The sequence below is a fragment of the Nuphar pumila genome, chromosome 17 (genome assembly GCF_984573655.1).
Source record: "Nuphar pumila chromosome 17, dmNupPumi1.hap1.1, whole genome shotgun sequence".
Lineage (NCBI taxonomy): Eukaryota > Viridiplantae > Streptophyta > Magnoliopsida > Nymphaeales > Nymphaeaceae > Nuphar > Nuphar pumila.
Genome location: NC_143265.1, coordinates 19,802,912 through 19,875,000, shown reverse-complemented (window position 1 = coordinate 19,875,000; position 72,089 = coordinate 19,802,912). Strand labels below are relative to the sequence as shown.

At 36.8% G+C, this 72,089-nt stretch overlaps 2 protein-coding genes across 2 annotated transcripts; both read left to right on the top strand.

The window, feature by feature from the left end:
- The first annotated feature begins 38,693 nt into the window (after positions 1 to 38,693).
- Positions 38,694 to 52,650, top strand: POLA2 (DNA polymerase alpha 2). Its single transcript, XM_089992839.1, has 15 exons — positions 38,694 to 38,831; positions 39,091 to 39,222; positions 40,168 to 40,549; positions 40,670 to 40,765; positions 40,915 to 40,994; positions 41,111 to 41,186; positions 41,270 to 41,446; positions 41,723 to 41,824; positions 41,908 to 42,003; positions 42,080 to 42,172; positions 42,266 to 42,307; positions 42,411 to 42,452; positions 51,369 to 51,499; positions 51,585 to 51,711; positions 51,930 to 52,650. Exons 1-15 carry the CDS (start codon positions 38,758 to 38,760, stop codon positions 52,077 to 52,079), a joined length of 1,800 nt encoding a protein of 599 aa, XP_089848965.1. The 5' UTR covers positions 38,694 to 38,757; the 3' UTR covers positions 52,080 to 52,650.
- Positions 52,651 to 60,875: 8,225 nt separating this feature from the next.
- Positions 60,876 to 63,135, top strand: LOC149811765 (Radical SAM superfamily protein). The gene has a single exon (XM_089993579.1). The coding sequence runs from the start codon at positions 60,885 to 60,887 to the stop codon at positions 62,385 to 62,387; it is 1,503 nt and encodes a 500-aa protein (XP_089849705.1). The 5' UTR covers positions 60,876 to 60,884; the 3' UTR covers positions 62,388 to 63,135.
- Positions 63,136 to 72,089: the final 8,954 nt, after the last annotated feature.

The window sequence follows — 72,089 nt, the reverse complement described above, 5'->3', positions numbered from 1 at the left end:
GGATCATCAGTTGATTACTTATATGTTGTCCTTAGTTAAGTTTCCTTTATTGTTAACTATATTAGACATCAATAGTATTATTAGCTAGTTCTTTTGGGTAATGTTTTATTAGCTAATTGTTTTAGTTAGCCGTGATTCAGTAGTAATTAGTGGTTTTCGTTTATTGTATTAAATCTTTAGTTGTTTAGTAATTCATTTGAATCCCTTGTTAATTTTTTGTTTAATAGTTAATTAGATTATTTGCTAATATTAGTTATTTAGACTCTCTATTTTCATGTGTTAGTTTAATACCCATTTCAATAAAATAACTTAAATTCATTTAGTTTCTAGTTATGATGGATAATCGTTGAGCTCATATTTTACTTCTTTTAAAATTTTAATTAGTTTTTACGTAGTTGTTACGAATAGTTTATAGTTAGTTCCTGTCCCTACTTTATGTTTTTGTGTTTTTTTGTCATATTTCCAATTGATTTTCTTATAGATTTCTTGGTTTTGCGTCGTGTTTTTGTTTTTGTGTTTTGCAGAAAAGTGTTTGGACGTGTGGTAGAACTAATTTTGTGCCCCTGAAGAGCCCTCTGAGGTCTCTAAAAGGTTCCCTCAAGGGACCCCCAAACCCTCAGAAGTGCCCTTTAGAAAGGCCCCTCAAGGAGCCCCTCAGGAGACTACAAAGCGATATGCAAATAAGAAAAGCAAAGTCTCAAAAGGGGACAAGAAGACCTCGGTACTAAAGACTATTTTCCTCTTTTTCTTTTAGAATAGGCTTTCATTTTAGTTAATTCAATTCATTGAGTTTGTAATAAGGCCTTTTTATTCTTTTATTCGTTTAAGCCCTCTGCGTAGGGCAATACTCTTTAGTGATTTATTTACTTAATTAATTTTTTTTCGTTATTTTGGCAATAAAGAGTAGGGTAGTTGTGTGTTTGAATATGAGTATTTCCCATTTCCTGAGATCGACCCAGACTCCACCACTCGTGCGAGCCAATTTTTATTGTTTGGTGTTTGGCTTTCACACTTGTTTTTACATAAAATATTATTTTAAAAATAAATTTTCTAAAACTCACACCAAATTTTGACGTCGTTGTCGGGGAACGACGAGTAATACAAGTATTCACTTTATTGTCATTGCTTGCTTACGTTTATTTAGGTTGTTAGTTTACTTTTTGTTCTTTAATTAGGACTGTTTAGTTTACTTTCTCTGTTCATATCTAGGATTGCTTAATTTGCTTTCTGTAATTAGGTTTAGAACCACGTGTTTACATACCGTAGAGATCAACTTACTTTTTCTGCATAGCTCACCATTAAGATACCCTTAGAGGTGACTGCGCACGATTGGTATCGTGCTTATAGAGTTCATTTTCTGCAAAATCCCTGTTGAGTGCAATTGCATGGTGCTTGTTTATTTCTTGCTTTTATGTTCCTTTCCTTTTTACTCGCTTTGTGGTTTGTTGTGGTTTACCCGCTTAGCGCGTTAGGTAGATAGAAAGCCAGTATATAGTATGGTTGCTGCACCATTCTACCCTTTGGTGCATGCACGAGCGACACTCGCTTGACCCCGAGCTTGCTGAGTTTGTCTAGGACCTCGAGTCCCTCTTTAGGAGAGCCCATCGATCCGGCTCCATGGTTGAAGATCAGCAGTTGATCCGTCCCCTTAGAGAGTACTCCATGCCCAACATATACACTCCCTTCTCCTAGATCATGAGACCTGATGTGGGAGTGAACCATTTTGAGATTAAGGCTAGTGTTATCCAGATGTTACCCTCATTCTACGGCCTTAGCAATGAAGACCCATATCGTCATCTCGACGAATTCCTCGAGATTTACTCTATGTTGCAAATCAATAATTTTGGAGATAACGCGTTAAGGTTGACGTTGTTCCCCTTCCCCCTCAAGGATAAAGCCAAACACTGGCTGAAGGCTCTCGATACAGTTTAAATTACCACTTGGAAACATATGCAAAGAGAGTTTTTAAAGAAATACTTTTCAATTGGTAAGATGAATCAATATCGAAAAGCCATCACCAGCTTTTCACAAATCGAGGGAGAGATGTTCCATGAGATGTGAGAGAGGATGAAAGATCTTCTTCGAAAGTGTCCCCACCACCAGGTGCCCTGCTGGCAACTGGTGCGATATTTTTATGACGGTCTCACTGAGAAGAACCGACAAATGGTTGACGCTGCTTGTGGGGGCACTTTTATGCTCAAGAGTGAAGATGAAGCATGGTCTGTTTTTGAGACCCTGAGTGAGAACTCGATGCATCATGCTTCTGCTTCACGATCCGAGAGCGCCATATCTGCACAGGATGATGCGAAGAAAACAAGTATATTTGAGATAGGGATGCACCTTGAGTTACAAAACAAGGTCGACCAACTGTCCCAGAAATTGGATCAGCTGTTGTCGGGTCCCTCTCCAACCATGTAGGTGTATGCGTTGTGTGCTAGCCCTGCACACCATTTTGTTGACTGCCCCTTGGCACCACAATATCCTGAGTTTGTCTAGGAACAAGCTTAGATAACGCAGAGTTTCGCTAGGCCCGCACCCAATCCATATTCTAGTACCTATAACCTGGGTTGGCGAAACCATACCAATTTCTCGTAGAGAAATCCACAAGCCCAACCCTTCAACCCTTCTCAAAATTAACCCAGGCAAGGCGGTTATGCGCCTAGTTTCCAGAGAGGTGAAAAAGAGACTAAATCCACATATGAGGGGGGTAGCAACGTGTTTGAGTTTTTTATTTTGATTCCTTTTCAACAGCTGGTTCAGTCCGTGTACATAGCGTTAGGTTCAACAATATTTTTTTAGGTCAGTCGTTTATTTTGCTGCATCGTTTTTGTTATTCATTTTGGTTCAACATTTTTGTTTCTGTAGGTTCAAGGTTTTTGTTTTGTTCAACGCTTTTTATTCTTCAGGTTCAGTCGTTTAATTTTAATAGTCACAACAATTAGGACCAGACGATTGAGTCCTTTATCATAGCTGCAACATTTTTTGAATTGCAACTATCGTCAATCACGATCCAAAGTGATTGACGATAGTTGCATATTAAATTTTGTGTGTGATTCAACTAAATGTAAGTAGCAATTATTTTTTTTAAAGTAAATTAGGTGTATAGTGTATGCTGCCATTGACTTAATAATTAGGTTAGCCGAATTTATTATTTGGATCATCAGTTGATTACTTATATGTTGTCCTTAGTTAAGTTTCCTTTATTGTTAACTATATTAGACGTCAATAGTATTATTAGCTAGTTGTTTTGGGTAATGTTTTATAAGCTAATTGTTTTAGTTAGCCGCGATTCAGTAGTAATTAGTTGTCTTCGTTTATTGCATTAAATCTTTAGCTGTTTAGTAATTTATTTGATCCCCTTGTTAATTTTTTGTTTAATAGTTAATTAGATTATTTGCTAATATTAGTTATTTAGACTATCTATGTTCATGTTTTAGTTTAATAGCCATTTCAATAAAATAACTTAAATTCATTTAGTTTATAGTTATGATGGATAATCGTTGAGCTCATATTTTACTTCTTTTAAAATTTTAATTAATTTTTACGTAGTTGTTACAAATAGTTTATAGTTAGTTCCTGTCCCTACTTTATGTTTTTGTGTTTTTTTGTCATATTTCCAATTGATTTTCTAATAGATTTCTTGGTTTTGCGTCGTGTTTTTGTTTTTGTGTTTTGCAGGAAAGTGTTTGGATGTGTGGTAGAACTAATTTTGTGCTCCTGAAGAGCCCTCTGAGGTCTCTAAAAGGTCCCCTCAAGGGACCCCCAAACCCTCAGAAGTACCCTTTAGAAAGGCCCCTCAAGGAGCCCCTCAGGAGACTACAAAGTGATATGCAAATAAGAAAAGCAAAGTCTCAAAAGGGGACAAGAAGACCTCGGTACTAAAGACTATTTTCCTCTTTTTCTTTTAGAATAAGCTTTCATTTTAGTTAATTCAATTCGTTGGGTTTGTAATAGGCTTTTTTATTCTTTTATTCGTTTAAGCCCTCTGCGTAGGGCAATACTCTTTAGTGATTTATTTACTTAATTAATTCTTTTTCTTTATTTTGGCAATAAAGAGTAGCATAGTTGTGTGTTTGAATACGAGTATTTCCCGTTCCCTGGGATTGACCCAGATTCCACCACTCGTGCGTGCCATTTTTTATTGTTTCGTGTTTGGCTTTCACACTTATTTTTACATATCTAGGATTGCTTAGTTTGCTTTCTGTAATTAGGTTTAGAACCACGTGTTTGCACACCGTAGAGACCAACTTACTTTTCCTGCATAGCCCACCCATTAGGATACCCTTAGAGGTGACTGCACATGATTGATATCGTGCTCATAGAGTTCATTTTTTGCAAAATCCTTGCTGAGTGCAATTATGTGGTGCTTGTTTATTTTCTGCTTTTCTATTCATTTCATTTTTACTCGCTCTGTGGTTTGTTGTGGTTTGGCCGCTTAACGCGTTAGGTAGATAAAAAACCAGTGTATAGTATGATTGCTGCACCTACCCTTTGGTGCATGCACGGGTGACACTCGCTTGACCCTGAGCTTGCTGAGTTTGTCGAGGACCCTGAGTCTCTCTTTAGGAGTGCCCATCAATCCGACCCCATGGGTGAATGCAAATATGAAAAAATCGTTGCACCTAAACACTACACTGGCTGAACATAGAAAACCAATTCTTATTAATCTAATGACTACCTAATCAATTAAAATAATGTATGATTGAAAACAATTACTAACCTAACCAACGCATAATGTCAATTGCTAAATGAATATAAACTAACATGAATACCTATTAACGTCTAATGCTACTAATATCACACAAGAAAAATCAGGATTAATGTAATATGTTACCTAACCTATATAATATAAATTAGTCTCAACACGAGGCACTATCAATGTTGACAAAAACACAAAATAATAAAATGATCAATATTGGAAATCACACGGCTAATGTTTAATCTAATGAACATAAAATTTTTGGAATTAAAAGACTAACTGATAAAAGAAAACAAACAAAATTTAATTTAAGCTATTATAAAAAATGATAATGGAATCAAGAAATTTAAACTATCAAAAATAAAATATATTTTTGTTCTTTTTATTTATTTAGATGCAATAATACTAATCTATGCTAAGTTAGTATTCAGATGATGCGATGATCTACTACAAATATATACTATGCAATGCTTTATGCGATGCAAAACCTAAAACCACGGTGAAAAAGAGAGAGAAAGAAACAACCTGTCACATATCATCTCCGATGAAAGGGTTGAGAAGAAAAGATGGTTGATTCAACTGCATTCACCCTGCCCCGACGAAGAGAAAAAAGTTGTTGATGATGAAAGGGTTTGAAGCTTAAAGAAAAAGGGAAAGAAGAAGAAGGGGAGAACAATGAGAGAAAAAATTGATAAAAGAGCGAGAGAGAGAGAAGAGAGGCGCAAGAAGGAGGGGACGTGTTTTCCAATCTGGAAAAACATCGCCTCTTGCTGGAAAAGATGTATTTATAATGCTCTAATTAGGTTAAAACAAATCCAAAAGTTTTCAATAATTTCCAAAAAGATCTTGTTTTAGAAAAACATGTTTCTCAAAATCCAGACTTCCTAAACTAATTAAAAGTAACTAATTAAAACTTAATCTAATTAAAATATAACTAAGAAAATTCCTAAAGTAATAACAAACACTAAAAATACAGGAAAAGCTTTGAAATACGTGATTTTTTGATAAATTCAATTTCAATACAGTTTCTCGAAACTAACAATAAAAATGGGATTTTAAAGCAATTTTAACTTGGATCTTGCATAAAATAAGATGAATAATAATGCAAAATGTATACATGATCAATATGCTTGTTCTCAACTGAAACCTTGCATACACACTTTCTGAGTAATCTTTACTCATTTACCACTTAAACATATCTCAGTCCCATCTGACTTACATGTCTAGTAAAAACATCCTCAGTGATTACCTTGTTTAGCAAGTCTGCTACCATGTCACTTGAAGAAATATAGTTCACTGCTATTTCATTTTTCATAAGCATATCATGAATATATTGATATTTAACTTCAATATGCTTACTTTTAGAGCTATCTGCTCTTGTTTGTATTAGTCTTATAGTAGCTTTATTGTCACAATATAGTTGAACTGGATCTTTTAGAATGTCCAATTTCAACTCATTTAAGAACGATTTATCCACACACCAAAGGTAACCGCCATATTACATGCTATTACTCAGCTTCCTGGGTATGTTGTGCCACACACCCTTGTTTCTTGCAAGACCATGCAATTGCCCCACCTCCCAAGAAAAATACATAACCAGAGGTGGACTTTGCTTCATCCCTATCACCAGCAAAGTCAACATCTGAGTATCCTACAAGCTTTAAGCTATCTGACTGATAGCATAACTTAAGTTCCTTAGTTCTCTTTAGATATCGAAAAATTTTCTTCACTGTTTCCCAATGAGAGAGCACAGGGTTACTTTGATATCTACTTACTAGACTTACATCAAAGCTTAAGTCAGGTCTAGTACAAAGCAATGTATACGTCAGACTTCCAATTGCCTGAGCATGGGGAACATTCAACCTTTTTTGTCCATCCTTTGGACATTCATTCTTACTTAGCTTTTGGCCTTTTACAACATGGATACCTTTTGCCTTGGTACTTTTCATTCTAAATTTCTTTAGAATGTGGTCGGAATATTTTTCTTGACTTAGACATAACAATCTCGATTTTCTATCTCTGTAGGTTTTAATTCCAATGATATATGAAGCCTCACCCATATCCTTCATTTTAAATCGAGAACTTAACCATGATTTAGTCATATTTATCATGTCTATGTCATTTTCTATAATTAATATATCATCAACATAGAGGGATAACACAGTAAACTTACTCTAACTTTTCTTGGCATATACACAGTGATCCAGACTATTTGCCTCATAACCCAATTTGGTTATAACATTATAAAAAGTCAAATACCATTGTCTTGGTGACTGCTTAAGTCCATACAAGGATTTATTTAACTTGTATATTTTATCTTCTTGACATTTAATTTTAAAACCTTCTGGTTGCATAAAAATAATTTAATTTAATTCACCATTTAAGAAGGTTGTTTTCACATCCATCTGATATAGGTCAAGATCAAAATAAGGTATCAATGCCAAAATAATATGAATAGATGCCAATTTGGCTACAGGAGAGTAAGTTTCTTCATAATCAATCCCTTCTCGTTGAGTATAACATTTTGCTACTAATCTAGCCTTGAATCTATCAATAGATCCATCTGCCTTGAATTTTTTCTTGAGAACCCATTTGCTATCAATTGCCCTATATCCATTAGGCAAGGTAGCTACTTCTCAAACTCTATTCTTTTCTATGGAGTCCAACTCATCTTTCATTGCTTCCTTCTAGAGTTCAGACTCATTAGAAGCAATTACATCTTCAAAACTCAAGTTATCAAGAGTTTCATCCAAATTCATAGAATAACATAATTCTTTACCCAAGAATGTATAATAATCATTCAAATATGATGGAGGAGTTCTTATTCTTTTTTGTCTAGTTACTGGTTGTGAAGTTTGTTCATTATTCACAACTGGATCATTATGCTCTAAATCTTGAATGGGTATCCCAAGATCATTTATGATATCCAAAAAGATATCATCATCTTCAGGATCGAAAATACTTTCTTGAGTTTCCAAGAATTCTACCTCTCTACTCTCTATAAGTCCTTTTTCAGGATTATATAGTCGATATCCCTTTGATCCCTTTGGGTATCCCATGAAGATGCATTTGATAGTTTTACTATCTAACTAGTCTTTCATTTGACTAGGAATTAATACATGAGCAGGTGACCCCTACTTTCGTAAATGACTCAAGTCTGGCTTCCTAGCAGTCCATAATTCATGAGGAGTAAGCTCTACAACTTTAGAAGGAACCTTATTCAGGATATACATGGCAGTGCAAATTACTTCTCCCAAAAATTTCTTGGGAAGATTTGCATGGTGTGCCAACATAGATCTTGTCATATCCATTAAAGTTCTATTCATTCATTCTGTTGCACCATTCTGTTGTGACGTATAAGGCATCGTTGTACGAGGAGTTATATTATTATCAGTGCAGAAGGTCTTAAACTCATCAAAGTTATATTCACCTCTATCAGATCTGATAACTTGGATTTTTCTTCCTAGTAATCATTCAACTTCATATTTGTATGCCTTAAACTTTTCTAGAGCTTCTGATTTCTTAGAAATTAGGTATATGTATCCATACCTAGAGTAATCATCTATGAATGTGATGAAATATGATTTTCTTTCATGTGTTTCTACGGTTAAAGGTCCATAAATATCTGTGTGTATCAGAACTAACAAATCACATGACCTACTTCACTTAGGAAAAAGTTTTTTTGTCATTTTTTCTGATATGCATGGTTCACATTTTTCAAATTCTATATTTTTAAGGGAAGGTAATAAACCTATGAAAATTATTCTTTTTATTTTATTGACATTTACATGCCCTAACTTTAAATGCCATAAATATGCATCTACATTAAATGCACAATCAGTATAACCAGAAATATTCATTGCATTACTTATAGAAGGAGTTATATTAAGACAAAAATGACCATGGTCAGCATCATAGCGACTCTTGAGCTTCACTTTTTTTATCTTTCCCAATAGTGACCTTGTCACCCCGAAAGCGGATTTTGAAACCCTTTTTAACAAAATCTCTCACTGCTAAAAGATTCCTTCTCATGAAAGATACACAAAGTATATTTGTTAGTAGGAGATTGGTCCCTTATACCTGAAGCCTATAGGTCCCTATCCTGTCCACATCACTATAGGTGTTATTTCTCATATACACCTTATGATCTCCAGGCTTCAACTCCTTCATTTTCACAAATCCTTCCTTTATCTTAGACACATGTCGCATCACCCCTGAATCTATCCACCACCCTGGGAGATCACTATCTGCAATCAATGATTCAAATACAGTGCATACTAATTATCGTTCTACATTTACTTGCTTTTCTGGAGTATCTTTTTTGGTTCTATTTAGGTAATTATTCTTGAAATGCCAAACTTTTTCACAAGAGAAACATGCTCTCCTGATTGCAGTCTTGGAGTTCTTGGTTTGCATTGGACGCTTCTTATTGAATTTATTCTTCTTAAATTTCTTGAAGAATGTGCCTTTAGGCTTGAACTTGTGAGAATTTGTTGGGAAAGATTCTTGAGTATTCATAACTTCTCTCTTTTTGTCTTTTGACATGTGCTCTTGCTCAAGAGCTAATTGCAGAGGGAGCTTTGTTAGAGTAAGACTTTTCTGGTTTAACCTCATAGCAATCGACACCATCTTCTATATTGGAGGAAGACTATTTAATATGATGAGATTTGCACATGCTCGAGAATATCATTTCCTGCTATGACTAAGTCCTTAGCCATTACCAGCATTCGATTCACATGATCGACTACGTTATCTGTTTCTTTCATCCTGCAAGAGTTGTACTACTCTAGAAGAAGTTGAATATGGGTTTATGAAGTCATATCATACTTTTTCTAGACTTTTTTCATCATTCTTTTCGTGGTGTCAAAATCTTCAAATACTCGAATGAGATCATCTTGCATAAATGTTAGAAGAGCTCGAGCAAGTTGATCATCTTCAATAAAGTTGTTATAAGTTTTCTTCTCTTCTTCAGTTGATTTATCAGTTAATAAAGATTTTACATTGTTCAATACATATAGGGTTTTGTCATGTGTCAATAGATATTCCATTTTTCTTCTTCACATTCCAAAATTCGTCTCATTGAGTTTTTCTATTTTGGACAACTCAACCATGGCTATTTGATTTGCCATTTTTCTAATTATTAACAAATATAAGAATTAATAAAGTATATTTTAACTAATATTTATAAATATAACTAGTTGTAATCCTTCTAAACTAGTTTATCATGCAATACGATTTTTAAGTATGCAAGAAACTCACAAAAATTGCTAAATTTAAGCACATTTTGACAAAAATAAGTATTAGGTATTTTTTTTAAACTTAGAACCACTTTCCTGCAATTTTCAGAAAGTATTTAAGAGAGGTTCTATGTAAACAAAAGCACATAAACCTATTTTCGCAAGTTTTTCAGTTAATCAGAAAGTTCAGACACTTTTTTGCAATTTCCATAAAGGCAAAAGCCTTTTTAAGCAAAACTAGAAACAAAAACCTCAAAATAGAAATTTTTGAGTTAAACAGAAATGATTGATCCTCTTTCTGTAATTTCAGAAAAAATCAATGCCTTTCCAAAATTAAGAGATTTCCTGATTTTAATAGAAAAGAAATGAACCACTCTTTTGAAATTTCTGAAAAGTAAGAAACATTTTTTCTATTTTTCAAGAAAAAGTAACCCCTTTTTCAGAATTTGCAATTAAATTTCAGATTTAATCTGAAATTTCCTTTTTTTTAAATGTAAAAGGGGTATATGTTATAACGAAAAGGGAAAACCAGGTTTTCCCTTTTCATTTTCTCTTGAAATGTTTTGAGAAAATCGCCGCTGGGCAGCGCCAAGCGATGTCGATTTTCCAGTGACCTCCTCTGGCCTCTCTAGAGAAAACTCGGTAAGCAAACCCTTTCTTCTTCCTCTTTTTCATTTTTTTTTCTTTCGGCAACCCGATGCTTTTTCCAGCAACGGGTTGCAGTCAGGTCTATTTCCACTGAGCCGATGGTTCCTTTTCTGTTTGGGCGATAGTTGCTGTCGCCACCTGCAATTTTTTGGCAATGGCTTGCCGGATCAACCCGTACCAACATTGGCTCGACGTTCTTTAGCCACTTGCTACGTTTTGGGTTTTTCGGCAACAACCCAACAGATTCAGGCACACTTAATTTTAGCGTCAGCCAATCAGTCCGACGTTTGATTTTTCTGGCAAAAAGAAACACTATCCGGCCAGTCCCCTTCTTGAGTTAATCTGTTGTTGTTTTTTCTTCGGCACTAAGACCTTGCCGTGAAAATGGGTGGTCCGGTCGACAACGCACTGCTACCCTTCTTTGTCAAGGGGCTAGGAAACCCCTGTCGTCCGACACATAGAGAGTGAGAATGACTCAAATCGAAAAAAAAATAGAAGAGTGTCGAACACTTTCGCCTATTTTTTTTTTCGAGTTTATGCAAATCAGGAACCTTTGGTTCACCGATTTGTCTAAATCAGAAAATAGAACTGACCTCCTATTTGTTTTTTTTTCTTGATTTTCTTTATGTGCATCGTTTCCGGTGATGAATCCCTATCGTGAAAAAGGTATTCTGGTCTAGCATCATCGGCGATCGATTCCTACATCAACACACCTGCACACAGGTTGTTTCTGGCAGTCCCATCAGCGGTCTTTATCAAACCTGCACAACTTGGCTCTGATACCAATGTTGGGAAATGACCTCGCACGGGGCTGAATTTGCAGCCGGAATGAAGGCTTCACAGTTACGCTCGAAACCGCTAGGGAGTCCAAACTCTCAACTCTCTTCTTCTCTTAATGCTATGAATTCTTTTGTATCTTGTGTTGTGTATTCCATACACTGTTTCACTTGCATTTTATAGACTACAAAGAGGGTTCAAGCTTTGGGACACAACCCTTGGAAGAAATCCCTTTATCCCTCAAGAGACTCTTCTCTTGAAATGTGTCTGTTGAAATGACCTCCAACCTCAAGAGACACTTCTCATGGAACGTGATTGTTGGAATAGCCACTCCAATAGTCACTTATGGCCATATGACCTTACAGTAGCAGCTGGACAACGTCGGATTCCGGCCATGCCTCATGTTTAGCCTCGAGTATAGGAAGGCTTCTAGTGTAATTGTAGTAGAGAACTTATATTGTAGATACAGTTGTTGTAGCAAGAATTCTTGGAACAACTGTTGTTGTGCCGATCTTGCAGGTGAATGCAATATGGAAAGATGATAGGTGAGCAAAGAAGAAAATAAAATTTGGTCTTCTTGGTGGTTTTGAGGGGATGGTAGTTATCGTTCTTGAAATTAATTTAATTTTCAGTTAGTTAATTTGTTGATTTTGTGATGTGGGGGAAACAAATTTCTATGAAAATGAGCTCCTAATCAGTTGATTCGATTGTTTTGCCATGTTGGTTATTCAGATTTTTACAAAATGGATTTGCATCTTTCTGTTGATGAAATTATTTTATTGGGATCAATAAGTTGTTCCGCATTGATTTAGTCTTTGTTGATTATCGTGTAGTGCTTAGGGAATGTAAATTATCATAAGTTTTCATGAACATATATCCACTTTTATTAATTTGTCATGTGCTTTGTTTTCCTGAATAGTCTACAAGAATCTGATACAATTGTATAATTAGTAGGTTGCTCAATTTGGTAATCAAGATTGATTTTAATTACTTGTTTGTGTGATGTATTGCATTAGTATTTTCACTGAATGTGGCATTGCATTTCTTCTTTCATTAATATAATTGGTCATTAAATTTGATGTAGTTATTTCCTAATTTTTTATTATGTTAGTGTGTCCATTGGATGTTTAATAAGATTGGCATTAAGTTAAAGTGCTGATTTTGTTTTTTCTGATTAATGTGTAGTGAATTTGCTGATATATTTGATGTGGTGAACTTTAAGGAAACATTGAAATATGATGTGAGGATCATCTTCTCTATTAAGATACCCACTGAACCAGGACTCTTTAATAAGAGGAATCAATCAGGAGAAGGAGAGAAGGATAAACCCACTCCTTCGTGACTCTCTCAGAAGAGGAATCAAATAAGGAGGAGATAAGGAAAAACCAGCTAAACCAAGTCTCAAGACTTATGGGAAATTTTGGAATAAATTTTTTTTAAATCACAACAAAAAAATTGGTTAACCCTTCGGTCAAATAGTTGGGCAAGTTACAGATGATAATAGAGAATGTTCATGCCAATTCAATATCATTTCAATAAATTAAACGTCTAACATTATTACAAGAATAATTAAACTATCATATGTCATAATGTTCATCAGAGATCCACAGGACTACAAAAATTTGATCTTATGGCGTTGCTCACAATGATGCCCATAATACGCTTCGTGCACATCATTCACTTCTTAAAAAAACAAGAAATGGTAGAAAGGTCAGACTACAACCAGTCTTAGTAAGCAACATTCTATCAATATATATGTGTATAGTATCATGTGTACTGGTAAACATGCAACTATGAGAATATGAATGTACAAATTGCATATTTCATACGAATCATATTAAATATTCTCAACATTCAATCGATAATAAAGTATCACAATTTCAATTCTAATAGACATGTAATACTATAAATTAAAAGTAAAGATTTAAGTGTGTCATATTAACTCACATTGTGGGTACGCACAGGCTAAACATCGTAGCAGACCGAGACCACTTGAGGGTTTGTTATGATTCTATTAAGTAACCCGAGTAACTAGCTGTGCAAATACCCAAAGGTGATGGCCTATGACCGAGAGAGTACTCTCTAATGAAAAAAACTAAAAATAGGATGCATCCTAGAACTTCTACAGAAGACATGAATCTACCACCTAGGATATATTAGTAGTCCAGACCTCCTAACTCCAAGGATGGGAGACCGGGTGAGACGCCTCACTCTCACAAATACAAAAATTGTCTCATGGAGTTTGTATCATCTACCTCTTTGAGTAAACCATAAGTCCGGTACCATACACCATCTTTCAGGTGTTCTCAAAACCTAAGGAATCTAGTAACATATATTGTCTTCCAGGTATACCCAGAATCCCAAATTTTATTTAAAAGTGTTTATATTAGTTTGTATGTTATTTGGTATGTACCACAACATTTTAAAAGAATTATCGTAATTTCATCCCACACTCGGGTGGAACCAAGTGTAAACAAGCTCGACTTAGGGCAAATAAAATATTCCCAAACCATAGGCTCATGTTCGCTTAACACTCTTTCATTACATGTCAAGTCATTTTGCTAATTCAAATATACATGATCGTGTCATGTTTCTTATAAATTTTGCCAAAGCTCTTATGGCTCCATATGGTTTTGGCAAATCCACGAATGCATTTTTGAGCTTTAGAAGCACAATTAATCCCCTTTCAGGGTACAATTGATGGTATTCAGAGTGTGAACACCTCATATGCATTCTCATAATTTGAAATGCGAATTGGGAGTCCATTCACTTTATCTCCTTCAATTTGCATATCTTGGCATATATAACTATATAAGCTGAATCCACACACATACACACACACATATTATATATATATATATATATATATATATATATATATATATATATATATATATATATATATATATATATATAATTGTATGACTTACGCAAATCGGCTAAACATACCTCTTTTTTATTCCCATACCTAACCCGAATGGGTGTCAGGTTGTCCATCATAGTAAAATTTGCTAATTCACTTAGTTATATATTTTTTTCATTTACAAAATGATTGCAGCAAGTCCATGACGGTCTGCAGCCCACTCGAGCATACCAGTAGATTACTCCCTTACAACGGTGAGTATTGGCAGTGACAATGGAAACCATCTGTTAGCCATCTTATATAAATATATATTTGAAATTCAAACTGGGGCTGCTACAGACCCCATTGCAACATCATGTATTGTTGTTTGGTCTGCAACACCCAGTCAATATACTACCCATAATTTTATGTTTTATTTGAAAGGCAAGTTGGGGCTGCGGCAGAACCCAGTTGTTCGGGTCTACACTGCCCAACACATCATATATATATATATATATATATATATATATTAAAAGCAAGTTGGGCTTGTGGCAGAACCCTACTATTCGGGTCTCCAGCGCCCAGCACATCATATATTTTTCAGAAAGGCAAGCTGGGCTTAACCCCACTGTTTGGGTTTGCAGCGCCCAACACATATGTATATTTTTTTTGTTTTGCGGTAAGTTGGGCTGCGGCAGAACCCCGTTGGTCGGGTCTGCAATGCCTAACACAAAATATAATTTTTTCTTTTCTAAAGGTAAGCTGGGTTGCGGTGAAACCCTGTGGTTCAGGTCTGTAGTGCCCAGCTGCAATATATATATTTTTTGTAAGGCAAGCTGGGTTGCGGCAGCACCCATTGAGACAACATAACATGTTGTTCGGGTTTGCAGTGCCCAACACATCATATATATATATATATATATATATATATATATATATATATATATATATATATATATATATAGATAGACAAGTTAGGTTGCGGCTAAACCCTATTGTTCAGGTTTGCAGTGCCCAACACAACATCGTATTAATTTTTTTTTTGTTGAAACGGCATGGCTGGTGGTTCCAGCACGTTATGCCAATACTGTCAGGCCTTCAGCCCACAACACATGTTTTTGCATTTAACATGCAGTTTTTTTTATAAATGCAGTCACAAATCATCACACATAGATATATGTCGAAACAACAAATTCATGGTTCATAACATTGAGAAAACACTTATACTAAAATTTCTCATAATGTCTTAAGATAATAAGCAAATCTATCTACACAGTTTTAGATCATGTTATAACAAAAATCAATATATCTAATCATGAACTATATGTCTTGCACAGTCATCATGCATACATGGTTATGATTATAATAGAGAAAACCAATTGTCATGGCATGAATGTTTGATTAATCATACGATCAAAATTCCAAGAATTAAGTCATGAATGATACTTAGATTTACTGCATTCTAATCTCATCGAAATAGAGTGTTTTTTGTTGAAAGATATGAAACCATGAGTCATGATAAATGCATATTCATAGCTACATTTTTTTTGTTGAATCACAATCGATATACTCTACTTCTACGCACACATAATGGTATATCAAGATCTATGCCTCTCTCTCTCTCTCTCTCTCTCTCTCTCTCTATATATATATATATATATATATATATATATATATATAATGAATAAATCGCATGTTCGATCCCCTTTAGAATAGAATCAAATATATATAGAACCCACGGCTGAGTATACGTATGATTCTACATATATTCGAACAGTGGATGTTTACGTGTATCACACATCCCTAAGCACGCATATAGGGATAGTATGCCCAATCCTCTTTCCGACGAGTTGAATCACCGACAACTCTCGAGGTATGGCTAAAATAAGGGTTCGTTGTCTTTTCTCCAATCGTTTCATCATCCAGCACCTCTACTATGACGGGTTGCATGACAAAGAAGGAGAAACAAGAGAAGAGAGGCAGAGAAGAAGAAAGGAAAATTGAGAGAGAGGGATTGAGACAAAAAATTGTGTAGTATATATTTTGGCAACCATAAGAATTTCCTCTTTTTATTTCTTTTGGTTTATTGCCCTAATCATTTTTTTTTTTAAACCACCACTCCTCTTTCTCTATTCACGCCTATGAGAGGATGTCTTCTCATGCCATTTGGTTTTCCTTAATTAGTTTTTGTTTTTCTCATTTTTTTCAATACCTACCTTTTTCTTCCATTTATGCACAGAAGGCAACCATTTTGAATCCACCATGATAAGTCATGAAAATGGAAGAGGGAATAGATAACTTTCCAAAATAAAATTTTCAACCTTCTCATTCCTCTTAAATTCTATCTTAAAACACCATAGGAAAAAATGTGTGTTATATGAGGAAATTTTTTCATGTTTTAAAACAAAATTTTGAATTCCAAAACCCTAGTCGTGTTTCTCATTTTGGAATTCTTGATTGGCTTTATTTTCATTAAGAAAAATATGTATTCTTAAAATTTAGTTAAGGTTTTGTCAAAAAAAAATGTAGCACCCAAAGAGGCAACAAACATCTCCAGAATACTATTGCTCTTTTCAGAGTAATTAGTGTCTCTATTAATTTATTTGTATGTATATAGGAGTTAAATTTTGTCAAAAAGGAAATGTAGCACATTCCTACCAAAATCGTGTGTGGTGAGATTTGAACTTAAGTTATCTCTCAAAACAACAACAAACCTCTCCACAACACTACTTCTCTTTTCATTGTAGTTTATGTATACATTAATTTATTTATATGCATATGGGTTTTCTAATGGATCTTCGATTTGGGTTGGATCTCATAATACTTTGGATCTTCTAAAAATCTCCAACTGAATTTCGTAACGTGGTTGGGTCATACAATATTTTGGATCTATTAAAAATTCAATTGAATCTAAATTGGGTTTCAAATCCATCCAGGATTCAAATCCAAATATTGGATCCATATGATCTTGTTCAGATCCAAGATCCATTTGAACCAAATTCATTTGAATACTATCATATTATTATATTTATTTTGAAGAAAATTCACTTTTATTTATTTTAATATTTGTCAAAATTTTATAGGTTTTACAGAAAGAGTCCAGATCAACACTTAGGAGACCCAAGATAATGATAAGATTGAATCTTATTGTAGAGAGAAGTCCAATGTAATTAAAGAGCTTAAAGATGAGTGAGAGAGAGAGAGTACTCTTTAGAAAAAATATTGTAATCCTAAAGACTCTGCAAGTTTTATGTTGCAATCACTATAAAAAAGAAATAAAAGAAGATCTATGGCACTCATGTTGAGTGTGAAAATGAGAGCCTTTTACTCGTGGATGTAGGCACTTCAAAGTGAGCAAACCACATTATACTTTGTATCTTATGTAATCTTTTATGGTATCAGAGGCATCCATATTAGACACCCTCTGATCTACGCATACCCATGGTGATGGACCATAACTCAAGCTTGACATTAGGATCTTCCTCCGCTATAACTGGTATGGTTTTCAATGTGATCTCTATGTCAACGCCTAGTAATGTTCACCATTATTTGGCTATCAAACTGACCTCAAAGAATTATCTTCTCTGGAAATTTCAATTAATCCCTATTTTTCATACCTATAACCTGATGGGTTATGTTGATAGTAGTGAACCTTCTCCTCCTAAGCTCATGCAAAACTCGATGGATCTAAATCCTGATTAGATGAAATGGTTAAAAATATGATCAACTTATTTTAAGTTGGATCATATCTTATTTATCTGAACCCATTCATACTCAAATTGTGGGTCTGTAGTCAACCTATGTTGTGTGGTTTGCTTTAAAGAGATCTTATGTTGCTCAAACCATATCTCGTATCATGCAACTCAAGTTGCAGTTGGAAGATCTAAATAAAGGAAGTAAATTTGTTGATGAATACTTTTAGCAAACTAGAGCTATTGCTCATCAACTGGCTGTGGCTTCTAAGCCAGTCAATGAAGAAGACATAATCCTCCAAATTTTAAGAGGTCTGCCAAATGAATACCTGGCATTTAAGACATCTATAGAAACTTGGAAAGAGTCCATCACTCTAAATGAATTACATAGTTTACTCATGGTCCATGAAGCATAGTTAAAAGAATATGAGGAGTCTACATGTGACGTGACATGTCTGAACCCTCTACAAATTTCTCTGTCAAACAACCTAGTCGTCGCAGAGAAGGTCGTGGGAACAATAGAGGTTGTGGTAGGTTAGGTGGTAGGTTTAATAACAATAATCATTGAGACAGACTGCATGTTGTCTGTCAATACTATAATAAGTCTGGTCATTTAGCCTGTCAGTGTTATCAGATTGCAAACCTATCACAAAATCAATTTACCTCTCCTCCTCCTCCTGCACTTCATGTTGCACCCCATTTAAATTCAGTCACTTATAGTGATGAAGGGTGGTACCCAGGTACAAGAGCTACTCATCATGTCATAAATGACATCAACAATTTATCCATTCACAATGAATATCAAGGTCCTTATTCCGTGAAAATTGGTGATGGTTTAGGTTTGCAAATCAATCATATTGGTTCTTCTAAATTTCAAGATGATTTACTTATGAAAAATATTTTACATGTGCCAAGCATTACAAAAAATCTTTTATCTCTCCAAAGATTCTGCAAGGATAATAATGTTTTCTTTGAATTTCATGCTAATCGGTGTTATGTGAAGGATCTCCACACCGTGAACTGCCTTTTTTAAGGAACAAGTAAAGAGGATCTTTACATGATCTATATTAGGAAGACACTGAAAGAAGCTCATGTTGGTGAGAGGGTGTCCATTGGTCAGTGGCATAGAAGATTCAAACACCTAGCTTTGCATATGGTTCAAAAGATATTGCCAAGTTTGATTTGCTATACGAAGAACTTTCTAGTAATAATGTTTGTGAGGCATGCTTAAAAGATAAAATTCACAATTTACTTTTTAAGCAATCCTTTAATACTCATTTTGGACCTTTAGATATTATTTATTCTAATATGTGTGGTCTTGCCCCACTGATTGGTAATATTGGTGCTAGATATTATGTTACTTTTATTAATGGGTACTTCAAATTCACTTGGCTTTATCTACTTAAGCATAAATCTGAAGTTGCTAATGTTTTAAAAAATTGCAAGATTCTTGTTGAAAATCTGGTGGGTAGAAAAATAAAGTATTTTCATACTGATTGGGGTGGAGAATATCAAGCACTTTCCAAAGTTTTAGTTGAGTATAAAATAGATCACAATATCTTGTCCATACACTCATGAGCATAATGAAGCTATTGAACGAAAGCATTGACACATTGTCGATATTGGATTGGCCATGATGGCATGGGCTAGAATACCAACCAAGTACTAGACGTTTGCTTTTAATATTGCAGTTTATCTCATAAATCATATCCCTTATAAGTCTGTTTCTAGTATTTCACATTTGAAAAAAAATCTTCAATCATGATCCTGATTATATTTTTTAAAGGTTTTTAGATGTGCTTGTTATCCCAGTCTTAGATCCTATAGGAAGCATAAACTTGATTTTAAGTCTGAAAAATGTGTGTTTATGAGTTATGCTTTTCAACATCATGGATATTATTGCCTTAGCTTATCCTCTAGCAAAATTATACATCACTCCATGTCATATTTGATGAATATTTGTATCCTTTTCAGAATCCAAAATCTAATATGTCTCAAGAAAAGAGTTCTACTTCTTGTACCCATTCTAAAAACCTTATTATTACTACCTCGCAAAAACCTCTGAGATAAAAAAAACATCCCACTAGAATCCCATATAGATGAACCTTTATCCAATCCAAATCAACATGGTCTCACACCCCTATCACCTATTTCAAGTGATCAACCTTAGTGTCATGGTCCTGAACCGGCACCACAAAACTTAATGACTAGAACACACCCAATGATGACACAATTTCATGATGGGACATTAAAACCCAAGGTTTTTTGGACCTCTAAATACCCTATACCTTTAGCTCTCCTTGCTCTCCTACAAGAACAAGAACCTATATCCTTCAAAGAGGCCTTCCAGGATGCCCAATGGCATAATGTTATGCAAAAAAAATATAATGCTCTCATCTATAACAATACATGGACTCTGGTGCCAGCAGATAGAGTTCCACACATTGTAGGATATAAATGGATTTATAAAATTAAACGCAGAGCATATGGTATTTTAGAATGATATAAAGCTCAGCTTATTGCAAAAGTATACCATCAACAAGAAGGTATAGACTACTTTGAAACCTGCAGACCTGTCGTTAAGCCGGTTACCATAAGATTGATACTCTCTCTTACTATTAATCATGGATGGCCTATCAGACAATTGGATGTGCAAAATGCCTTTTTGCGTGAATATCTTTATGAAGATGTCGATATGCAACAACCGCCTGGTTTTGAAAGTTCTCAATTCTCTAGATATTTTTGTAAGTTCCAAAAGGCCCTATATGACCTCAAGCAGGCTCTCAGAGCCTGGTTTGCCAGGTTAAGTTCTTGTCTTCAAACACTTGGATTCATTGGTGCCAAGACTGATATGTCCTTGTTTTTTTGTATGTCTGATCAAGGTATAATTTATGTTCTTATATATGTGAATGGCAATATTGTTATCGACAACTCCTCAGCTGTGATTAAAGGTCTTATTTCAAAACTTAGTGATGAATTTGCAATCAAAGATCTAAGACCTCTATATTTTTCTTGGAATTGAAGCTATATTTAGCAAGCATGACTTGTGTTATCAGAGAAAAAATACATTCTTAATCTACTTATCAAGACATCTATGCAGAGCACCAAACTTGTCTCCACGCCTATGGCATTATCTCTTGTTTTATCTGCTAACACTAGTACACAATTCAATGATCCTACCCTTTAAAGAAGCATTGTAGGAGCATTACAATATGCTACTCTGACTCGTTCGAATATATCTTTTATTGTCAACAAGGTCTTCCAATTTATGCATGCTCCAACTGATATTCATTGGGCATTTGTTAAACGGATCTTGAAGTATTTAAAAGGGACCATTCACTATAGTTTTCTCTTAGCACCGTCCTCTAATCCGGTGCTCTCGGCCTACTCTGATGCAGATTGGGCTGATTGTCCTAATGATCGTCAGTCTACTAATGGTTATGCAATTTTTTTATCCAATTTAATTTCATGGAGTTCTAAGAAATAGGCTACTGAATCTAGATCCATCACCGAGTCTGAATATAGAGCCATTGCTAATGCCATTACTGAGTTAACATGGGTCAAATATCTACTGCAAGAACTTCGAGTCCCATGCCCATATATGCTCATACTATGGTGTGATAATGTTGGGGCCACATATTTAGCGGCTCATCCTGTGTTTCATAGTTGCAGTAAACATATTAAAATTGACCCTTGTTTTGTTAGAGAAAATATTACTCAACGGATTCTTTGCATTAAAAATATCTCTACTCATGATCAAATTGCAGACATTTTGACTAAACCTCCCTCTTCCGTGCATCATCAACAGTTGACCTACAAACTCAATGTGCTTCCTACCCCATTGAACTTGAGGGGGGTTATTAAGATACCCAATGAACCAAGACTCTCTCAAAAGAGAAATCGACCAGGAGAAGGAGATAAGGATAAACCCACTCCTTCAGGATACTCTTAAACGAGGAATCAACCGGCTAAACCAAGTCTCAAGACTCATGATGGTTGTTGGATCAACCAGAAGAAGTCTATGCTGATGTAGAACTCTCTCAAAAGGACCAGCTCTCCATATCAACACTTTGGAGACCCAAGATAATGATAAGATCGAATCCCATTGTAGAGAGAAGTCCAATGTAATTAAAGAGCTCAAACATGAGAATCAGAGAGAGGACTCCTTTGGGAAAAATCTTGTGATCATTAAGGCTCCTCAAGTTTTTATCTTGTAATCACTATAAATAAGAAATAAAAGAAGACCCATGGCTCTCACGTTGAGTGTGAGCGTAAGAGCTTTTACCTGTGGACATAGGCACTTCAAAGTGACCGAACCACATTATATTCTGTGTCTTCTGTTCTCTATTATCCTCACTGCCATCATCCCATTTGAGGTCCAAAGCAGTTGCAGAGCATTCCTTTTCATGCTACTCCTCTATGCATTCGATCAAGATTCATAGCAAAGGTGAAGACTTCATCATTCTTCCAATTTCCACTGTCAGAAAATTATAGAATTTTCTTTCATCCAAATATTGCTTTCTCTATTTTTGCTGCATAATCTCAAGAAATTATTTTCTTCACTGTTTATTTGAAGAAATTATTGGCATATATGAAAATTCTCAAAAATTGTAAATTTTGCTTCAAAATCTCAAAAACTTGCTAGAGGAAAAAAAGGATTAAAGGATAAGTTGGTCATTTTCAAAATGTCCAGGTGCAGCCTGTCAATGTGTCCAACATACTGCGACCCGATTCGATTGGTTCCCGCTTTATGATATTTGAAATGGGCATGGATTTTTATCTACCATGGGTGAATCTGATCCATCCGATGTCCAAAAGCTCATGTTGACGGATCTGGATGGAACTTCACGATCCAGATCCACCTAGTGGACATAGCATCATTAGCATATAAGTCACAAATATCAGTGTCACAATTTTCTCAAAAAGGGAAAAGCTTGTTATAAATTTAAAGTGTTTATATTTTGGAAAATTACAGGAAAATATTGTCATGTTGGAAAAATCATGATATGTTGAAAAGGTTGATATTTTTGGATTATCATGGTCTTGTTGGAATTTTTCCATTTCGTGAAATTTATCTTTGATAAATTCAAAATAGTAAGTGCTACTTCTTACATAGATTATTAATATTTGTCATTTCTGTTGTTGTTGACATTGGAATTATTAATTTATTATCATCGTAATTAATCTTTCTCATTTTTCCTTTAGTTAAATAAGCATGGAGTCCTGCTCTTGGAGGGGCTACATTCTAAACTGTCCAAAGATCTCCCTCTTGACCTCCAAAGGCTTCGGTGCAAGGTAAAGTCCAACTGATATGCTTATTAATAAGAGGGAACAGTTTCATACAAGCAGTGCAACAAATATCCGCATTTCTTAAAGACCTGAAAAAAAAAACATGATATTTAATTTACATAAAAAGACAACTATGTCGATAGAAATTATTTTTCTGGTTTTTAAAATTTTCCCTTTGTAAAAAATTGTTTTTCTAACATTTAAATTGATTTTGTTTCTGATAAAAACACTAGAAAAATAAAAAATAACATTTTTTTACAAGAAAAGACTGGCGTTGTATCCCCGTTTTAAACTTTTTAACGCTATGCAAACAAGCATCTGTCTTTTTCTAAAAAGTTTCAGAAAAATGCAAGTTTTCTAGTATCACAGCACAGAAGGCTCACTGTCACGGCTGAGATGTGCACTTGATGACTGTTTTATAGGAATGTAATGGTACAAGTTTGGATCAGTTTTCTGGGAAACCGAAACCAAGTTGTCAGATTTGTCAGGCCATTTTCTCATCGAATTGGATAAGTGGTCGGATTTGGTATCCAGTTCTTGTATCCAACTCTGATGAAAATCTGAATTATTCCATAAAGATACTAAGTTGGCCATGTTACAAGTTTGATCGTGTAAGGGACAGGGTGACAATCGGATTTGGATATGGTAAAGGGTCTTTCAACCTGAGTCAAAGTCAATCTCGTTCTCGGGAAAATCTCGGCGAGGAATATCTCACGATATTTTAAAAATTTTGTTTTTTCTCAGAAAAGTCTAGGGAAAATTTCGGCATATATAAAATGCATATGAATAAAAATACAAATAATATAAAAGCAAAAACACAGTTTTTATCATGATAAATCATGATGTTTTAAAAAAATATGCCGATATTTATGACTATGGTTCTGCTGCCCTTCCTCAATGTATCATTTCTATATGTTTTTGAACTACGCCCTTCGATAAAAGTTTAAAAGCTACAAGTAGCAAAAATACTTCTGCTGATCAGTAATTGAAAATGCAAGGAAAATTAACCACAGTTTTGATATTGAAAATTTTTGAAGTTTATCGGTGCATCATTATGTCAACTTTTCTGTCTTTTTGGTAGCTTAGTTGAAAGATTCCATTTAGTTAATTGTCTAAATCATGGTCCACATTAAGGCTTGGCTCAGATCATGGACTCAAACAGAGCCTGAGAAACACCGATCAAAGTCTCCATCTAATCTCATAGAAACCTTACTAGTTTTATCAGAGCACTTGGAAACAGGTTATCAGAGAGGATGCTGATGAATGGCCCATGCATTGCACTTCATCTAAGGCTAGAGAAGGATGTGTGGGTCCGAACTGGATGTTTACCAGGTCTGTCTCCGGAATATGACTCCGTCATCGCCGACGAATGGAGACCCTCGCCAGAACTTGTTAGCAAGTTGAACATCAGTTACCAGCAACGCAGGGCAGCCGGTCTTTGCCCACTAAATGCTGATGAAGTTGCAAAGTATGTAACAAGCTAGATATGAAAGCCTGGTGACTCTTTTGCTTTCATTCAAAAATGAAAGTCGGTTGACTCAGCTAGACTCATCTCAGCTCTTACATGACCTGCTATACATTAACCTGGCCTCTGTTGACTCAGCTAGACTCATCTGAGCTCTTACATGACCTGCCATACATTGACCTGGCCCAAGCCTGTTGGACTCCATTCTGACATTATTCATTGTACAAAAACTGAGCTCAAGCTGGCCTGGTGCAAGCTGAGCCTAGCCGAGCTTGAACTTCCTAGGCTTGGCTTGGCTTGACCCATATACAACTTCAGATCTAGGGGAAAACAGATCTGATGCAGGCGACAACACATCTGATCCGAATTTCAAGTAATAGGACTCGATTGGAATCCAGATCCAATGAGGTAGATTGAATCTGGTTCGGTTCTTCATATGGTGATAAAGGATCTATCAAAAGTGGTTAGTACAATCATTTTAGATGCTAGCATTTGGATATTGTTGCCATAGGAAGGGCTAGATATGTCTATACTTAGACCTTAGCCAAACACGACTTGAAAAGAGTTCACAAGAATATGTATATGCAAGAGGCAACCAAAACTCTACGAAACTCACGTTAAGGGTTAGGCAACAATACAACAAAATTACATATGAGAAACATATACATGTATTTGTAAATGTGTCAAATGTGCATTGACTTAGACTAACAACTTATGCTTGAAGTACATTATATACTTGTCTATGCATAAGCCAAATGTCATATAGATGTATACAACACTCATGTGATAGTGTGTTTATTGCTTACAAAAATGAAAGGTTAGACAAAGAAAGTGCATGTGACAAATAAATGCATAAGTCACACATGTTGCATATAGGCCAGTGATATTGATGTTCATGCTTTCATACATAATGCCTTTATAAAAGAAAATATTACTGCACCCAACTTATCATGCTAATTATTGATGCATTAAGGCATGATGAACATCTCATATGTGTGTGGAATGAACTAATTGCAAAAAGACATTAAGTGCTCTATTGAGAGTTGGGTGGCCACACCCTGTGAGAAGGAAGTATCGCTACTTGTACTAATTCTCGCACATTTAATCTGATATTTACGTCATTACTGGCAAGGTGCTTCTTGAAGGGGCACGTGATTTGAGCTTAGCATAGATCTTGTCAGGACATACTGCCCTATAGAGAGTATGGGGCTATTGAGCCTTGATACCTCGTGGTGTAAGTTTTATGAAATAGATTTTTAAAATAATATTTTCAATAAAAACAGTGTGAAAGCCAGACACCAAATAATAAAAACCGGCTCGCACGAGTGGTGGAGTCCGAGTCGATCTCAGGGAATGAGAAAAACATTTTGTATTCCACAGAAAACTAATCTACTTTTTATTGCCTTGAAAAAATAAAAGAATTAATTAACTAAGAGTGTGACCCTCTACGGAGGGCTTAAACAAATAATAATTAGTTAAGTGGTCTTATTACAAACCCAGAATAAATGAATGAATAAATCATAAGCTAAAAATAAAAGAAAAAGGTCTTCAATGCTTGAGCGTTTAGTCCCTTCTGATGTCTTTAATTTATTTAATATTCCTTTACTTATTGTTGAGGGCCTTTTCAAGAGCCCTTTTAAGGACCTTAGAGGGCTCTTCGGGGGATCGTTCGAGGGTTCACCACACGTTTAACCACTTCCTTGCAAAACAAAAATAAAATAAAGAAAAATCAGACAAAATTTTTATTTTAGTTTGATAAAATATCACAAAATAAGAATTTAAATAACCTATAACAAACTAATTATCATGTAACAAACTAAACCACTAAATGACAAAATAACAAACTAACTAATCAACTAAACAAATAACCAACTATGTAACCAGCTATGAACCAAATTAACTACTTTGAAACAAATTAAAAACAACTAACTAATTTCTTATTCAAGAAAAATAAAAAACGTACACTTAACCACCACTAATTAAAACTATGAAGTAAATGAATCTAATGTAATTAATTAACTAAAAACACATGCTTCTACCAAAGCCGATTAACCTAATGCTAAATTAATCTAAATGATTAATTCTTAAATAAAGAAAGTGCAACTTAGAATATGCTAAACTAATTGTAACCCAAGGAAGATTAACTGAAACACCGAATAACAAACTAACTATAACTAAAACAAATAAAGAACGTGAATCTAACTTAATTCAACTAAGGCTTAATGAAATCTGATTGGCTATGCAATAAGCTACAATACTTTGACTACAAAAATTAAGAACTGTGACATCAACTAATTAAATCTAATGATTAACCAAAACCTAACTAACTATTAAAAACTCTAAAGTATTTTCTAAATAATTAATTCTGAAAACACTTTGCGTCAAAATGGACTGAACAAACAACATGGAATAGGTAGATTCAATCTAATGTATTTAACTAATGTAACAAATAATAAATGCAAGCAAGAAAAGGACTAAAAAATTAGACGTGAATGATGCTCTACCCGAATTGACTATAATAAAAGAAAATACAAGGCATTCTAAACATAATTCAAAACGTTATCTCTAAAGAAACAATCTTGAACTAAACTACAAGCTAATTGAGCATCTAACAAAACATTGGCTTAAATAACCTAACTACTTACGGGCTAAAATAAATGAACTAAGCACGCAACACCCGAGTTTGATTATGTTGACCGTGAAGAGTAGTTTGCCTAAACCGAACCTAGATTAATAGGTTGCTTGCGCAAGTCGGGTTCGTACATACAGATCGATTACCAGCAAGCAATATTATAATTTTCTTATGGGTCAAGTATTGCTTAAACACACAGGATCACGTCGCACCAACAAGAATAATGGTGTGTTGTATTTTCTATGCTAAAAGAAAAACAAACACTACTAAAACATTATTGCAACGATATGAAATAGTTACTCTATGCAATACGTAATTCTAACTACTGAAAATAACGAGAAAATATGGCATCAAACTATGCTAAATCTAATTATAATGCTGAAAGTAAACTAAGCTACTTGCAACCGATCTAAATAAAATAAAGAGAAGGGGGAGAAGAAAGAAACCTTACGATCCATTTTCGACGGAGGGGTTGAGAAGAAGAGGTGGTCTCTCTCTCTGGATTGTGTGCACCTCTGGCAATGGAAACAAGGAGAGGCTGACGATAGCAGAGATTAGAAGCAAGACGAAACAAGTGGGAAAGAAGAAATGGAGGAGTAACCAACCATGAGTGAAATGGGGGAAGAAGAGAAGAGAGGAAGGGAGGAAGATGACGTGTTTTCCAAAAGAGAAGACCCCTTCCATGGCTGGAAAAATAGTATTTATAATGAAAAATTACGTTACACGATTTTTCAAAAGAAGTTCGATTAATTTTTAAAATTTTCAAAAAACCTCTTCAAGAAAAACGTGTTTTCAAAGAGAGGACACTTCTAAACCAAATAAAATAATTATTAAAACTCCTAATCTAATTAAACTACAAATTAAAAAGTTCCAAACTAATCAAAACACTAAAAAATGCAGGAAAGAGTTTGAATATGCGATTTTTTCTTTATTTTCAATTTGAAAGCAATTTCTCAAAAATATTGATAAGAACAACTTTTTAACATGATTTTTCGATGAATAATTCATAACAATGAATGCATAAAATGCAAAACTTATGCATGATAAAATTCTCTCATGCTTATCGTTTGCTAGTTCTCGAGTAAACTGGCCCTCAATAACAAAAAAAACTAACAAAGTAAAAAATCTAAGTCACTTTCGTAGGAATCACGGTTGCATTTTTCATATGCAACAAGCCCTTTAAACCCCTGGGTTATCTCAGTAGACGAGTAAAGTCTCGTGAGGGTTTGCAGTGATGCTACCCACAAACATCTCTATCATGTATGCATAAAAATTCAACTTCAAAAAGCATTAGGCAATTAAGGAGTTGGTTTTCACAAATATTTTATGCCATTACATAATCAAAACATAACTAGGGTCTTTTATAGGCCACTACAGAATAAAACATTTTCTTTTACTTTTCTAAATATCATAATCATTTATGCTTTATTCTTAGAAAATCAAATATATACATGTCATTATTTACTTATTCTCACTCATATGTTTTCTGCATAGGTTTTCTCAATACTTATTCCTAAGCAATAATTTTTTTTTCTCTTTCTTTTCTTTTTTTTCCACTGATTTTTTATTTTTTCACACTTTTTCTTTCTTTTTGTTGAGTACTATATCAAATTTTCAATTTTTATGACCCATGTAACAAGCTTTGGGTCAGTGACTCCTAGGCTAGACGACCTTAGAGCACCAGATACAAAGTATCCCTCAAACTTAATTGCTAGAGTCACTAAGCCTTTCATTTTTATAGTTTTATATATAACTTGCTTTTGTCATATGCAATGTCAATATCTATTCGGCTCTTTATAAAGTCCATGTAACGGGCTTTCGAGCCGATGGCTCCCAAACCAGATGGCTTTAGGGCAACAAGTGTAAACACCCCTCAGGCTCTACTTGCTCAAACCAAATAGGACACATATATCAACTTAGACAGAGAAGTGATTTCCTTTGTTATCCTTTTCGATATAGGAATCAAACACTTCAACTTGTGTCTAAGTCTAACCACTAGGGAATATAAAGAGTTTAAACAACTAAACGTATGCTTTTTTTTTCCTTTTTGCGCTCTTCTTTTCAATGTTTTTCATTTGCTTAGTTTTCACAAATAAACCATGTATATGCATACTTGTGATTCAAAATAAAACTCTAGCATGCATTTATTGCCATTTCTTTGGAATCCATATAAATAATCAAGCTTTTCTAGATCAGTGTCATTTTTTTTGTGGGGCTTAAAAATTCTCTAAAAATATTATATTATGTATAGCATTCATATAAGATCAAACTCATTCCTTAAAAGCTCAAATTTTTATAACTTTTTATCAATGTGCAGATACATAGGCAGCAAAATATTTGGGTGTGCAAACTACATCTCCCATGCCTGAATGACGCTGTCATCAGTGACACTCCCCATGCTTGCATGAAACTATATGAATGCATATGATAAATAAAAGAAATAGGAGGAAAGTAGTATAAGTCACCTAATCCACACTGTGGAATCTTACCTGATGCTGTACTGTACTGGCCCTACAAAGATTCCACGTGTCTCAATATTTACAACTCATAAAAATATACAAAATGCAATGCATACATGATCTAACATTTATACTCATGAACAAAGAAAACGACCGAAAAAATAGCAAAACTACTAATATCAAAACATTAATATGAGTTGCCTCCCATAAAGTGCTAAATTTTACGTCTTCAGCCAATTAGATCTCTGATGACCCTTCATTATCCATGAGATCAATAGACGTGAAGTAATGCTCAGTCGAGAGTTCTGAGGAAAATGGTTTTATCTATGACTCTACCCACAATATTTCCTCCAACTCTACCCCTCTAGGCCCTACAATGGCTCTCTAATCTGCTAAGAACAAGCTTAGTCTCCACGTGAAGACTATTCTCACATGATGGTGAGCCATAAATTGAATTTCTATCCATGGAAGCATCCAACAACGAATCAGATTACTTCTATTTAACGTCCACCACATGAAAGCATTTGTCATTTCCTTTCGCTCTTGTGGCAACATAAAAAATGTTTATCCGCAATCGCTTGTTGCCAAAAGAAACATCCATCTCTCCAGTAAGACAATCAATACGAGCATTGACAGTGACTAAGAATGGTATGCCAAGAATGATGGGGGTCTGGTAAGCGACATCAGTGCCTTTCATATCGAGAACAAGAAAATCAACAGAAAAGTAAAAGTCCTCGACCTTGATTAACATATCTTTCAAGATTCTTTGGGGGAGCTTGGTAGGCCTGTTGGCCAACTATAAGATGGTCATCATGGACTTTAAATCCCCAATCCCAAAAATGTCATAAAGAGAACTCGACAGTCTATTCACACTTGCCCCAAGATCGAGCAATGCATGCTCAATAAGTAGGAAAATAAACTAGCAGCCCTAAATAAGTAACAAAAAGAAAACTAGCAATCCTAAGTAAAATGAAAACACACAATAAGCAATACAGTGAATACTCGTATTTTTATCGCCGTTCCTCAGCAATGGTGCCAAAAATTTGGTGTGTGTTTTATAAAATGAATTTTTAAAATAATATTTTCAATAAAAATAATGTGAAAGCTGAACACCAAATAATAAAAACTGTCTCGCACGAGTTATGGAGTCTGGGTCGATCTTAGAGAATGGGAGAAACACTTTGTATTCCACAGAAAACTAATCTACTCTTTATTGCCTTGAAAAAATAAAAGAATTAATTAACTTAGAGTGTGGCCCTTTGCGGAGGGCTTAAACAAATAATAATTAGTTAAGTGGCCTTATTATAAACCCAAAATAAATGAATGAATAAATCTTAAGCTAAAAATAAAAGAAAAGGGTCTTCAATGCTTGAGCTTTTAGTCCCTTTTGATATCTTTATTTTATTTGATATTCCTTTACTTATTGTTGAGGGCTCTCTGAGGGGCTCAAATGGCCTTTTGAAGAACACTTTTAGGGACCTTAGAGGGTTCTTTGGAGGCTCGTTCGAAGGCTCACTGCACGTTTAACCACTTTCCTAAAAAAAAAATACAAAACAAAAACAAAACAAAGAAAAATTAAACAAAAAATTTATGTTAGTTTGATAAAAAATCACAAAATAAGAATCTAAATAACTTATAACAAACTAATTATCATGTAGCAAACTAAACCACTAAATAACAAAATAACAAACCAACTAATCAACTAAACAAATAACCAACTATGTAACCAGCTATGAACTACTATGAACCAAATTAACTACTTTGAAACAAATTAAAAACAACTAACTAATTTTGATTCAAGAAAAATTTAAAACGTGCATGTAACCACCACAAATTAAAACTATGAAGTAAATGAATCTAATGTAATTGATTAACTAAAAACACATGCTTCTACCAAAGCTGATAAACCTAATGCTAAATTAATCTAAATGATTAATTCTTAAATAAAGAAAGTGCAACTTAGAATATGCTAAACTAATTGTAACCCAAGGAAGATTAACTAAAACATGATTCACACAACTGGACTAAAATATACTAAAAAAAATAATTGATGACACAACTAATGACTATGCAAAACATGAGCTGCATTAAAACAAATTATTTATGAACCAAATCAACTTTGAACTATGATGACCACTAGGCTAAATATAAAATAAATAGAACCAGAATAACAAACTAACTATAACTAAAACAAATAAAGAATGTGAATCTAACTTAATTCAACTAAGGCTTAATGAAATCTGATTGGCTATGCAATAAGCTACAGTACTTATGGGGCACAGGTAATGAAAAATGATGGAGTGCAAGAGCTTGATGCATGGTGGGACCCTGATCCAAACATCTCTAACTATGTTCCAATCTTGGAACCAACTATTACTTATCTCATTCTAATAGAATATTTTATTAAACTTTTGATTATGTATAAACTTTGATAACTTGATTTATTTACAATACATAGAATGATTTTCATTGCTTATAGTTGGAACTATATATATGTCTCATCTCTGTAACTTGTCGAAATCGTTTGACTTTTCAAAACCCAAACTATTTTCGTTGTGCTATTTAAAAAAAAATACAGTTAAAATTCTAAGTTTTTAAGTTGGAAATTTTAGAGCGTTACAGTATCAGGGACACAGATCATACTCCGGTCACTGAAAGTTTATTAAACCGAATATGAGAGCTCTAGTTGCAACCTTATCAACCACGCCATTTTTCGATGAGGAATTCAGCCAAATCATGAACATACTCTCTTGATACGCTCATCCCTTACCCGTAGGACTAGTGAAAGGTTTTCGGCCATGCCAAAGCCACCTATGTTTGAAAACACTGCCTACTCCATGACTTTAATCAAAGTATAATTATGTGTTAGTATCCACAAGGCTAAGAAGTAAAAACATAAGTGATTGTGCATTAGATAAGCATGTCATGCATCATATAAGAAAAATAAGTTAATTAAAGATAAGAATTGGCTTATGCATAAAATTGGCTTCTACAATGGTAAGTGCATGTATTTTAAATTATTCGTGTCTAAGTGAATGTTTGATTGAATGCATTTTCACAAATGTATGATTGAATAAGATATTAGAAATTCATGTTTAATTTGTGTTATATTTAATCTTGTTAATTGCACAAAAAATTAGAGTGATTATTACTTGTTCTAATTTGCATGTTTTGTATAGTTTCACCCTACCGAGACAAGTTTTGTCTAACCCTATGAATTTTAATGTTTTCAGGGAGTGAGTGAACTCATATGTGATAACGAGAGCTTGCGACGGAGACTGAGCCAAGCATTTTCCAATCTTTGAGTATTTTATACTAAGAGCAATTTTAATTGCTCAAAACTCTTATATTTAATTTAATTTGTTAAATAGACTTTATTATTAATTTTGATATGTAGCTCGATCATTATCCATTTATGGTTATTCATTTATTTTAAATTTGATGCATGTATGAATGTGAATGTAACTGAGAATGTAATGCGCCAAGTTTTTGTCTCGACTAGTTTTTCACTGTTATTTATTAAAAGCATTTAAAAATATAAAAAAAAATCCATGATTTTTGAGATACAAAATTTGAGGTGTTATAATTGAACCACTCATACTTGTTACAACAATGAAGCCATACATGATACTTCGAGTACAAGGTTTTGATGATGAGCAAGTAGAATCAACTGCATTTCAGCTAAGGCTATGAAGAAATTGAAGAATTCGGTGAAGAATCCTTGAAGACTAGTGTGCAAATGTTTAATTCATTAAAAGTCTTAGATTCTTGTAAGAGCCTTACTTAGAGTGCATATTTAGGTTGCATTTTACCTTAAAAGTCTTTAGAAAATCTTTTCTAAAAGAAACTCTTTTGAAAATCTTTTTAGAAAACTCTTTTCTTAAATTTTCATGTTTATTAGTCGACCAATAGACTTATCAGTCGACTAATCCTTTCGCGCCATATTTTCTAAAAAGTCATTCTTGTCAAATTAGTCGACCGAAGATTTTATCAGTCGACTAGACAGAATGTCTGTTTTCTGAAAAATTAGCAGCAGTCGACTAATGGTTTTATCAGTCGACTGAACAGAACATGTGTTTTCTGAAAATTTAGCAGCAGTCGACTAATGCTTTTTATCAGTCGACCGAACAGAATGTTTGTTTTTCAGAAGATTTTAGCAGCAGTCGACTAAAAGATTTTTCAGTCTACTGATGATATTATCAGTCGACTAACTTTTCTCAAGTCGACTAAGTTTCAAAAGTTTAGATTTTCAAATGGCTTGATTAACAGATCAGTCGACCGACGATAACTGTCAGTCTACTAATAACTAACTATTAGTCGACTAAATGATGTTTTAGTTGACTAATTTTGCCGTTTTCCTGAAACTTCAAAAAAGGCATGTCCTTTCATTTTTCAAACATTTTGATCGTTTAAAATGGACAGTTTTGACACCCTTTTATACTCTCAACGTATGGAATCTTTTAACTATAAATATGAGTGCATTCTACACTCAAAAACATCAAATTTAATAGAATTATATTGAATTACTTCTTGCTTTTCACTCATATTCATTCAAGTATTTGTTTTCTCACTCACGTGATATTTTCACTTCAGTTTTTCACTCAAATCACTTTGAGAGATAGTGAATTCGTGAGTAGAGTGTTTCAACAACCTCAAAAGCCAATTGCATCTCATCTGCATTCAAAAGGAAGGCTCATAGGTTGTATTGTAAGTTGTTATTTCTTTTGTGTAAAAAGAAGGACTCCTTGGTGTAAAGGAGTTGTTTGCTTTCAGTAGGATTGTTACTGAAAGTGAGACCGGTTATGGTCTGTGTGATCTTGTAGTTTATAAGGTTGATAGTGGAAAATCTCAAGCGGGTTTTGCTTGGGGACTGGATGTAGGTCGGGTTAGACCGAACCAGGATAAAATCTTGTGTTCTTTGTGTGTTTGCTTTGAGATTTGCAAAATCATTCAATATTCCGCAGAAATTTTTAAAAGCACTATTCACCCCCCCTCTAGTGCTCGTTGCCTCGATCCTAGTGCACTTTCAATACTCATATCAGACCCTCATTGTATAAAAGTGGCTCCAAAAATAGTAAATACAGGTACCACAACTTATACACAACAAATTTCAAACTAATACATCAAACCTCCCAGCCTGACAACCCATACCCAAAGTCAAAATTTCAAGAAAAATACATTTGGGTGTCTTAGGATTGTCGACTCTTATATTCAGGGGTTGACTCTCTACATGCATGAGTTGACTTTTTAATCTCCAGGGTTGACTCTTTTATAACAAAGATTGACTCTTCTGTTACAAGGAGTCAACTTACAAAATAGAGGGGGTCGACCCTCTAACCCCCCCCCCCCCCCAAGAAACAACATAACAATATAAAAAAGGTTAAGTGTTGACCCTTGATTTGTAGGGCTCAACCTTTAGGGTTAAAATAACATGTAAATTGTAAAGGAGTAAACTCTGAACCAGTACGAGTCGACCCTTAATAGGTCAAACCAAAAATCCCTATTTCAAAACAAAACTTTTAAACAATTTTTCATGAATTTTTATTCTAAAATATGAGATGAACATTTCTAACATGCATTCGAACAAGAAAACATGATCAAAACTACATTAAACCCCATACTCACTGAAACACACATAAGTAAGCTTTAAAAAATATTATTTTCTAAACATACAACATTTATGAGTATGTGAAGTTACGAAAAGCTTAAACTAAAATATAGTTAAGCAACTTTATAGCATATTAAAAAATGCATCATTTGCATGCTTACATGCCCCTAGAGATCGAGTAGGAAGATCACATCTCAAAATTTATGGAGAAACAAAAAATCTACTGAAGACAGATCCTCAAGTGAGTAAATGAGCACCTACGAGACAAAATCCCCAAAATAGAGAACCCAAATCCATTCCTATAGGTTTCAATCACTTCTCCTCAACCAAACGTAATGGTAGAGAGATAATGGAGTGAAATCAATGAGAAAATGATGTGCGGTTCAGTGAAGAAGATGGGCAGGAGAGTGAGGAAAATAGAGAGTGAAAAAAGAGAGAATTAGTGGAATACTTAAAGATATATATATATATATATATATATATATATATATATATATATATATATATATATATATTAGCTTAGTTTTAATTAAGACTCTTTTAAAGCATGTTTTAAATATCTCTTAACACCTACCAACTTAAGCAAAGTCGATCGGGGTTGAGCTACCCTTATTTATGAGAGTTGCTTTCGTCAAATTATCGAATTGCCCTTCATGCATTTTTTATATTTGTTTTGCCTCTTTTTGTCTATTTATTTACAATGGTGCCATTGTTCAATAAAATTGAGTTCTTTTAATCAATTACCTAATTTATCCTTTGCCAAATTAAGCCTTCATCATTTTTGAAAATTCTAGGCACGTCCCCTGTCAAAAAATTATAATTTTGTGCCTACATCAAATTGGATTCGATCCAAACCAGTTTTTTATGATTTCAAGGTCCATCTCTTCATAATTTAATATCCTATAATGTTAAATCATAAATAACACGTAAATACTTGCATCTTTATATAAAAATATAGAGTTTATGGATTTTCAAACATTCAAGATGTTACACATACAATTATGCATATATCCCATGACTTATCTTATGCATGGATATTTTTTTATCTTTCTAATTAATTGCTTTTGCATTACGTCACGTGCTTGCAAACATCTTACATTAAATTCATCTTGTTAGCCCAAAGCACCATGCCAGGCACACTATAGGTACTGAGGCCTCTTAAGAGGTGTTCATTTAGATAATTTATATTTTTCACATTTTAACCCCTAGAGAACAAGCGATTGACACCAAAGTCTGAAACATGTCGTTATGTCGTGCCTCAAACTGGAGTATTGTAGGTGCACAACTGTCGGTATATAAATGTAGCTCTACCTCTGCCATGTGTATCTAGGGGTGGCAAAACCTGACATGACCCGCCAACCCGCCTCTTAGGCGGGTTCGGGTTTGGAAAAAACAAACCCGTTTAATAAATGGGTCGACCCGCCTAACCCGTTTATTAAACGGGTCGGGTTCGTGTTAGGGGTATGCCAACCCGACCCGCCAACCTGACCCGCGAACGCGTTTACCCAACCCAACCCATTTATTAAATGGGTTGGCGGGTCGTGTCAGGTTACCCGTTTATTAAATGGGCCGGGTTCGTGTTTGCCACAGCCGACCTGTTTAATAAACGGGTCGGGTTCGGGTTGAGGTATGCTGACCCGCCAACCCGTCGGGTCGACCCACCAACCTGACACGATTGCCACCCCTATGTGTAGAGTACAAAGTCCCCTTAATGATCGTTTAAAGCTGATAACATTTATGATATCGGGTTAAAAAGCTTGATCGAATATTGTATTCTATAAAATCTCTTTTTCTAATGGAAACAATTATAGGAGTTGCCCAAATGAGTTTTTCTAGAGAAACGAAAATGACTTTGGAATAGTCAGCCCTGTTGATAATTCTTATAATATTCTATAGCAGCTCATGTTTGTCGAGTACATGGTGTGGGTATTCGTCAAATTAGCACTACCACTCTAAATGGGTTGGATCCTTATCAAACCCAAGTGTGCAACTTGAGAATTGAACGTGGGTGGATGCCCTAGACCTGGTTAATTGAAACACAGGGAAGACTATTTTCTTGGTTAGGATGGGATCCATCTTTTCGTTATAAAAAAGTAGGAAAAAGCCTAAGCAGGTCAATGGTGAATTCACGGCCTATCTGCCCGATCCAGATGCCAGCTTATTTGGAATTTTTATTCTCACATAATGTACTTTATTGCTAGTGTTAGGTGGAATGTTTTTCAATTATAGTGTGGTTTTTCAGCAACAAAAACATAGTATTGTGGATGCCGGCTCAAATCCTACGTCCAAATGTCGTCTAGTTTTTCAGCAAAACAGGCAAAACCGAGCTGTTGGGGGCCTAGTAGTAGGCGACATGAGTTATCGGGTCACATCACATGGACTATGTGGGCTCGGTGGCAAGCTGCGACCACTTCCATTTACAGTATCGGGTTCTGTTTTGGTCAACCTGAGAGAGAGAGAGAGAGAGAGAGAGAGAGAGAGAGAGAGAGAGAGACCACATTGGAACTCTAAGGGAGCGTTTGAGTCACCGTCCATGACTGTCTGCAGGATACAAATGCAGAACACACAGACTTGTGGGTGTTGTAGACGCTTATTTGGCGTCCACCACTGCTCTGTGCCCCCCACAGAACAGTGGTGGACGGACACAACAAAAAACAAAAATAAATAAATAAAAAGGTTTTTTGGGGGTGCGTGAACAGGGGAAGAGCTTTGTGCGACTTTCTTTTGAGCACGTAGAAATACTCTTATAGGAAAAAAAAGTTTTGCATACCAAGAGTTTTTTATATGAGAAGTTCTTAAAAAAAAAAGTTTTCCGGTTTTTTGTGTGGCATGAAAAAATAAGGTAAAAAAACGAGAGAGGAGGAGGAGGGTGGTGGTGGTGGTGAGTGGTGACATGGGTGGTGGATAGTGTAAAAATAAATAAATTTTTTTTTGAGGAAACATTCCTCTATTACCCTCGTAGACAAATGTTTCTTATCAAAAAGTATATTTTTTAGAAAAAACTCTTTAGATTTTTCATTTTCATCACTTTTTCTAAATCTTTCTTTCTTTCAACGTGTCCTGTGACTCGACTCTTTATTTTGTACAACTGGCAGCATCATATGAAGAGACTTGATGTTGGCATTCTCAAAGGGTCACTGCCTACGTAACTTACCGTGTTGTATGTGAGTGATCTCCCGCTGCCCCCTTTTCCCGGCTCATTTTCCCGCTCTCTCTCTCTCTCTCTCTCTGCGGTGGAGGCATGGAAGGAGAGATCAAATCAGAGTTTGCTCGCAATGGCTTCTCCATCGACGCCAAAGAAGAAGAGGAGATCCTCAAGAAATGTATGGTCTCTCTCTCTCTCTCTCTGTGGTGGGTTTTCATTAGAAAGGATTAACTGCCTTCCCATCTTCGTTTCTGTATCTCAGGTATGACATTCTGCATAAATTACAAGATGGGTGCTTCAGAGCTCGTCTCTAGCTGGGAGGTTTACTACCTAAACATGTAAGCATGTTAGATTTGATGCGCTTCCTCTTCTTATGCCCCAAATTCAGCATTCTTTCTCATCCCCTTTGATTTCCTCTTCTACCCATTTCTGCATCTTTTCTCAAATTGATTATGCACCCCTTGAAGACTGTTTTTTCTTTTTCTTTTTCTGGTCGATGCTAGCTTTCGATTTAGTCTGGTAATTCGTCGGCACCCTTCGAGTGATTTTGGGTGTTCCTTTTCTTTGTTGGATTTTTGTATTGTGGTTGGAATTTAGGCAATTCATGGGAAGCACGGTGCGAGATATTCATATGGATGGGTTTCTACTGTTTCTACAAAATGAGCAGAAAGATAGCATCCGTCAGGAGGAGCCTTATCTTCACACTTATTACAGCAACGATGTGGACATGTAAGAATCGTCATACCTTTCTTTTGGTTTTGATGATTCGAATTAGATAGTGGACAAGTTGTTGATTTCTAATACTTTCAATGATTTCCTTGTTGCTTTAAATTTTGTGGATATGCTAAGACTATTTGTGGTTTTGTTTATCCATAATTGTCGACAAAAACAAGGTTTCTATTGTAGAAGATGCATTCGTTTTGCATATTAGAAAGTTGTGAAAATGCAGTTGATGTTATAACATTGGCATCCACGCCCAGCTGTTTTTGTTGGTTAAGTCTCGTGTTGTAATGCCGAATGCTAGAAATGATTGTGGATCCTAGTTGGGATCTTAATCATAAGTTCAACTTGCATGTGTTAAGCATATAACTAGCATTCGTCCTGAGCCAGGATCAAACTCTGATTTTGAGGCTGATTGTGCCGTCTAAAGGTAGAACATGGTGAATCGGGCATACTCCTGAACTTGTCTCCCCTCTTTTGACCTCTCTGCTTTTTTAGTCTGAGGTAAGATGCTATAGCTATAACTAATGATTCCACCTTTCACTTTTCACAGATCCACAAGAGACCTTTAATTATTAAAAAGTAGCCTGTTACTCACCCATCATAAATAAAAAAGAAAGAAAATCCTTCTGGTGAGAAGTCTGATAACAAGCCTAATTCATGTTAGTAGGTGGTGTTATAGACGAATTAGATTTATCGCATGGTTGTGATTATGAGTTTCACATCAATAAAACAGAACGTAGATCATGTTTGGGTTTGGTTGCAGAATTCATGTTGTAAACACCTTTGTTCTCTTTCCCTTTCTTGGGTTAGATGGCATCTTTTGAGAATGCCTTGATAGAGCAGAACATATATCAGATCATGGTTGTGTATTGTCTGTGTGACTTGTTTTAAAGAACATGCTTACCGAATCATGATGTTCTGCTCGTGAATGGGATTTTTATGTTCATTTAGGTTGCTAAGTGATGAACAGAAAGATAGCGTTGAAGATGTTGACATTGCTCAGTTAAATGGCGAATATTTTGATGAGATGAACAATTTGTCATCTCCTTCTACAATGATTACTCCAGGAAGCACTGAAAAACCTTCTTCTGGAAAACCATCAGCAGCCAAAGCACATCATATGACCCCTTTTGGTCAAAGGACAAATAAATTTGTTCTACAGTTTGAATTCAATCCTCCAAAAGCCGAGAATGGTAAAAATGAAGAAGAAATTGGTGATTTAGAAGATGATGTCATCAGAAGAGTTAAGCCTATTAAAAGGTGTTCCTTGCGACTTCGAGAATCAGGACCAAAACTAGGTTGCAGATTCATGTATGACAGAATTGTGGACCGGGTAATGGTCATCTGCTTGCATGAGTATTACTTTTCTGTTGTTTGCTTTCTCTTATCCCTGTTTTCAGCATTGAAGTTATCTCAACTAAGAGAGGATATTTTCATTTTTGCTTGGTAACAGTTCAATTCTCTTGAATGTCGAATCATGAGACTTGCAACAGAACTTCTAGCATCCGGAACCTATGATGAAATAATTGATGCAACCTCTGCCTCACAGGTAATATCATCTTTGTAGATGCTGTCTCTTTCTTTGATTTTCTCAAATGGGCCTTATATACTATGTTGACATTGGGATGCATCAAGCTCTCTGCTCTAACTAATTAAATTAAGGTAATAAGTTCACTGATAAGTATCAATTAATTTCAGAATAGCTTGTTTGGTGTTGGGATGGTCTGCTGCGATGGTGATGGTCATCTAAATGAGAAGTCAGTCATACTACAGTGCAGGTATATGGATAACTATGGTACACACCCTGCCTTAGCTTATGCTCCTAGAAATTTCTCTTGTCAATGATCGAGATTTCGCTCCTGGCATTTTAAATTCCATTATGTTTCTTTAATAGTGTTGAGCATTCTGGAGGGCGCCGTGTTCGTCTCGACCTCCAGAAATTACTTCAGTATTCGGTATTTCCTGGTCAGGTGATTACCTTTCTCCCACTGCTTATATGCAGCAAACTTTTCCAGATTGATTTAACTGATATATCTCTTAATGTGGGTTTCAGGTGATTGGAGTTACAGGATACAACCCTAGCGGCCACTGTTTCATCGTATCAAAGCTTATTGATTCTTTTCCTTTACTTGGTCCTCCTGATGTACATTATCCTCCTGCAAAGAGGCATGCAATTGACCCAGAGTCTGATTCAATGATTGAGTTCACTGCACCAAGAGAATTGTCATTGGTATTTTCCTCTTTTTGTTTTTTATGTCTCTGAGTGCCAATAAATTCATTTCTGATGGCATTGTTTGTGATTACCTTTAGGTCATCTGCATTGCACTAATCATTCCAATTTTTCACTTGTCATGCAATGAGATGAATGAACTTAATGCTTTCTCTATGCTGGTTCTTTATACTTGTGTTTGTGGTGTCTAGCAGTTTTACCAAAATCTGGTGTCAGATTTTCATCTAGTTATATTTCTTTTTATGCATTTTTTTTTTATTCTCATGTTTCCTGCAGATTATTGCAGCAGGTCCTTTTTGTACTTCTGATAACTTATTGTTTGAGCCATTTATGGAACTTCTTAGTTATGCAAGAAGGAATGAGTCTCATTTGCTCTTGGTGAGTGAGATGATATAAATCTCTTTTCCTTTTTAAATCTCATTTCAAGATTCGATGATGTGATAATTTTCAACTTTTGGCAGTTGGGTCCATTTGTCGACTCGGAGCACCCACAAATAAAAAAAGGGACTGTCGACAAAACCTTTGATGAAATTTTTGACGTGGAGGTCATCGAAAGGGTATGTTTATTTCTGTGTGCATATTTTTGTAAGCACCAACATATTAATGTCTCTAACTCTGCTGACCTAATTCCAGCTGCAAGATTACTGTGAGGATATGGGTTCTGCTGCTCGTGTAATTCTAGTTCCATCTACACGTGATGCCAACCATGACTTTGTGTTCCCTCAGGTTGGGTTTACATACTTGTTCTTCCTATACATTCTTGTCTATTTCCTAGGAATCTTTGTGAAACAAGGATTAACCTGTTTACATGTATCTCAGCCCCCATTTGATATCAGTTTGTCCAAAAATCCCAATCATCAGGTAGTCATTTTCTTCCTCCATAACTGTACTTTTTCTTATCACAATGATGGTAACCTTGTTCTGCCTCTTTGTTGACATTTCCATTTCATATCTTTTGCTGTAGATCACTTGTCTCACAAACCCAGGAGTTTTCAGTGCAAATGAGGTAACAATTATACTTTTGCCATGTTTATATGTAATAACTTATCTTGTGAACTTGTTTCTTGCATGCATGTAGATTTTCACGAATCCATTTGTGTTATTATGGGAAATTTATTTTGATTGCAACCGTGGAAATTGTTTATCATGATACAAAAACTGTTTTCCACACCCTTCCTTGGTGGGTCGTGGATTGCTTTATATAATTAATAAGGAGATATTACAATAATGGCCCTGATTAATATACATATTAGTATACACAGAGAAAGGGCAATAACAGAAAGATATTAAAAACATGACTCTTACAAATAAACCCAAAGACTGATACTTGGGTCTGGATCCAGACCCGAAACCTCATGTCCCAATACTAACATGTACCTTTTCAGTTATGAGCCTGTTCCTTGCCCCATGGTTCACCTGGGACCTGCAAGTCTGGCAAGTCAGATCAGGCTGGGCCCTTTTACCTGGTTGGGGCTTTTGAGTTCCCAAACCTGGCCCTGTAGATCAGATTGAGTTTAGGTCAAGCACTTTCCAGTTTGGGTGCAAAAAAGTCAAAACCTTTGAACAAGGTCACATGTAGCTGGTTTAGGCTTTTGGGTTCTCAAACCTGGCTCATTTGGCTTAGATTTGTTTTAGGTCAAGTGCTTTCAGGTTTGGGTGTAAAAAGGTCCAAACCTGCACTGAGTTGGGACAGGCACCCGATACCAACAGGCTTCCAATTTGATGCCTACTAGGTAAAGCTATCCTATAAACATGTTACAATTTGAACAAGGTAACATGTATTGATCTATGTCACAGGGATTCGGCCAGACAGGTGCCGCACCCACGTCCTAGCGACGCGGGTGCGGCACCCATGCGGTCAACGCACCCAGGGTTATTTTGCTCCATTTTTGGTTTTTTTTTTTTTAATTTTGCCCTATGAAATGGGCTGCGGAATTTAAAAAAAAAATCTTGGGGGGGGGGGGCCTGCCCCCCTATAACCCCCTGCTAGGGGCGCCGCCCCCCCCCCCCCTCCTGCTGACCACGCAGCAGGACCCGCACCGAGGGGAACCCCCTTCTCTCTCTCTCTCTCTCTCTATATATATATATATATATATATATATATATATATTGCCGCACCCCCGCACCCAAGGTTTTTGAAAGTGCCGCACCCACACCCATGTGGCATAGGTATTGATCTACTTGGTTTAGGCGTTTGGGCTTCCAAACCTGGCCCTGTAGGCTTAGATTGGATTCGGGACAAGTGCTTCCATATTTTAGGCACAAAAAGGTCCAAACCTGCACTATGTTGGGCCAGGCGCCCAATACCAATGGGCTCCCAGCTTGATGCCTACACTTGGGTAAGCTATCCTATAAAGGTGCCTTCAAAATCTGTTGATAACCTCTCTTGTTAGCATCCTTGTTTTCATAATAATGTTGCTGAGAGAAATCGTCACCATATTATGAAAATTTCAAGAACTTTATTGCTTTGTAGATTGAACCAAGGTTATAAGTATCGTATCATAAAAAATTATAAATTTCACTAAAAAAATATTTAAAAATGTAAAAAAAAAAACAAAAAATCATGTAATACAAGAACATAATTTATTTATGGAATAAGATTAACTAAACATAGATAGCTTCTTAAACATTAAACAACCACACATTTGGTTGTACAACCATGCATCTCATTACCACAAATACAATCAGTTAAGACAAAATAATGATACATTCAAAAGACAAAAGGTTTTCATAACTCATTACAAAAGCTAAAATTACTTTTTCAGTTACAGAATGCCATGCTAAGGGGAAAGACATACAAGCTAGAGTTCAGAAACATATAATATGTAACGATTCCAACTCATACCCATTGAAAAGTAAATTTTTGTTTTTTTCAATTGTGGAAACCATACCTAGAGATCCGGAGCCTTAAGGACATAACACAATCCAAACCACAAGGGATCTTACATTAACCATCAACCAAACCACAAGGGATCTTATATCTTTATTCATCAATAATTCAAATTTAAGAACATTAATCCAATAAATATCAATAAAAATAGAGCCATACTGTCCCAAAACAAAATGTCAAAGCCGTCACGCAAGTCTTGTAGACTCTCTACGGCAGTCGGTCTCATCACTGGGCTTAAGAGACTGTGAAAAATATAAAGAACACATGGTCAGAATCATAGATCATGCGTACAAATTCCTTTAACAATTCAAATGGGCAAGAAAAGCATAAATCAAATTCATGTAACATTTTTAGAGGAACGCAACTACAACAATTCTATAACTCACTTATCATTTAAGCATTTTAAAATCAAATATCATGCATTAACAATAACTAATCAGGAAATGAAACAAGTAAAGTTGCATGAACTAATGCATAACAATAAATATGCATGATATCAATGCACATGCATAGATAACTTATTAAGTTATTATCAGAGTTTTCTTTTGTATGCATGTCTCTATTAAATGCACACAAATTTAGTTCCACTTTTTATTAAAACCCGCATATACTCAAAATGGGCACAATAAATTTTCAAAGTTCAAGATAGGTTCCCAGTTGTAGCTTAACACATAATTTGTATTTTATTACTAGGTTCCACACTTGGCCTTCGACCGATATAAAAAATTAACACCATCTATCAGAACATTAGAAATCAACATCTATTATCGGGACACTAGAAAAATCAACATCCACTAATGCCACTTTCTTGGTATACCAATAATAATAGTTGGGTCTACACACTACTCTTAGGCAAAATGGCAAAATCTCTAAAAAATCGTAGTCGGGAGGTGAACCAGCATATCGGGTTCGAGACACAATCGCACATGGAGTTTTAGTATTCTCACGGTTCCCCAAAACCGTCGTCCAAGATTCCCACACTGTGGAAGGGACATCCAGGAAGAAACATTAATTACACTGTTTTGTTTCTTTTATCTTTTTATCAAAAGAATGATTCTTTACACAATATTCATTTTGCAATTCAACATGTAAAACATAACACAGGACTTTGGCCCGTTATAATATTTAACAGTGCAATTAATTTAGAAAACCAATAAATTTTTATGGACATTGCAATGCATTAAACAAAGCTTAAAGCAACACCTGCTAGCGACCCACATGGCCTACAATAGTTCACATTAGACCACTGTTGCATCTTATGCAAAAACCACAATAAGCATGCAACTTATGCAATCATTCAACATGCGCACAAATGCACATTCATGCACCCATAATAAGAATGTACATGTATAACAATTTCATATGCATATGAACACACGCTTGTAACACACATCTTGTTCTCATATTTTGTCTCATGCATTTCATTCATGCATGCATTGATTATTGATGATGCAATAGTAAGCAACTTCAACAATTTAAGTGTTTATAATATGCACATTCCTGCCATTATTGTATTAACTCTCTTGTTAATTTGTACATACTTATGATAACCCTTTTACAACACTAAAGCACATACTCTTAGTGAAATTTCAATGTTCATGAACAATCACATAGTATGCATGGTAGTCACATAAAAGCATGCTTAACAATTACATGAAAACATGCATATTGGTCACATGAAAGCATGCATGACAGTCCGATCATACGTAAAAATACATAATCTGGACCTAGAAAGATACATGAATCTGAATATTTAACATACATAAATCTGAACATTTTACTTGCATAGAATATTTCACGTGTAAATCTGAGCATACAACATGCCTAAATCTGAACATTCAATCATAATATCTAACTGGTAAAAATCAGAACATGTAACATGTGAAATTCTGAATATTTATCATGTAGAAATCTGAATATGTAATATGTAAGAAAAAATTGAGTATTTCACATGTAAAAATCTGCACATTGAACATGTATAAACCTAAGTAATTTACATGTGAAAATCTATACATTGAGTGTGGGATATACATCTATATAGTTGTTTTTTTCATTTTTTTTTTGAAACTGTACCAGTTTGTGAATTTGCTCAGCCGGTCGGCTGGGCTCAGCATTTTATGAATCTACCCATTTTTTTTTTTATATGAATACACCCCTAGCCAGCACCAGCCAGCTGGGGTGTAATACCTTGGTTTTGCGTTTCTGCTTGCATATGTAGATCTGTTGGCCTTGTGACTTCTGATGCCCAAATGCCTTGCTTATTGGATTTTACTGTGCCTTTTTCTTTGATCATACTACTGATGATTTAAAAGGTTTGGCAGCACTTAGCAGAGTTAAAAAAAATTGATATGCTTAGTTGGAGTTCTGTTTCAATGTCTGTTACAGTCGGCACATAAATTTTTTTTTGATATCCATGCCGATATGGATGAATCGGCCTGACAGGCTTGGTCTGGCCCGTCGTGGGTTACGGTTAACCCTGGCTGAATCTCACTCACTATATATATATATATATAGTCTGTCATGAACAACATACAGGGGATCTAACATTGGATTCTCATACACCCATCAATATTGTAAAACACACAATTTTCAAAAAAAAAACAATGGACCCGGGTCGGATCCAGATCCATACCCGGGTACACCTCCCTACCCCCATGCTTATTTAAAGCATGCGGGGGGAAGGGTTTCTCATTCGAGAAACCCTCATCCCGTCCCCCCGCCCTTTCACTTTCCTCGTTCGTCTGATACCCGTCTCTTCTTCGTCCTCTTCAGCTCGCTAGAGCGCCACGCCGGCGACCCCACCCCACGTTCGGCCACCTACCGTCAGCAACCCAGCTGCCGTCTCTCTCCCCCTCTCCTTCGTTCTCCTCTGTTTTTCGGGACCGATGCAGGCGACCCCACGCCGGTCGCCTCACCTCTCCCCTCTCTCCTGCTTGCCGTGTTCTGGCCACCCCAACGCTGACAACCCCTTCCCCCTGCGTATCACCGCCCCCCTCAAGTAACCTCTCTCCCTCCCTGCGTTGTTGTCTTCTCTTCTTCTTCTTTTCTTTTTTCGGTAGGTCGGCAGGGGTGATGCCCCTACCGCCTGTATCTCTTCGACAGGCTTAGTCTGTCAAGCAGGGGCCTTGCCCTTGCTTCTCTGAGTTTTTCGGCAGGCAGGGGCCTCTCTTTTTCTTCGGTAGGCAGAGGCTCGACCCTACCTTTGCCGCCTCTTTTTTTTTTTCAGGCAGGGACCTTGCCCCTGCCTCTATGTTTTTTCGTCTGGCAGGGGCAGAGCCCCTGCCTCCCTCCTCGCCTTCCCTTGTTAGACCAGGGTCGGGCTTGGCTTTACTGTGAGCCCACCCACCGCCTCTCCTCTGTTGTAAGCGAGGGTCGAGCTTGGCATGAGAGCCGAGCCCACCCCTCTCTTCCCTCACCCCTTTCTGCTTTTGCGAGCTGGGGTCGGGATCAGCCTGACAGTCGAGCCCACGCCTCGGCCTTGGCTGCTCGAGCCAGGGTCGGGCTCGGATTGACAACCGAACCCACCCCTGCCTCCCTCTGTGTCGCCTCCCTTCGGCCCAGGGTCGGGCTCGGCATGACAGTCGAGCCCACCCTCTCACTTTTTGCTGGGCAGTGCCCCTTCCCCTTCTCACCCATGTCAGCCAGGCGGGTAGGGGCTGCGCCCCTGCTCCCTTCCCCTTTCGAAGAGGCCGGTAGGCAAGGGCCCCCTTTTTTTCTATTGGACGACGGAGGGCTGCACCCTTGACCCTTCTTTTCTTCTTCTTTTGTGGTTTGGTGGGCAAGGGCAAAACCTTGCCTTATTTGGGATCTCAATCCTCTTTCTCTTAAAAACTTGAAGTACATATGTATGATTCTCACCTTTCACTTTTTTGCAACTCGCTCAACGGATCCCGCTCGCGTCCCGAGGCCCGATCCTTTTGTCACATACACTCGGAGGTGAGTGCAACCCCGAAACCCCCAAGGTAGGGAAAAGTTGCACAAAGAACAATGGACGAACTAAAATAAAACAATTAAAATTAAAATGAAAAATTAAGGACAAAGGACAATGTATATATATACGTATATCTATATACATACGCCTTTAACTCAAGGATGCGGTTTCACGATCCTTGTCCTTTTTACTTACTGTCTTTACTGCTTTCTGTTGCCACTACGCTTTCTGTGTACGGGTTTTTACTTTCACATTTACTTTCCTGTCTTTACTATTTTCTGATGCCGCCGTGCTTTCTGTGCATAAGCTATTTACTTTATGCATTTATTTGTGTATGCATTTATTTAGTTTGATATGCAGTTTCGCGTATTAAGCATTGTTTTGTGTCATTTACTTTTGTCGCCGCACTTTAGTGCACAGGCTATTTGTTTTACGTATTTACTTTCTTACGCATCCAGGGTGCGGTTTCGTATCTCGTGTATTGCTTTACGCATTACGCATTTATTTAGCTGAGGTACCATTTCGTACCTCATGCATTGCTTACGCATTTATTTACTTGTGTATTTATTTAGCTGAGGTACGGTTTTGAATCTTGTGCATTGTTTACGCATTTATTTACTTGTGTATTTATTTGGTTGGGGTACGGTTTCATATCTCGTGCACGGCTTATGCATTTTTGCACTCAATGCGTGGTTTCACACGAGTATTGCTTACACCTTGTCGTCACGCTGTAATGTGCACAGGCTTGCATTTTATGAGGTATATAAGTCTGGGAGACTTGTTGCAATGTTTTGTGTGCTTCATAGACTATGTCACGTAGGTGCGGGTGCGGATACGGTTGCAGATGCGGCGATGCAGCACTTTAAAAAAACTTGGGTGTGGGGAGGGTATATATATATAAATATAGTTTTTAACAATTTTAAGTTAACACTACGAGTATGAACGTGCATTTATGTATTTATATATATAATATAGATAAAGCTGAACTTGGTTAGGGTTAATTGAAACTTCACCTAACACAAAGGAAGCCGTGTCCAAGTGCCACACCTGCATTGGTGTGGGTGTGACGCGGGTGCGGTGCCTTGTTAGAAGAGTCCGTGTTACATAGTTCATAGAGCATATCTCAAGCATACACCACATGCTCAGATTAAGGAATGCAATCCTCTCAATTGTGATGATGACTGGCTATTTTACTAATCGCTCTTTTCAAGTCCGTGTCAACTATAAATCAGATAAAAAAAGTGACGCTAAAATGGTTAAGCAGTGCCTAATTAATTGACTAAAATATGCTTAACAAGTTAAAGAATCCCTCATACACTAAAATTTGACCCCATATTTAGTTTGAGGCACTCTTGAATATATTTTTTTCCACTTGTAGACAAGAAATCAAATTTTGTCATGCTATTTTATTAATAATTTTAAATTATTTTAATGGAACTTAAAAATGAGAAATTCAGATTCTTGCCTGTTTGAAGTTATTGTGATATTGCCAAAATAAGTTCCTAGCAGCTATGTCACATGGACATTCCATTTTGCTCTCCGTACCCATGTCGACACGCGACGACATCTGGACACACCATATTACCCTCCGTACATACAATTTTGTATTCAATTTATAATTTATAATTATATTTTCAGTTTATAACTTTATATTTTCAGTATATAATATATATTTTAGATATAGCATATATATTTAGATTATATTCGGTTTAATTTTAATTTATTATATATATATATATATACATCTCTCTCTCTCTCTCTCTCTATATATATATATATATATATATATATAGAGAGAGAGAGAGAGAGAGAGAGAGAAATGGGTCCGTGCTAAATAAAACGTGCTAAATGGATTTTTCTGCTCTTCCGGTATTTTTTTTGCAGTTCCGACCTCATAAATGTGTTGGGAATGGTTGATTTACGAGGAATTCACACCTGGATCATGTGTTTTTGATGAAAGATATGATATTTGGAGCCTAAAAAATTTACAAATATTTTGGACCGTTGATTTTTCAAACATTATAAAAATCCACCCATGTGTCAGAATTAAACACTTCAAGAGCTGATCCCTATAAAATCAAGTACATAGATCACATCTGTACGGTCAGAGTTTAAAAATAAAACAAAAAAATCTGAAAACTCATTTAGCATATATACATATATACCATGTTCCCGTACCTACATTTTTTGAAATTGTCATGTTGTACCTGTACCCGCACCCTTACCCAGGTGACAGCCTAACAGGAATTTATTTTTATAATTTTTACGCTTTCCATTTTTTGCACCTTCTATTTGAAAATTTTACTGTCTTTGGCTGGAGAATTTCTCGAGAAAAACAAAACTTTTTTAAATTATAAATTGTCTTCTTGATATCATCTTAAAAGTGCATCTGTGTGGGTCTGCATTTGTGGGTAGAATGATTCCCTATTTGGCTGGTGTTTAACTTTGAAAAGATGATTGTGTATTGCTATGTGCAAAGTTATGGCATGTTTCTTCTGAAAATCTCCTTTATGTTTTTTTTAATATAAAACTGCCATTTATTTTGTACAACTCACAGCATGACATGGTCGACTTGACTGAGAGAGAGAGAGAGACCTTTGGCATACCCCTTTCTATTATTGGATTTCTTCACTTTCACCATTTTTTACTGGTAAGTTTAATGCATGTCCTTGGTTGGATGCTGCAAATCATTTAGCCACCACATTATCTCCTCCTAGGATTTAACTGGTGCTAAGTCATCAGACATGCGAAGGCTACAAGCAGTTTTCTTACAATGCATTTTACTTCTCTAGCTGTATCATATCTCTGATTTGAGCAATTTTGCCTGTTTTAGTTCCTATGCACACTTGGACCACTTCTCATTTATTCAGATGTTCCTTTCCTCTTGGTATGATCAATTGGCATGAATCTTGTACAAAGCTTCATGTTCTCGCAGACTAAGAAGGATGGTTTGATTCTAAATCATGCAGAAATGTATTTGTCTTGATGTATACACTATGGATCCCTGTTGAAAATTCTATACAACCATTTCCACATGCATATTAGTCATCCAAGTCTTTTTCTTATATATGCATCTTCATAGAACTCTATCAATCCTGCAGGTCACGATAGGATGCTGCACAACAGATGTCCTAAAGCAGCTTAGCAGTGAGGAAATATCTAGGGTGCCTACTGATGGGACATCAAGTGATCGTTTGAGTCGGCTGGCCACTCACATGTTAAACCAGCGGAGGTATGCCAGAATGTTATTTTTAATCTGCATAACTTAATTATTCCAAGGATCCACTAATGCAGCAGCTCCATGTTTTTGTTTGCAGTTTCTATCCACTCTATCCACCACCAGTCGGGCTGCCTTTGGATCTTTCTCTTGCGCCTGAGGCCTTACAAATCCAATCAATTCCAGACATCCTTATCCTCCCCTCAGATCTTGCACCCTTTGTCAAGGTGAGTAGTGTGATACTTGGGCCATTGTCATGTATGCATCATACTTTATCCACTGTGCCCACCTGGAATAACATCATAGCTCTCCGAGGTTGCTCTCATCCATGGGTCCCTGATATTGGCATCTTTGGTGAATGTGATACATGATTATGTCCTTTCACAAACTGATATAGCTATTACTCATGCAATGCAAATAGCCTGACTGTCTTCTACGCATGCAGGTTCTGTCATTTGGACAAGAAGAAAAAAATGTGCAGTGCACGTGTTTGAACCCAGGTAGATTGGCAAAGGGCATCAATGGTGGCACCTTTCTAACAGTTAATTATAATGGTGATCCTGACAAGAGTTGTGCTTCTATCATACGGATATAGGACTGATCTTAGCTTCTGTGGACATTGATTTTAATGGTGTCAGTGATGAAGGTTTTTGGCTATCTCAATAGGCACCACTCAACGGGGTTTCACAAAAGCTCCTATCCTCTTTGGTTGGGAGTGCTCAACTGAGAGCAGTTCCAGGATATGTAACCATGGAATCCTTAATCTGCTTCCACATTTCTGAATCTTCATGCTGTTTAGTGATGAAAAAAAACTGATTCAGGTTACTGAATAATCGCAACAGTCCTGGAGTTGGGGAGGTTGCATCTTCTCAGTGTATGAATCATAATTCTGTTAGCTTAGTGGTGGATTTCATCAGCAATTTAACTGGGTTTGTGTAACTGTGTGATATGGAATTCATGCAACGCTCACAAATTGGCTAGAAATACTGCTGGCTATCATATATCAATGATAACTCAAAACTAGCAGTGGTTTACTGAATGGTGGCAAGCCATGGTCATGGAGCTTAAGAGCGTGTTATGTATTGAGAAGCAGCTTAAGTTTGTTAGCATAAGTTGTAGTTTTGACTGATTCACATTTATTGGAAAGCTCTCTCTCTCTCTCTCTCTCTCTCTCTCTCTCTCTCTCTCTCTCTCTCTCTCTCTCTCAGAGATTAAATGCCAGCAGTAAAGATATGTAAGCGCCAAGCTCTTAGAACTTGATAATACGATTGGGCTGGGCCATAGACTGGTATTCAAACCTGAGCCCGTTAAGAATCGGGTTAAAACCCTGCCAGTTGGTAAACGGACTGGGCCATCTTCGGGTTGGGCCACACTTAAAGCCCGGCAGAGCGATCTCTAAACAGGCCCGGGCCAGCCCGATGCCCACCCCTAGCCTCAAGAATTATATGTTTAGGACATTTGGGTCTTCCATGTTGCACATTTTATACTGAGGCATTTCAATTTGATGGATTGCTCATCATCTTGTTCACCAAGCCATGTCCTCTTTCATATTCTCCTATTTCATGCTTAGTCCTCATTACACCATCGTCATCATCTAATCTTTTGATCACCCAGCCTTTTCTTTTACATGTTCTGATTCATGCCTTAATCCAAGAAATTAAATAACCTATGATGCACATGCATCATTTGCTCACCTTGGGTATTTACTCGATTTGTATTGCTTTTGTCACTTACTCATCATGGGTCGCGAGGCACAAGTAGGATCCGTTGTGGAATCTGCAGGAGATATTGTATTAAAATAAAGTTTATTACCCGATGACAAGGGGTGATGCTCCCTGTCCGAAACAAGTCCGAACAGGGAGACACATCTCTCTGCTGAAAGCGAGACAGGCAGGGGCGCTGCTCCTGCCGGCAGTAAGGTCAAGGCAAGGAGCGAAACCCCCTACCGAAACATTCACAAGCGGTAGGGGGTGGGACCCCCCAAAGAAAAGCATCGGGAGACAGGGGTTGAGCCCCCTGCCGAGAATCAATCATGAGGCAGGGGGTCTCACCCCTTGCCGTAGCAAAATTTTCTGGCAGAAGGTTCTGCTTCCTGTCGGGAAAACAGACAAGGGGCAGAGGGCTTCGCCCCCTGTCGAAATTATCGAGGAGAGGGGGGCGAAGCCACCCCCTGCCAGGGAAAACAAAAGGGCAAGGGGCTTCTCCCCCTGCTGATCATTCTCCGGCAGCAGGGCAGAGCCCACTGCAGGAGAAGTCAAGAGGACAGAAGCCCTCCTATCGGCATTCGAAAGGACAGGGGCAAAGCCCTCTGCCCTGTCGGAGATTAAGGCAAGGGGAGGGCCTGGCAGAGGCGATCGGGGCCTTTGCCAGCCTCCACCGACTACAGAGGGGTGGGGAGGGCTCGACATAGGTTGTCGGGCCTCTGCTGGCCCTCCGGCAACCATAGAGGGAAGGGGGAGGCTCCAACATAGGGCAAAGGGGGAGGGTTACCTGCGGGCGGGCTGGGGTCGTCGACTCTTCGACAACCAGAAGGGGAGCAACGAGAGAGAGAACGAAAGAGGAGGTCGCCGAAAAAAATAGAGGGGGTGCAATGAGAGGGAGAGGGAACGAGAGAGGAGGTCGTCGATCGTTGGGCAGGCGACGTGCGGGCAGGCGACGGGTGGGTGACAGATGAAACAGAAAGAGAAAATGGGTTACATTAGGGGTTTACAGGGAAAATTAGCGATGGATTAGCGACAGAACAATTTCGTCGCTACTTGGCGACAGAAATTTTTTGTCGATGATCCATCGCTAAAGTGCGACGGTACATGAGACAAAATTTTTCCATCGCTACTCCTCCGCCAGGTAGTGCCAGCATTTTTTTATCGCTAATTACGCAAATGTTAGCGACAAATAATTTTCTCTAGCTAATCCATCTTAAATTGACGATGGATTATTTTCGTCGCTAATTAAAGTTTGTTTTGTAGTGCAATGGCATTGGGTACTTGTTCTTAACTATTACTATGTTCAGCGCTCGATAGTCTATGCACAACTAATGGGACATAGCATGTTTCTTTTGAAAGAGCATGAGTGCGCCAAATAAGGCTTTTGGCAGAAGAATAATGTTGGAGGCTAACATCTCATCTAATTGCCTCTGTAACTCCTTTAGCTCTAGTGAAGCCATGCAGTAAGGGACTACCGCAGGGGCGTTAACACTCGACAATATCTCAATCTCATGATCAACCTCCCTATGGGAAGACAACTTCTTTGGGAGCTCGGGAGGCATCACCTCCTCAAACTCTTCCAACATGGGGGCTAATTCTGACGGGGCAACTGCGTCATGCCTAGGCTCTACTTCTGCCTCTGTGATAAGATAATAAGACAAACAAGAACCATACATGGGCATCGCTCATCCATGATGGACACCATATTCAAGTGAGGCATGATTGACACTTTGTTTGCCTACAGAAACTCCATGCCGGGGATCACCTTGAAATAATCTAGCGGGGCCACTGAAAAGCTGGTAGAGTTAGACTATACCCCAATATTAAAGGCTATGTTCTTTGCCTCACCAAGGTGTCTCAGAGTTTATCACTTTCATGCAACTCTCTTTTGTGAGCCTCAAGCTCAACCATTCTGCCTTTCCTTGCAAGATGAAGTTATGTGTGTCACCCGAATCAACCATGGCCTGAACGACCTTTCTATTCATGATGACATCCATTTACACAAGGGCCTTGCTAGATAAATGCACGCCAACACCCGATACTTGAGCATCGATACCCTTTGTAAAGCTTACATCCTTGGTTGATCTTCTAGTGGGTCATCTGCGTTCATAGCCCGATCATCATTCCTCTGATCTGCAGGATAATTCATGTTTCTACCATACCATCCCCGATAGTTATTATGATATTGGTTTCAATAGTCTTGTCGATCTCGCTATGAGGCATCTCTCTTTCATCATGATGATCATTTTTCTTCTTATCCCTAGAAGTTATCTTCTTCAATGGTCTACCCTTGAAATCAGGCTGATAGCTGTTTTGTTGCTGCCAATGCATTTGCAAGGTCATGAGATTCTGCTTTTAAAGTTTATATTATACCCAAGGTTGCTGCCCACACAAGAAGGCAATCTACCTCATCCATGTTCGTAACCTCTAACATAAGGGCTGAGTAGGCCTTGACATAGTCATAGAATCCAAGTTTGTTTCATGCTAGTCATCTTCTTGTACACTATGTAATTGGTATCTTTCAGAAGGAAGTGACTTTACAACTCACGTTTGAAGTCTTCCCAAGTATCGACGATGCAAAAGCCTTTATCTATGTCACGACACCTTCTTCGCCAGTAGACAATGGCATCATCTGCTAGACGAGTTATGATGGCACAAACCTATATAATAAATATAAAAGCAAATATATATATATATATATATATATATATATATATATATATATATATATATGTGGATGGAAATTTTCAGGAAGAGATGAAGAAATGTGCAGAAGTGTGAAAATAATTAATTTTACTCTAACAAATGCATATGATTCCAATAAGCTTAATCCCAAAAAAATTCTCGACTCATGGTTACAAACAGCTCTCATAAACATGAGTAAGTTCAGCACGCTGATTAAGACATTTTGATATATATATATATATATATATATATATATATATATATATATATATATATATATATATATATATATATATATATATATATAGTAGTGAGTAGGTGCTTGAACATGTTGGACTTCTATCACGCACTCGATGGACGGCCAATGTAAAAAAACATGAAAACTCATCAAAATGACGAGTTTTTTTCGCCCAAATGGCCTTAGCGGAAGTGCCGCTAAAAGTCTGAACAAAAATGACCTTTAGTGGCACTCAAAAAATGCCGCTAAAAGTATAAGGGATAGGCATGGCATTACAATTTTGTAGTACCGTGCGTGTCCCTTATACCTTTAGCAGCACTTTTTGAGCACCACTAAAGGTCATTTTTTGCCAAGACCTTTAGCAGCATTTGAAAAATGCCCTAAAGCCATTTGGGCAGAAAAAATCATCATTTTGATGTTAATTTTTTTTGTGTGCTGGTCGCCCATCAAGCACCCCTTTTCTGCATTCCGTTCTCTATTGCCACTACCCCTCTCTCGCTGCAACGCCATCGCTGGACCGCGGTACTGCTCCCCTCTCACTGCAGTGCCGTCGCCGGACTACCCCTCTCTCACCCACCCCTTCTCTGCATTCTGTTCCCTATCGCCACTGCCCCTCTCTCACCCATCGGACTGCCCTTTCTCTGCATTCCACCCCTTCTCTGCATCCCGAAGGCTCCTTGATTGACCCTGGCCGTCTCCCTCTCGCTGCAAATCCCATCGCCGAACCGCCCCTGTGGCCAGCTGGCTTCATCACCGGTCCGATTGCTTTCTCCCGCTCCCCGATACGAGACTCTCTCTCTCTCTCTCTCTCTCTCTCTCTCTCTCTCGCAGGAAGCTCGTCGGAACCTGGGTCGCCAGAGGTAGACGAAGCTCCCACCGCACATCTATCTCTCCCTCTCTCAGCGGCAGGAAGGGGGTTTTCACGTTTTGGGAGATCTGACACGGGCGACAGAGGAAGCCCTCATCGATGAGCGACGATTCAAGATATTTTTTACGTACTTCCGTCAAATTCTCATTTTGTTGGCGTTTTCATGTCATTTTCTTTTTAAAAAAAACTTGCTTTTTTTATCCTGTGCATTACTGTTTAGTTATACACTGACTGTCCCAAGCCCGGATAACGAAGGAGGGTTGCGGTAGGCCAGTGACAGCCAGCGTAAAAACTTAGTCACACCCTATGAATATGAACCAATATGTTGTTGTTGTTGTTGTTGTTGTTGCCCATCAAGCGCGATGGACGCTTAGTATGCTCAAGCACCCGCTCACAAATCTCTCTCTCTCTCTCTCTCTCTCTCTCTCTCTCTATATATATATATATATATATATATATATATAATGAAAAAATCATCAGAAATGAAATACCTCAAAGAGTAAGCTCCATGTCAAGTTGTAAGCTGAAACTGGGAGAGATGAAAAGAATCCAGTTTGGTCCATCGGGCTGAATCTGTTTGAGACAACGTGTGTTTTGAATTAGTGTCTCAATGCAAGTTGAAGAAGCTATTTTCCTAGTTTGGCCAATTCTCAACTAAGACATTTAATGGCTGGAACCTTGGGTGAATACCTTCTCTTTTTATATATAAAACTTAAAATATATATTATACATAAAAAAATATGTAGTTTTTATCTATAGGAGCTTTTTCGAGCCGAGCCCAGCCAAACACCCTGTGTTCAGGTTTGACTCGTTTAAGCTAAACGAGCTGCTCATGGCTCGGCTCGGCAGCTATATGAACCAATCACGAATGAGTTCATGACAAACCAAACCGAGTAGAATCAGGAGCTGCTCGGTTAGTTTACCGGCCCTAATTAGTACTAGATCCAGACCTCGGTCTAATCAGACCATAGTCTTTCATGACCAAGATCTAAGTGGTTAAAACCAGCCACTATTAACCGGGAAAAAGTTAAGCGCCTTCCTTTTGGAAAGGGATTTGTTTGTCGGAAATTAAGATTTATGACCTGACGAGTTAATTTTTCCATGCTTATTTTGCATTATATGTAGAGGACATCACACAATTTTGTCTCGTTTATTTTCAAATTTTTGGGGAATCCAAATAATTTTAAAATCAAAATTCAAATAGGAGCTTTGTATCATTTGGATGATGGTGTAGGCCTTGATCCAAATTGGAGAGAGAGAGAGAGAGAGAGAGAGAGAGAGATGGATTTTTGTTAATTATTGGTCAACTAATTTGGTTCTATCCAATTGAGTTTGCATAACCAAGTGAATTGACAATTCGCTTGAAACCATAGTCACAAATATCATTCGCAAGAAAATCCTGGCTATAAAAATTTCATGATAAATTCGATCTTTTGGGTTTTTGAAAAAATCTCAGGAAAATGTCGGTGTCTGAAATATACAAAAAATATAAATGTATATAAATTTTAATAGAAAATATAACATATAAAAAAAATTATGTCTTACTCTTATTACGGGACAAAAATGTGATATTTCAAAATAGAGTACTATTTTGAAAATATCACATTTTTTTGGGAATATATAAGACTTTGAAAACATCGTGATAAAATCGTCAAATATCGTGATACTTCAAAATAGGCGATAAATGTATTTGGCTGCCAAAATGAGTTGGATGGCATGACAGGGTAGGCAAGTCAACGGTTCAGATTCACGTTAGATATCCGTCCGAATCTGGATCTGTTTAGTCAGATTCAGTAAAGTAGCATCTGATTAATAATTGAGTCTTGAGTTTGACATATAGCATCGTTACATCTAAATCCAAACCGAACCAAATAAAAATCCGATGGATACCCGAGTTCAATACCTATTAATCTTACATTTAATTAGCTGTTTAAGCTAGTCAAATTCAGATTTGGTTTTAGCTTTTCCTTTCCAAATCTCAATCCTACTCCAGATCCAATTAAGAAAAACTCGATAAGGATGGATTCAGCAATGCCCACATCAGGACCGAATCCAACCACTTTACATCCCTTCAAGGTAGGGTGGCTCGGCTCGCTAAAGGTATAACCTAGCTCGAGCTCGGATGAGCTTCTCACGAGCAGAGTACGAGCCGACTCATTTTTAAATGTTTTCTAAAGTTTCTCTCTCTCTCTCTCTCTCTCTCTATATATATATATATATATATAGGCTTAATGTTTGGTGCCTTTGAATGCACCAAATTATACGAAACTACTGATCTAAAATCATAGGTTCAATAAGCTTTATCAACTCAATCAGACCACGTAGATGTAAGGTTTGTTTTCAAAAATATGATTTTTTGAGTCATGAAATTTTAGTATACTGCCGTTCATTTTTTAAGCACTTAAAAAATGTACTTATGTGTCACAATCATATGATTCAAAACTCATTTTTCACTAAAGAGTAGATCACATCCATGAGATTTAATTTACAAGAAAAACTAAAATCAATAGTTTCATATAATTTGATGCCTTCAAAGGGGGCAAATATTAACCTATGTATGTATGGAAGGGGGATCACCAAAGCAAAGGAGTGTCCAAAATCTATAATATATCAATGATTGACAACGTTTATTCTTTAACGATCAAGTTTTTCATCAATCATACTTTACATATTGGATTTTTATCATTCATTTAGTAAGCAACATGTTTTATATTATGAATTTTTTATATTTAAATGTGTTTTTAAAGTGCTAAAAATCAACAGCCCACAATTGTGAGCCATCAATTTTTCACGATGTAAAGTATTAAATGCATTGTGAGCCATCAATTTTTCATGTTTCTAAAAACATATCTAGATGTCGTAAAGTCTTTGTGTAAAGCATGTTTCTTACAAAATAGATTATAAAGAACAAATATACAAGGTCTGATCCATGAAATGCTCAAACATGAGGGAAGGAAAGTCATCTGATCATCATTAGTCTCCCTATATATATATATATAATGTGTATCTTTCATACCATTTATCTCTCAAACTTTCTTAGACCTCTTTAAAAACATATTTGCAGAAGTTTTTTGTTTAATTCAAACTTGCATATGTGTTTATCACTGCTTATTTACTAAAAGCATGCTTTAGATAAAATCAACTTAATAAAAAAATTAGTTAATCAATTTTTTGGTGTAATATATACCATTGATTTTTTCATTAAGCTAAAAACACATCTAAAAATAAAAAAGTGCTTAAACTAATATACGTTTTCTATTAAATAAAGCATAAAGATCACATCTATAGGTTTAGATTAAACAAAAAATACATGCAAATATATATATATATATATATATATATATATATAACGATGGACGAACAAATCATCCATTGTTGGGTCAACCGTGTGCCCACTATTGATCGCGGGCACGATCAGGGTGTGCTATAAGCAAAAAAAATAAGCTTTAGCCGACTGCAGCTAAAGCTCTTTTTTTCCAGATCTTTAGCGCTAAAGGACCGCCACTAAAGACACCAAAATCGAAAACAAACAATAAACGTCCACTATTACGAGCAATATATATATATATATATATATATATATATATATATATATATATATATAATGACCCTATACTTGCCATTGTTCGGCTCATTTACCTGAATGAGCTTTAGCTCAGCTCGCCGAGCTTAATTTCTGAGCCGAGCTAAGTTTTTCACGAGCTGAGCCAAAAGGCGAGCTGCTCGACCTGTTTCCCAGCACTACACGTGTATGTTGCACAAGGTGGCGTGATACTTGGAAGGTTTCACATCTATTCGAGAAACCGTTTGCTGTACACGTGGCAGTTCAGCAAGCAAGGTGGCATCGAGGTGATCTATATGTAACGCTAGAGAGAGAGAGAGAGAGAGAGAGAGAAATTAGAGACCATGTTGCTCTCTTTAACTTGTTCCCCTCGTTTTGTTTCTCTTCATTCTTTTAGTTTTTCCAAGGTGTTACCAAGAAAAAGCCCAATCAGATGTTACCAACCACCAACTGTTTGTGAAAACGCCCCGCCCGTCTCTCATGAACATACTCCTCACAGCTGCCCGCCAATCGTTTCTGAAAATGCCTCAACCACCAAACTCACAGCCTACTCCCCTCCAACGTCCGCATACCTCCATCTACCCTTTTGCCGAAAGCGTTGCTACTACTGTGACTTCCCCGTTGTGGCTCTTGGCACTTCTGGTCCCAGTCTAGATGACGATCCAAGAATCTCAAACTATACCCAACTCCTCTGTAAAGAGATAGAATCCACTCCTCACCTTGAACCAGTACCCCTCCAGACCGTCTTCTTCGGTGGTGGGACGCCATCGCTCACACCACCTAGAATACTGTCCAGCATAATTCAAACTCTCTCCAATAAATTCGGGTTGTCACCCGATGTCGAAATATCGATGGAGGTTGATCCCGGAACGTTTGATGCTGATTCATTGCGACAATTCATTGAGCTGGGTGTTAACCGCGTATCAGTGGGAGTTCAGGCCTTCCAAGACGAGGCACTCAAACTATGCGGAAGATCACATGGAATGAAAGAAGTTTATGAAGCCATTGACATTGTGCACGCTAGCAGTTTGAAGAATTGGAGCTTGGATCTCATTTCATCATTGCCCCACCAAACTACAGATGGTTGGAAGCAAAGCTTGACACAAGCAATTCGAGCGCAACCGTCGCATATATCAGTTTATGATTTGCAGATTGAAGAAGGTACCAAGTTCGGCAATGTGTATCGAGCAGGTGAGTTTCCGCTGCCTAGTGAATGCAAATCAGCAGAGTTCTATAGAATGGCTTATGAGATGCTAACTGAGTCTGGGTATGATCATTATGAGATAAGCAATTATTGCAAGGAAGGATTTGAATGCAAGCACAATCTCACTTATTGGATGAATCAATCATATTATGGATTTGGACTTGGGTCCACTAGTTATGTTGGTGGGGTGAGGTTTACAAGGCCAAGAAGGATGAGGAAGTATGTGGAATTTGTAGAGGGATTGGTAAATGGGGAATTTGAAAATGGGCTTGATTTGGGTGGTACTAATGATGGTGATCTGAAGAAAGAGAAAGCAATGGATATTGTGATGTTGTCACTAAGGCTGGCCAGAGGTTTGGATGTTGAGTGCTTTGGAAGAGAGTTTGGGTGGAGCCTTGCACTAGGGATTTTTAGAGCATTCCAGCCTTATGTAGAGTGTGGGCATGTGATTGCTTTGGATAGGGAGAGAAGAGTTTTGAGTGTAGGAGAGTTTTTGAAGTTTTGCTCTATTGAGAATGATCTGGACAGTCATTCTGATGAGAGAAAAAGTGGGTTAGTTAAGTTTGTAAGGTTGAGTGATCCTGATGGTTTTCTCTTGTCCAATGAGTTGATCTCCACTGCCTTCAAGGTAATATCCCCATGAGATGAAAGTAAGCTATTGGTAAAAGATACTAAGAGCATGTTCGTTGCTGGCATCTTTTCAGAAATTTGGATGGAGCAGTGTGATGTTCCCTTCAATATTATCTGTATACAAAGAGCAGAAAATATGAGATGGAATTTTTTACCTCACATGACCTGATAGGTGCTAAGACTGCTTTTGAAAGAAGGTCCAACTTGATTGCCTCACTTGCATTGGGACTCCTTTGTTTTAAAGGGTGGTTGCCATTTCACTGGTTTAAAGCAAAAGATTCCGTTGCCTAATGGCGGAGAAAATATAAAGTGTCAGTGCAAATATGTCACTGTAATAATAGATATTTACAGGTTCTGACCATTTCTTTTGTCATTGAACATCTGCATTAGCTATGGTCCCTAAAGTGATGTGCCTGTTACAGATAAACATTCAGCAATTTTAGGAGCTTGCAATTCTCTAAGTTCTGCACTCTTATGTCAAATGTACTGTATGCTACTGTCATTGGCATCTTATTGTACAAGTACTCAATTTATGCTTATACTCCACTATATGCAAATGAAGAAATGATTTTGTTGTTGTTTAAACCTTGGATCTTACTAAGATGTACTTGCAAGATTGCTGTTCTCGGGTTGCAACCAGAACTTGGAGATAGGAGCAACACGGAGCTGTCCAAACATGGACTTTAAAACTGTCGTACCCTAAGGCTTAAGGGTGCTTTAAAGCTTGTGCAGGGAGGGAAATATTAGCTACCATCGTGTACCATACCCTCTAGTAGAAGCAGCCTATTTCTTCACATTTTCTGCTTTTGCTAATCAAGCCCAATGAATATGATCTATATGGTTTGTTAGTCAAAAACAAATTTTCGATTGTCCAAACAGGTTATAAGTAGATTTTTTAAGGGCTTCAAATTTCAACGGTCAACAATGTGTCAAAATTTTATGATTGTCAGATTATGTTTTTATGTTGAAACCGCTTAGTCCAAAGTGCATTTCCTAGTAAATGGATTATATTGAATGAATCTATGCGGTCAAAAGTCAAATTGATCAAATAATGCTTGGATATATGAGTTTCAGCTAGAGAGCAGGGTATTCTATATATATATATATATATATATATATATATATATATATATATATATATATATATATATATATATATATAGAGAGAGAGAGAGAGAGAGAGAGAGAGAGAAGCTGCTTCCTCCGTTTTGTGCCTATCGCGAGTGAACAAGGGGTTTTGGGTTTTCTTTTTTTGCAAATTTGACCTTGCAGGTACGTTTGGCAGTCGGATTGCTATATATATATATATATATATATATAGAGAGAGAGAGAGAGAGAGAGAGAGCCGAAAGTAATTCAACATTACCACTCATGAAGATCAACAAAATGTTGAACCCATGAACTGAACAAGAGCAAAAGACAAAACAAATAAAGAAAGCACAAGAGAAAAGAACATCAGACAGATAAAATGGGCTCACGCCGGATCCGCTTGGCCAGATTGCGACAAAGGATAGGTAGCATCAGCAGGAGGGAGTGGAAGATCACTAAGATGCATACGCAAGATCGCATAAACATCTACCAAGATTTTATGCACCAGGTTTTGAATGTTAACTGGAATATGACAAAAATGAGCATCGTTTCGCGTCATCCAAACAAACCACCAAGAAGTAAGCAACCACGTCCGCCAGATGAACCTCCACCTCTTGCTGCGCCTAATAAAAATCGGCCCCAAGATCAGATCTAGCGCAAAGGACTCCTCCTTAACAAATACTTTTGGATGCCTCCAGGTCCTGCTAAAGATTTCCACAAATATTGGGCAAGACGAGAACAAGTGAAACGTAGATTCTTCTGCAGCTTGACAAAGCACGCACCAACTTGGGAGTTGAATGCCCCACTTCTTTAAATTATTGTGGGTTTGGATCCTATCGTGCAAAATTAACCAAGCCAGGACTCGAGAACGGGGGGAAGGACCCTTCGCCCAAAGCACATTTTCGGGCAACCAATCAGCCCCTGGCGGTAGCAACGATCTATAGACTTTTTTTGTGAGAAACTCTCCGCTTAGTGCCAACGCCCACTGCAACCACTGACCAAAATTTTCGAAGACCTCAAAATGGTCTCTAAAGCAGGCTAAAGCCCTCAACCACGATTTACGCAAGTGCGAGAGCGCCAAACCTCGGGTTCCCAGACAAACCAGAATAAGAGCTGGATCGCCATATTTAGCAAGAAGCAAACTAGCACAAGGGTTATCCGGTTGGTGGGCCAACCAACATTGCTTGGCGACAAGAACAATGCTTCGCAGTTTGGGCGCATGAATGCCTAAACCAGCCATACGCCGAGGTAAGACCACCAAACGCCAACCAATCAAGTGACGCTTACCCTTAAGTTGACACCCAGACCATAGAAAGCCTGTCAGCAAGCGCGTCAGCTGCTTCTCTACTCCCACAGGCATCACAAACATAGACATGAAAAATTCTGGAATAGTTGAAAGAACATGTCTGACTAAGATTAGACGGCCAGCGCTGGAGAGATAAGACGACTGCCACGAAAGCAATTTGCGCTTCACTTTTTGAAGTGTCAGAGCCCAAGCAGCTGAAGAGAGGTGCTTCACTTGTAACGACAAGCCAAGGTACATAATAGGCAAGTCAAAAGTAGTGCAATTAAAAATTCTCTTTCCAGCTGCAAGCATATTGGCATTAACATTGAACATGGTAATAAAGCATTTGGTCTCATTTAGAGAAAGCCCGGATAGGGAGAGAAAGAACTGAATGATAGACTTGAACCTAAGCATCTGTTGAACATTTGCACGACAAAAAATGATCATATCATCAGCATAAGTAAGAATATGACCCAGGAAGTCGGAAACCTGCAAAGGAGAATAAGGGGGTTTTGGGTTTTTTTTTCTTCAAATTTGACCCTGCAGGTACGTTTGGCAGTCGGATTGCTAGAAAACTACACTTGGATAATGTTTTTTCAATAAAAATGTGATTTCTTAAGCCTTTTATATTTATGATATTTGTAAATATTTTGCACCATCAATTTTCAAACTTCATAAAAACCTACCCGCTGGTCGAAATAAGACAGTTGATTCTCACAAAATCGAGCAGGTAGAACACCTTTGTACCATCAGATTTGAGAAAACATGGAAAAGAACCCTTTAAAAGACTTATAGGTTGCACTAGGCACTGATTTGATTAGTGTAGGCAGCTATACTCTCTCTATATATAGTCACTAGAATATGGGAACTGAAAATATGAGAACTAATGTGTGAACCACATTTTTTTTGAATTTTTTATTTTTTTCTCTTGAATCTAATCGTGTAGTTGTGATCTACATGTTTGATTTTATAAGAATACACTCTTAAATCATCCTATTTTGATGCATAAATGACATTTTTTTAAGGCTTTAAAATCAATGACTCATATTCTTCATAAATATTCAAGCATTCAAAAATCATATTTTTTCAACGAAAATACACGATCCAATGGTTGATTCTTAGCAAATTCATCATGCCAAGCACATCCACTTGGTTGGATTTGCAAAAAAAGTGTTGAAAATGTTCATATTTTCAGTTCTCATATTCTATATATATATATATATATATATATATATATATATATATATATATATATATATATATATCAGACACATCTGGATCTTCCAATCTGATCTCATGGATGGATTCAGCATGTTCAAAACAGTGAGAACCGGCTTTTGGATCATGTTTTTTCGGTGAAATAACATGATTTTATGACCTGGGAAAGTATCACACATTGTAGACCGTCGATTTCTAAGGCCTTATAAAATCCTGTTTACATGTCATAATCGGACAATTCAAGTGCTGATTCTCTCTAAGTGAAACATGTAGATCATATATGCAAGGTTAGTTTCATGAAGAACAACAACAAAAACGAAGAAAACAAATAAAAAAAGGCATTTTTTTTAGGTAATGGCAACAGTAGCATATAAACTCCCTAAAATAAAGGGGGAAAGAGGAACCATCCAAGTCAAAGAAGGTCCAAACTTTCCAAACTACTTTCAAAAAACATTTCTAGAAATGTTCTTTTGCAAATCTAACCCTACATATGTGATCTCTACGATCAAAAACCTATGAATTGGCTCTTATATCAAATTTTTTTATGCATAAATAGGATTTTGTAATGAGCTAAAAATCAACAGTTTGAAATCTTTAAACTATAAAAGTCCTATTTATGCTTCAAAAAATATTTGACACGAGAGCTTGTTAAATAGGTTTTCGACTACAGAAATCATATTCATAGGTTCAAGTTTGCAAAAAACATTTCTCAAAATGTTTTTGGGAAGTGGTTTGTGTTAAGAGGAGTGGATTCAAGTGGTGATCCCAATCCAAAGAGGAAGAATCTAGAATGTTTTAGATTCATTGGATTGCATGGCTAAGGCAAATGAAGAATCGTCCAAATAGGAAAGCTTTCCTAAGGACTCTAGTTTCCCACCAAAGGAAGATAATAGTTCTCACAATAATAGCAAGTTGGACTAAAAAAAAAAGAAAGAAAGGTTGTATTGCCTATGTAGTTCAAAACCTGAGAGTCAAGTTACGTGAATCAGGGAATTGTTTCCTTGAGGAGTCGTCTTTTCCTCCTATTGTAAAAGAGAGATCTATCATGTATATATGTTCAATAGTAGAACGATGGCTAGTAAAGTGAAAAGATAGCCATTAACGACTCCTGTTGATGTAGGTCACATTAGATCAAACCATGTTATCATGCATCTTCTTCTCTGATTCATTTTCTTATATGGCTTCAGAGCCATAGAGAGCATGTCACAAGAGCAAGTTCGTCCGGCCAAAGTGGATCGGATATGTTGGTTTCTCTTCCTCTTCAAAATTCTAATAATTTTCATCACTTTTTTTTTGTAAAGTTAAGTGGTGAGAATTATCATATGTGGGAGTCTGAGTTCACTCCTATTTTGATGACATATGATCTCCTTGGTTTTGTAGATGGCTCTAGACTAGCTCCACCTAAGTTCAAAGAAGGGTCGATTGATCTGAATTTTGAGTACATAGAATGGTTCAGACGAGATCAGCTTCTATTAAGCTAGATCTTTTCGTCTTACTGAGGCAATCCATAGTCAAGTGGTAGGCTTGATGTCTTCTTTTAAGATGTGGAGTGCTTTGAAGCAATCTTATGATGCTCACTCTTGTTAAAGAATCTTGAAATTAAAGTCTCGGTTTCAAGATCTTAAAAAAAGGCTAAAAAAGCATTAACAAGTTTGTTCAAAGGGCTAAAGCAATTGTACACTAGTTAGCTATATATTATAGGAAAACCAGTTCAAGAAGATGATATTGTCAGGCAAATTCTTAGAGGTCTTCTCATGGGTGCCACCCCTCTGTGCAAGCCAACGTGCAGTAGCATAGGCCCCAGAGGCAAGGGTCATAGCCTCAAAGTTTTACGCTTTCGGCATGACGACTGTAGGTATGGCAGGCTGAGCCAGCTCAACTAGGTCTTCATGCAGGGTAAGATTTATTTGGGTCATAAATAAAAAAAAAGTCACCCCATTGTCAATAACACCACTAGACAGTCATATGGAAAGCAAGGTAATGGTGGTTTTTCTTATTGCAGTAGAGGTCAGTGTGGAGGTGGTAACTTCAAATGAGGTGGTCAACAACACGAGAGGACAAGTGAGGCTTGATCTCAGCTAAAATTTGTTATCAATATACAAATCTGCTTCAAGATAAGAATGGTAACCCTTAAGCTTATCATATGTTGGCCTTCAATGCTCCCTTAACGATTGGTGATGACACTTGGTATCCTGATATGAGAGCAACATATCACGTCACCAACATCCTAAACTTATACATTCCCTCAGAATATCAAGGTAATGATCTTTTAAAAATCGGAGATATATAGTTCAGGTTTGGTAATTCATCATATAGGTCAATCAAAGTTTTAGCATGATTTAATTTTAAATGATATTTTTCGTATTCCTAAGGTTTTAGAAATTTGTTTTCAGTTTATAAGTTTACCAAAGATAATGGTGTATTCTTTGAATTCTTTCCTAATCATTGTTACGTCAAGGACCGATGCACAGGGAAAATTCACGAGAGAAACAAGGGAGCAAGGTCTCTACAAGCTTGGAGTTTTGGAGTTGGTGCAGAAAAGTTGGATTTTATAGGTGAAAAGACTTTGTTAAATCAATGACATATGAGGCCAGGTGACCCAGCTTTGAATATTGTTCATCAAGTTTTTGACAGATTTGGTTTACCTTCCGAGAACTCTAGTTTAAATTGTCAAAGAGGCAAAAGTCATAATTTGTCTTTCAACTCCTCTTTAAATCGTGCTTGTTTTCTATTAAAAAGTTATTTATTATAATGTGTGGGGGCAGCCCCTATATTCAGTACATTTATTATGTTTGCTTTGTGGTTGCCTATTCTAAGCATGATTGGATCGATATTTTGAAATACAAGTATGAAGTGTTAGATGCTTTTAAGTTTTTTAAAACCTTTGTGGAGAATATTACTGGCCACAAAATTAGGTACCTCCATCCTGATTGGGTGGAGAGTATGAAGCTGTGATAAAACTATTTAAAAGAGGCTGGTATTGGACGTCGAGTTTTATGTCCACATGCTCATCAACAAAACAGTGCAGTTGAGCTTAGGGAACAAAAAATAGTGGACATAAGTTTGTCTCTTATGAACCAATCAAATATGCCAACAAAGTTTCGGAGTTATGTTTTCATGAAAGATATTTTTTATGAATAGAACCCCAACAAAAACTTTGACCAAGAAATAACCAATGGAAGTTTTGTTTAAAAGTGCCCCTGAGCATAGTTTTCTCAAAACTTTTGGTTCTTTGCTACCCACGCTTATGAGATTATAGAAAACATAAGTTATATTAGCATTCTAAAAGGTGTATATTTTTGGGATATGTATCTCATCATCGAGGATATTACTGTTTACACCTAAAGACATGAAAAGTATTTGTCTCGAGATATGAAGTGTTTGATGAAATTGTCTTCCCCTATAAAGAAGACCAGCCTACGCATGTTCAAGCTATTGGGAATCAACCAAATCCACTTATCCTAAGTCCAAGCCTTATTCCATAAGACATGATAACCAGATTGACCAGACTTCTAAACCCAACTCAACCCATATTGGTGAGACTGATCCTATGTCACTATAGACACCCCAATTTTGACCAAGTCATTTTATATCTAGAGTTATACGCAAAAATCCAATGTTTTTGGCATATTCTAAGGTTATTCTTACTTTAACTTCATTTTTTACCATCAAAACAAAATCCTCAAAGTTTTTTTTCAAAAGATAAATTAAATTAGATGATTTCAACTTTCAAATAAGTTAAAAATCAAGTCAACCTGATATCTCAATAGAAAGTTACAACCAAAACAAGGTGACCTATATATTCACTAAAAAATCTTATTTTTTTTAAGTAGGACCTTTTTTGAGTAAGATTTTGACCACCAAAATGATTGAATTTGGTTTTGTAATCAAAAGATGAATACATTTGAAGATGTTAGCTTTTAAACACCTTAAATTGTGCCTCGACATCTAGATAAAAGATTATAGCCAAAACAAGTTAACCTATTAAACCACTCTCACTACAAGAAAATAAGTTGTTAGCGACGGAATTAATCTGTCGCTAGTTTGCGACAGATTAACGAGCGACGAACATCCATCGCTATAATTAATGAAGCTTACGAAAATAGCGACGGAAAATAGTCCGTCGCTACTTAGCGACGAATTTTGCGACATACTGTTTTGTCGTTACGGCCGCACCATTTGTCGACGCAGTTTGCGACCAAATCTAGTCTGTCGCTAATTAGCGACGGACGTGGCGACAGAATATAGTCTGTGGCTCGTTTCGTAAATTTGATTTACGTTGGCTTAGCGACGGAATTAATCCATCGCTAAGCCGTCGCTAATTTTCGAATTAACCCTAATCCCAGACAACTTTTTCTTTTCTTTTTTCGCTGCTCCCGCCGCTCCCGTCGTTCGCCGTTCGCCGGTCCCACCGCCCGGAGACAGGTAAAGGATGCCCTCCCCCCACGTTTTCCGGCAGGGGGTTTAACCCGCTGCCGTTTCGGCAGGGGGTTAACCCGTTGCCGTTTCGGCAGGGGGTTAACCCCCTGCCGAAAAACGCAAGGGGTTAACCTCCTGACTGTCCGACAGGGGGTTAACAGGCAGGGGGTTAACCCCCTGCTGTTTCGGCAAGGGGTCGACCCCCTGCCTTTTCGGCAGGGGTTTAACCCTCTGCCGGAACAGGCAGGGGGTCGACCCTCTGCCTGATCAGGCAGGGGGGTGACCCCTGCTGTTCCGGCAGGGGGGTCGACTCACTGGAGGAAAGGCTGGAGGTCGACCCCCTGCCCGAACAGGGGGTTAGTTAACCCCCTATGTTCCGTAAGGGGGTTAACCCCCTATGTTTCATAAGGGGATCGACCCCCTGCTGGAACAGCAGGGTAGTCGACCCCTTGCCGGAACAACCTCTTTTTTTTGTGGTGACTTCATTTTAAAACAATATTTTTTTTTTGCAGATTTTTCAACGAAACCAGCTCGTGCTCAGCCACCTGTGGTAAGTAAGTGACAAAAACAATGCAAATCGGGTAAATACCCGTGGTAAGTGATGCAAGCGTATCACATGTTATTTAATTTATTAGATGTAACACTTATTGTTCACACACTCACTTAGTTGTTGATATTTAGGGTTGCTTTGTTGGAGTTCAGAAATCATGCTGAGCATGATTTTAATGTATGAATATTGAAGTGTTCTTATTTTTGGAGTACGGAGTCCATGCTAGGTATGATAGTAGTTAGTGAGATATTGAAGTGTGTTTGCTGCAGGTATATGTTTGATAAGAATGATTACGATGTATTGCAATGTTTGATGTAATTGTATCCATGCTTGCATGTAGTTACTTTCAATTTGATTATGACTTCCATGTGAAATTGTATAATGAATGCATGTTTCAAATGATTGTATCGTGTCATTAATAGTTTGCACATGAAAATATTAAGTTATCAATGCATGCATCAAATTTTTTGTTATTGTATGACATTATATATTGCATGATAAATTTGATATTTTCTTCATCGTAGCATTCTGATTGTTCTCTTTTAATTTATTAGGCTATTATTCGTAACATCATAAGAAAATAACTGCAAACCGTGAATGAATGTACCGTAGGATAGTGGACAATGAGTTATCGCATGAATATATGGATGATGTTGACAGTTTTATTGAATTTGCAACAGAAAGTGTCAGTACAGTGGATCCCACAGGTCAGATTAGGTGTCTCTGCAAGATTTGTAAGAATAATCGATTTGTAGAACCTCATAGTGTTAGACATCACCTATACAGAAAGGGTTTTGTGAGTGATTGTTAGAACTTGACGTTTCATGGAGAAGAATTTAGAAACAATTTTGATACATGAGTGAATGTGGTGCATGATAATCCATATACGGATTTGATATTTGATGTTGTAGGAACAGAACTGGGTTCTGCTATGAGTTCTAGTGATGTAAGAACTGCCGTAGATGAAGAATCACCAAACGATGCAGCTAGTAGATTTTATGATTTACTTAGAGATGCTCATGAGCCACTTTGGAACGGTTGTGAGAGTCACACTATCTTATCTGCAGTTCTTCAACTAATGAATTTGAAGTCCGAGTATAATTTGAGTCAATCATGTTTTGACCGTTTGTGCATGATTGAGAAGAGTATGTTGC

Bases quoted from the DNA above. Each gene is read 5' to 3' on its own strand.
- LOC149811765 (XM_089993579.1), top strand. From the start codon at position 60,885: ATGTTGCTCTCTTTAACTTGTTCCCCTCGTTTTGTTTCTCTTCATTCT.
- POLA2 (XM_089992839.1), top strand. From the start codon at position 38,758: ATGACATTCTGCATAAATTACAAGATGGGTGCTTCAGAGCTCGTCTCT. The intron at 39,223-40,167 runs GTAAGAATCGTC...ATGTTCATTTAG, and splicing joins TACAGCAACGATGTGGACAT to GTTGCTAAGTGATGAACAGA. The intron at 40,995-41,110 runs GTATATGGATAA...TTTCTTTAATAG, and splicing joins TCAGTCATACTACAGTGCAG to TGTTGAGCATTCTGGAGGGC.